General features: G+C 42.2%; 11 gene segments (V, D, J or C); all 11 read left to right on the top strand.

Annotated features, from left to right (window-relative positions):
- The first annotated feature begins 7,418 nt into the window (after nucleotides 1–7,418).
- LOC132869456 (Ig heavy chain V region XIG14-like) lies at nucleotides 7,419–7,879 on the top strand. The segment is given in 2 exon segments: nucleotides 7,419–7,470; nucleotides 7,569–7,879. Coding segments are annotated over 2 exon segments (354 nt in total).
- Nucleotides 7,880–11,452: 3,573 nt separating this feature from the next.
- On the top strand, nucleotides 11,453–11,946 carry LOC132869455 (immunoglobulin heavy variable 1-46-like). The segment is given in 2 exon segments: nucleotides 11,453–11,537; nucleotides 11,636–11,946. Coding segments are annotated over 2 exon segments (354 nt in total).
- A 7,290-nt stretch (nucleotides 11,947–19,236) lies between these two features.
- Nucleotides 19,237–19,704, top strand: LOC132869454 (Ig heavy chain V region 6.96-like). The segment is given in 2 exon segments: nucleotides 19,237–19,288; nucleotides 19,391–19,704. Coding segments are annotated over 2 exon segments (366 nt in total).
- An 818-nt stretch (nucleotides 19,705–20,522) lies between these two features.
- LOC132869453 (immunoglobulin heavy variable 3-53-like) lies at nucleotides 20,523–20,991 on the top strand. The segment is given in 2 exon segments: nucleotides 20,523–20,562; nucleotides 20,672–20,991. Coding segments are annotated over 2 exon segments (360 nt in total).
- Nucleotides 20,992–22,665: 1,674 nt separating this feature from the next.
- LOC132869452 (immunoglobulin heavy variable 3-74-like) lies at nucleotides 22,666–23,157 on the top strand. The segment is given in 2 exon segments: nucleotides 22,666–22,749; nucleotides 22,847–23,157. Coding segments are annotated over 2 exon segments (351 nt in total).
- Nucleotides 23,158–37,500: 14,343 nt separating this feature from the next.
- Nucleotides 37,501–37,994, top strand: LOC132869451 (immunoglobulin heavy variable 3-74-like). The segment is given in 2 exon segments: nucleotides 37,501–37,585; nucleotides 37,684–37,994. Coding segments are annotated over 2 exon segments (351 nt in total).
- Nucleotides 37,995–41,585: 3,591 nt separating this feature from the next.
- Nucleotides 41,586–42,335, top strand: LOC132869450 (Ig heavy chain V region 914-like). The segment is given in 3 exon segments: nucleotides 41,586–41,625; nucleotides 41,713–42,099; nucleotides 42,268–42,335. Coding segments are annotated over 3 exon segments (495 nt in total).
- Nucleotides 42,336–43,562: 1,227 nt separating this feature from the next.
- On the top strand, nucleotides 43,563–45,808 carry LOC132869449 (Ig heavy chain V region 5A-like). The segment is given in 3 exon segments: nucleotides 43,563–43,611; nucleotides 43,687–44,000; nucleotides 45,770–45,808. Coding segments are annotated over 3 exon segments (402 nt in total).
- Nucleotides 45,809–47,560: 1,752 nt separating this feature from the next.
- Nucleotides 47,561–48,028, top strand: LOC132869448 (Ig heavy chain V region 6.96-like). The segment is given in 2 exon segments: nucleotides 47,561–47,612; nucleotides 47,715–48,028. Coding segments are annotated over 2 exon segments (366 nt in total).
- A 4,768-nt stretch (nucleotides 48,029–52,796) lies between these two features.
- Nucleotides 52,797–53,290, top strand: LOC132869447 (Ig heavy chain V region 914-like). The segment is given in 2 exon segments: nucleotides 52,797–52,881; nucleotides 52,980–53,290. Coding segments are annotated over 2 exon segments (354 nt in total).
- Nucleotides 53,291–70,561: 17,271 nt separating this feature from the next.
- LOC132869158 (immunoglobulin heavy variable 4-39-like) lies at nucleotides 70,562–70,998 on the top strand (the record flags this gene model as incomplete). The annotated part of the segment is given in 2 exon segments: nucleotides 70,562–70,604; nucleotides 70,688–70,998. Coding segments are annotated over 2 exon segments (354 nt in total), but the record flags the coding sequence as incomplete, so codon positions are not given.
- Nucleotides 70,999–72,089: the final 1,091 nt, after the last annotated feature.

Below are 72,089 nucleotides of genomic sequence, written 5' to 3'. Positions count from 1 at the left end.
ATGAACAGGCACGCTGGGGTGGAAGACCGCTGCTTGACAGCCTTGGCGGGGCCTTGAAGTGTCCACCCAAGGCGTGTCTTCAGGGCAATGGGTCCACCTGGTGGGCCTATGTGCACAGGCTCGATGGGGATGAGGAGGTCTGGGTAGTCCGACCCAATGAGGAGCAGCGGACGGGCCTGAGTAAAAGAGTGAAGAGGCAGCCCTCTGAGGTGGCGGTAGGTCTTTTGGAGAGCCTCAACTGGGTGTGAATGAGGGGACAGTCCCAGTTCGGGTGATGTGAAAGCCCGCTGTATTTTGTACCGCTGCTGCGGTTGACTGAGGGATGACACAGAGAAGGACACTGACCTCCCCGGCACCGTTCTGATGTCATGACGGATGGTGCGGAGGGCCAGGTTCTCACTCTGTCCTTTGAGGCCAAGCTGCTGCGCTGCTTGGGGGAGGAGCATGGTGCGCTCTGACCCGTCATCGAGGATGGCGTAGGTCTCCATCTTCTTGTCCCCGTGATGAAGGAGCACCTTCACCATCTTCAGCAGCACACAACTACCTCTCCGTGCTGGGTCGAGGTAGTAGGTGGATGGCTGGCTGGGTGAAGACAGTGTCGCAGTCTCCGGCCTGCTTTGTGCATTCACCTCATGTAGTACCTCGAGGTGCAGGCGATTGCACTTCGGGCACCGTGCCTTGAGGTAGCACTGAGCTGCTTGATGGTCGCGTCCACACCTCCAGCACTTCTTCCCGGTCTTGATCCACTGGAGCCTTGGTTCCAGTGACATACTCTTGAACGCAGTGCACTGGTTGAAGTAGTGCTCCGTGCTGTTGCAGAAGGGGCAGTACTTCTTTGGAGGCTCCACCTTGGCGGGTGTGCGTGGAGCTGACTTTGATGGCTGCTGAGCTGACTTGGTTGGGGGGTCTACCAGCAGGACCGTGGTGGAGCGTGTGGCTGCCGGCTGCTTGCCTCTGGTGCTCCGCTGCCGCTCTGCCTGGCTCGCTGTTGCCTTTGGCGGGTCGTTGGTCTCGTCCAGCTGCACACCAACCTCGTGCTGTAACCATGCGGCAAAGTCCAGGAGTGTGGGGACAGGCACACGGTCTGGGTCGATGTACCGCCTGAAGGCAGTACGCAGCTCGTGAGGCAGCTTGGGCAGCAACCGAGACACATGCGAACCACACCGTAGCTCAAGCTGTTCCTGGGTCCCCATCTTATCCAGCATCCCCACCAAGGACTGCACCTTCAGGGCGAAGTTCCTGAAGCCTCTCTGGTCACCGCTCCTGACAGGGGGCTCAGCCAGGACCTGGCTGATCTGCCTGAGTGCCAGTTTGCGGGGCTGCCCAAAGAGCTTCGTGAGGGCTGCCATCGTATCACTGTAGGGATAGCTGCTGTGGCAGTAAGCATCTGCTACCAGGACAGCATCCTCTAGCTTCAGGTGGTCCAGCAGGATCTGATATTTGAAGCGCTCTGTCGCGTCGGGTGGTAGGACGTTGTCGAGTGCCAGCTGCATCCTGTTGAACTGCCGTGGGTCGTCCTCGGTGAACGCTGGGATTCTCATCTTGGGCCCGCGGTAGGTCAGCTCCTGAGGGGGAAGAGATGTCAGTCGCTGTGGGACAGGTGACAGCCTGTGATGATCTGGTGCCACTGCCCTCTGACCGGCCGACACCGGTGATGACGTCCGCTGTCTCTGAGCAGACGAAGGGCGCCGTGGGCTGAATGGCGCTGAGTACTGTGGGGTGGCAGGAAAGGGTGAGGATGACGTGAATGAGTGACCCCGTGGCAGATTCATGCTCCTCAGGTGCTCTGTCAGCTCTGCCATCAGTGGTGTTGGCAGATGGGGAGCTCCTCCGTGTGGCGGTGTGGACGTCACTGCCTCAGCTCCTGCGATGTGTGGCCGAGGTAGAGGTGACGACTGCTCTGCCACCGGGGCGTGGCGATGTCCACTGGTTGAGTCAGCAGGGCTGTATGTTCTGTCATGCTGCAGTGGTGATGATAAGACTGCTGGGGGGGTTCCAGGCGTGACGGCTGGAACCTGGATGTCCCTCGCTGGAGTGCGTGGAGGTGATGCATAGTGTTGTTGCAACAGGTACTGCACATCCCGCTGCAGCTGCCGATTGTCCTCCCGTATCTGCTGAAGGGCGAGGAGGATAGCTGCTGACGTGTCCAGGGGAGTCTGCCCAGCAGGGGGAGTGTGTGATGGCTCCCGGGGCCTGCTGTCTCCCACGTGGGAAGAATCATCCTGGGTGTGTGCGCCGTCCTGTGGCAGCCGTCGCTGAGCCTGGGTCACCACGTAGTCATCCAGGTGCCTGGGGTGGTGGTGCTCACGGCGAGGACGGGCACTGCCATCATGAGTGGACATCCTGACTGTGTAGAACGCTGTATCCGGCTCGAAGGACCATATAAAAAATGGGTGTCCGGTGATGGACAGGGTAAAGGACTGTATAAGAGGGACACTGGCTCAGGTATACAGCGAGCTACCCAGGCTGTCCGGTTAGAACAGGAATTAATGGATGTCCACTCACGAGAAACCGTGTAAACCGTGGTTTTACTAGAAAACAGAATAAAATACAAATACAACAAGACATGAGCGATAATATACACACAAGCAATAATGTAAATAATAACAATGATATAAATACAAATACACATCGCATTAAATATATATTAACGCAAATGAATAATAATTATATACAATGTAATACAAATGTAAAACACACAAATGAATACTATATAAGTAAACAATGTAAAGCCCAATGAATGCTACTTACACCCCATAATAAATAACACAACACACTAGATACTGATTATATACACGATATGTACACAATATGTACAATGTGTACAACGTACACGGCGGATGAGGATAGCTGCCTACAGCAGCTATCATTACCAAGGTGCGTGGTGCAACTGCTTACAGCGAGTCACACCCGCATGAAGACACAGAGTGTGTCGGCTGAATGAAGGGGAGCGTGGCTCCTTTAAGCGCTGCCCCGTGCTGTATTGCGCATAGAAGGTTAGAATATGTGGCGCGGTTATGAACTGTACATACCACCACTACACTCCCAACACGGCAATGGCTAATAATGAAATGCGCTCCCTTAACAGACCGCGGTCGAGAAGACAAGCGCTATCATTACATGGCTACTGAACAGAACAGAACAAACACGTAAGAAAATAGACAGACACAGGATGAGAGAAAAAGAGAAGAAATACTCGCTAGCCTTACCGCCACATGTAACAGTTACAGATAACGAGTACACACATAACACAGTAGCTACGCAACAATAAACAACTTACATTCAAGGACGCACGGAATGCTCACACGGCACAAATGATGGACGTTGGATCCTGACACGTCCGCGATAGAAAGACAGAAAGCAAGAAAGAAATGAAACAGAGAGAGAAAGAGAGAAACGGATCCAAATATTCACTGATAAGAAGCAGGTGTTGCATGGAGTCCCCGTCTGATGTGTGCTGTGTTTTCTTCGATGTTTGTGCGCATCTTATATAGTCCACGCAGCACAGTGTGATGGACAGTGGCGCCAGGGTGTCTGAAGTTGGCGTGTGATGGACAGTGGCGCCAGGGTGTCTGAAGTTGGCGTGTTGTAACATGCCCTGACAACTAACGAGTTGGGAGCCACTATGTCTGACAAGGGTGCCTGTTTACTACTTTTAAAGGTCAAAATAATTAAGACCTGGCACCGCAATTCTGAACAGTGACCATTCGTCCGGATTTCGTCCGGACAGTCCGGTTTTAGAGCCGTCTGTCCGGACGTCTGTCACGCGTCCTCACCTTTTACATTTTGTCCTCATTTCAGACCCTCTGCCGCCACCGTTGCATCAATCGTCACAAATCCCCGCCCATTATTTACACTTGCTATTCTGCAATGACATACAGGCAAAGATAGCCTACAGGGATTTCTCGTATACAAACATTCGCGCTGCGCACGCAGCTGATGGAGCCTCTGCAGCCTCTGATTGTCAGGAAGCTGCTGTCACTCAAAAGCTGCGCTCACGCGATTGACTGATTTTTGCTCCTCCGAGCTGCGCGCGCAGTGCGAATGTTTGTACGGAAAAACCTATGAATGTTGGCACGCATGCTGTTGAACAATACTCATGCCGAAACGAAAGACATCCTTTAAAAATGCTTGGTGCTTAGAGCATCGTTTTGTCGGCAAGAGCCAAAAAGGAGAACACTTCGCCTTCTGCAAGCTCTGTCGCATTGACATTGATGTGGGGAGCAGAGGTAAAGGTGCGATAGCCAGACACGCGGACACAGACCGCCACAGAGAGAATGCCAGCAGTGCTGGACAGTCATCTTTAGTATCATTTTTTGCCCCAGCTCTACCAACCCCAATCGATGACAAAACCACTGCTGCTGAGCTGACTAAATTGTTCCACACCATTAAACACCATCACTCGTACAGGAGTTTAGACTGCTCTGCAAAAGTTGACAGGCAGGTATATAGTGATTCAGCAGTGGCCAAAGGATTGACATTGGGCAGAACGAAAGCACAAGCGCTGTGCTCGAATGTGTTAGCCCCATATTCCACACGCACCCACATCGACTACATACAAGAAAACGATCTGCATTTTTCTCTCGCCTCAGATGCCTCGAACAAGGGCACAATCAAGTGTTTCCCTATAGTTCTCAGATATTTCCACTTTGAACTGGGAGTCCAACACTTCCTGATGGATTTTTATAATGACAGTGATGAGACATCTGCAGCTTTTGCCAACCAAATAATGAGCAAGCTGGAATCCGCTGGTCTGGATTTGAACAAAGTGTCGGCTTACACAGCAGATAATGCCAGCGTTAATTACGGGAAGCATAACAGTGTGTTTCAGAAACTAAATGACGCAAATGAAGGCATTCGTTCTGCCAACTGCCTCGCACATCTGTTGCACAATACCAGTAAATTCGCAACAGCAAAAATGAGTGTGGACGTGGAAAATGTTGTCCTCAAAATCTACAGCCATTTCAGCACCTCTGCCACAAGGACAGCGCACCTTCAGGAATTTTGCGAGTTCCTCGAAATGGATCGATGCAACATTGTGCGACATGTGATGACACGGTAGCTATCCCTACTGCCAGCTGTGGACAAGATTGTGAAGTACTGGGGACCACTCTCAAGCTACTTCAGGAGCCTGGGAGAGGATGCATGTTCAAAAGTCCTGTGGGAGTGCTTCGGAGATGAAGAGCAGTCACTGCATGAGCTGTACTTTTTTTTTCCTCAGCCATGTATTGGTGCTATTCAGTGAGTGCATTCAGGCACTTGAAGGGAAATCCTTCTGCATCACCGCCATCTACCACCTGATGACCAATTTACAGAACCAGCTGGAGAGGAGACAACGAGACAGCTACTTCAGATTCACTGTGAACAATAAGCTGAAAGAGCTCACTCCACATCTGAGCAAGAGATGCAAGGCTGAGTTTGTTGTGGTCTACGAAAGGGCACTCAAATATCTCCAAGACAGATATGACTTCTCTGAACAGAGCTTCCACAGCCAGGTGAGCAAGTTAAGTCTGAAACATGCAGTCCCCTTTGATCAGTTCTGTGAAGCAGTGAAGGCGTGCAGAGTGGATGTGGAAATGGATGACCTCTATGAAGAGTATTCCTTTGTGGAGAAATTTGTCAGCAGCTCTGTGGAGGTGGAGAACTGGAGCACTGAGGAGAGATATTTGATACTCTTCACCCAGACAGATGTATCTCTGAACAGCTTGACGATCATCAGTGCCTACCTACAGTATTTTCCATTCCCTGCAGCAATGCTCATACTGAAAGAGTGTTTTCCATAATGACCACTGCATGGCGTAATGAAAGGAATCGTCTCAAGGTAGACTCAGTGAAGGCAGAGCTCCAGGTCTGCATCAACCTTACAGAGGATTGCACAAAGATGTACGAGAAGTTCCTGGCCAATAAGGCACTTTTGGAGGCAGCCAGGAAAGGGCTGAAATATAAGAAGTAGGCCTAGCCTAAAACATCTCTGGTGAGTGGTTACCCATGGCATTAGCCTTTATATAAAAAGTTATAGGCTTATTACAACAAAATCATTTAATTTAAATTAAAATGTGATTCATTATTTCAAATAAATTAATACTGTGGGCTTTCTCCTAGGTGAATTGGCAGAGCAGTCAGAGCAGAGCAGAGCAAAAAGACCAGAATGGAGGAAGAGCCTAAATGATGCCTGGATGAGCAAATGAACATTCTAGACTAATGTTTTTGTTGTTCAGTAATGTTTAATGATGTTTTATCCAAATTCCTGTGGATAAGGTTATAGGCCAAATGTAAATGACATGGTTGACTGTCATTTTTCATGTTTTTCTTTTTGATATTTTTTTGGATAAGCATTTGAACCTTTTTCTTGAAAATCTCTCCTTCCAGTTCTGGATATTTTGAAAATAGGACTTTTGTGCGGCGGCACGGTGGTGTAGTGGTTAGCGCTGTCGCCTCACAGCAAGAAGGTCCTGGGTTCGAGCCCCCTGGCCGGCGAGGGCCTTTCTGTGTGGAGTTTGCATGTTCTCCCCGTGTCCGCGTGGGTTTCCTCCGGGTGCTCCGGTTTCCCCCACAGTCCAAAGACATGCAGGTTAGGTTAACTGGTGACTCTAAATTGACCGTAGGTGTGAATGTGAGTGTGAATGGTTGTCTGTGTCTATGTGTCAGCCCTGTGATGACCTGGCGACTTGTCCAGGGTGTACCCCGCCTTTCGCCCGTAGTCAGCTGGGATAGGCTCCAGCTTGCCTGCGACCCTGTAGAAGGATAAAGCGGCTAGAGATAATGTGATGTGATGTGATGTGTGTGACTTTTGTGCCTCTAGAGGGCAGTCTGTACAAACTCAGCCATCTCAACTTGTTGCTCTCTGCACATTCAGGCCATTTTTCTTCTCACATCCTGCTGTGAATCATGACCCTCAGATTAAACAGACTTACATCCAGCGTTCAGCGACCTGTGCTGTGTTGATCAGGAGATAAGGCTCTTTGTTCTGGAGAACCTGTTTTCATGGTAAATTCATAAGGACTGAAATGAGGAAGTTGATCAATAGTCTAATTTTATACAAATAAACCCCTGTTTAAACTTTTCCTATGAAATGTGAATCTGTATGATGTTACACTGTATAAAAATCATATCCTTTTTTCCATTCAGAGACATTCAAATGGTTTAAAGGTTCTGTGGATGATTAAGGGTTCTCAGCTTCTAAAAATGGTTTTACTCTCAACTCTTTCGTTGTCGGGTTCCACATAGAACCTTCTAATCATCCACTCATCTCTACACTGAGCAGCCTGTGGTTGTGGGTTTAATCCATCCAAAGTGCTCATGGACACTCCCTATTGAAACAGAGTCGGGAATAAACAACATGTTCTTGGCTCTTCTAGTTTCCAGTGAGCTGTGTGATAGATAACACTCCCATAAACTTTCAATCTGACTGAAGCAGAACTCAGAGAATGATGATTTTAGGACAGTGTATTTTATTTGGACTCATTTCATGTAAGTTTCAGATTTTTCATGAGATTATTGGGAGGAAAAAGAGCCATTCAGCCCTGATAAACATGATAACATTACCGAGTTATACTCTTCTCTTCCAGATTCTTATGGACAGTCCCTGACCTCCTCTGCTTCTGTGGTGAAGAAACCTGGAGAGTCAGTCACTCTGTCCTGTACTGTCTCCGAATTCTCAATGGGCAGCTACTACATGCACTGGATCCGTCAGAAACCAGGAAAAGGACTGGAGTGGATCGGCTACATTGACACTGGCACTAGCACGGCATTTGCTCAGTCTCTGCAGGGCCAGTTCTCCATCACTAAAGACACCAATAAAAACATGCTGTACCTCGAAGTGAAGAGTCTGAAAGCTGAAGACACGGCTGTTTATTACTGTGCAAGAGACTCACACTGACACAACAGACTCCAGAGCTGTACAAAAACTGACACAAGCACATCCTCATGAGCTGTAAATATTCCCTCAGCAGGAAACTGAACCCCAGAGTCATTTATCATGAACATCTTCATGAACATTCTGCTTTTCATTTTGCTTCAAGTCCTCTGAGTGGTGCTCTTTCTCTACTTTGACAACATCTGCCCCACATGTTGAGGTTAAAATGACTGAGAGAAGACTGATGTCCAACAATGTGTCTGGAAATATGTTTCATTTAAAAAGAAAGAATTGTCAGAAAAGTCCAATCTTGAGGTGTGCATCAGGATGGGAATCAGCTCTAATAAAGTCTCAGGAGCATGTGGTCAGATATGAAGCTTGTGGGAGCCACAAAAGACCAGAAAAATGAACGTGGCAGTGTATTGGGAGCTCATGTGATGCTGCTTGACACGTTTCTGCTTCATCCTTGTTCACGTCACTGTGGTTTCAAGGCATAATGTGTTTATATTGTGGGAAAAAGAACTGAGTTTGTGAGAAAATATTATAAAATAAAAATAAATGCAGACATGGGCAGGAGGGGAATTTATGTCCTCAAGCACAGATAATAATTATCACCCTAAATACAGTAAATCCTCTAATACTGGCCTGTATTCCATTACTGGCCGGGACTCTAATTTTGGCCGGTCTCGCTGTTGGAGGAGGTAAATAATGGCCGGACTCTAATACAGGCCGGGGCTATAACCAACGATGTTTCTGAGATCATAGTGGCCTTACACAATCGTTCCGATCTGAAAGACAATTATGATCAGTGGCGCCGCCAGGCGCAGGGGCGATTCTAGCATCTGATCTTTGGGGGTGCTTAGCCCCCAGAGCTGACAGAGGCACCTGGCTTGCCCGCGACCCAGGTGATGCAGTCGACAGGCTACAAGATACCTTCAGGAGGGTGTGGTCACATGGGGTGGCTGGCCATCCTTGAAATAAAAGCATTTCGCCACCAAATTCCTGAGATGTATAGGCTGAAATACTATAAAAGGATTAGGTCTAGTGTGTTATTCCAAAACAACTAATCGTTACCATGTGATGCACTAATGACCCAATATTTCCACAAACGCAACCTTGATTAGGCGGTGCCAGTCGTGCTTGCACTAAAAACTGGACACGCCACTAATCTATTGTCTCCTAAACATGCTATAGACCCTTTTCAGTCACGTGACCTTCGTAAACACGACCACCATTTTGGACATGTAGTGGACTTCGGCTCGAATCGGTTTGAATGCGAGGAAGGCGACAAACGAAAAACATAAAAGGAAAAGGAGCGAGATGCAGAAAACACCTTCACTATCCAGCGACATAGGGCATTTACAGGGCGAGCAGAGGGAGCGGTATTTGCAAAAATTGAGGTTAGCAGGCTTAGAGAACGACGTTTACCTGCTTCCACCAGGATTGTTCACTGACGTACGGAAGTACACGAAGCCCTCGTCTTTACCTGACTTCGGCCCACATGATCTGTATACCTATGTCGTTAAAAACCCATCGCCATACACATACACGCCAACGTCCGAGGTTCCGGATCGTGCTCCGGCTTGCTCCCCCTCAAATTAAGCAACGAGCTCCGGCTTGCTCCCCCTCAAATTAAGCAGCACGCTCCGGCTTGCTCCCCCTCAAATTAAGCAGCGCGCTCCGGCTTGCTCCCCCTCAAATTAAGCAGCGCGCTCCGGCTTGCTCCCGGAGCGCTCCACGTTGCTCCCCCTCAAATTAAGCAGCTCGCTCCGGCTTGCTCCCGGAGCGCTCCACATTGCTCCCCCTCAAATTAAGCAGCGTGCTCCGGCTTGCTCCCGGAGCGCTCCGTGTTGCTCCCCCTCAAATTAAGCAGCGAATGTTAACAGAATGTTAACAGCAATGTAATGCCTTTTCTGGCTAATTTTATTCATCTTACCTCCAACAAAGTGGTCACTACACAAGTGTTGGTATGCAGAGGGCTGCCAATCTTTCCTGTTAATGGCCGCTATCCATCTTCTCTGTCGGGATCCGATAAAATGATAAACCTTGCCTTGTTTGTTGATGGTTACTACATCCAGGTGCACAACAATATAGTGGCATGATGGAAGTCTTGCTGAAAGTAAAAACTTTCTTTGCTGCCGTTCCTTAATGTTGGCTGTGGTAAACTACTGTCCAAAATGGCGGCCGCGTTTGTCGTGACGTCACGTGAAAAGGGTCCATAGACTTCATTCTACAGCACTAAAAAAACAGTGCCAGCCTGCGCCAACCATTTACCATGCGTTACCATGGCTACCAGAGGTGGAGTTAGGAATGTTCAAGGATAACGAACTATAGTCAAATAAAACAATGTAACTCATTATGGATAAAGTGTAAACCTGAACTTGAAATGAAATAAAATGCAGGAGAAATAGCTTACTTTTCTGTCTATCATCGGTCTAGCACCGTAGCACTTGTACAGCTCTGCACAAAAGTATCTCGATATGGATGATAAATGTCATTTTTATCATTCTGTTCATAGACCAGGGAACATCAATATTGCATTATGCATATTATTGTGTTGTGTTTAACAATTGTAACTCCAGTCCGTACCTTCACATCTCGCTATGCCAGTAATACTCAGGTGCTACTTCGAGTTCCTCATCAGCGTGGAATCCAGTTAAAAAAACCATAATGTCGTAGCAAGCACTCGCGCGGACAGGCAACCCAATCAGAGGGGACGCAAGGAGGAGAGGTAGTTTACTGGTCATAGAACTATCACGTAACAGGTGAATTCAAGAACACACACACGCCTGCACACACATTCATTGCGCAGTGCGCAAGGGCACTTATTTCTGAAAATTACGTCCAAAAGCAGTGTTTTTGAGGGTGCTGAGCTAGGGGGTGCTGAGCTCGTTTTTGGGGGTGCTTGAGCACCCCCAAAAATAGGCTAAACACGCCCCTGCATTTGAACCTTTTTCTTTAAAATCTCTCCTTCCAGTTCTGGATATTTTGAAAATAGGACTTTTGTGCCTCTAGAGGGCAGTCTGTACAAACTCAGCCATCTCAACTTGTTGCTCTCTGCACATTCAGGCCATTTTTCTTCTCACATCCTGCTGTGAATCATGACCCTCAGATTAAACAGACTTACATCCAGCGTTCAGCGACCTGTGCTGTGTTGATCAGTAGATAAGGCTCTTTGTTCTGGAGAACCTGTTTTCATGGTAAATTCATAAGGACTGAAATGAGGAAGTTGATCAATAGTCTAATTTTATACAAATAAACCCCTGTTTAAACTTTTCCTATGAAATGTGAATCTGTATGATGTTACACTGTATAAAATCATATCCTTTTTTCCATTCAGAGACATTCAAATGGTTTAAAGGTTCTGTGGATGATTAAGGGTTCTCAGCTTCTAAAAATGGTTTTACTCTCAACTCTTTCGTTGTCGGGTTCCACATAGAACCTTCTAATCATCCACTCATCTCTACACTGAGCAGCCTGTGGTTGTGGGTTTAATCCATCCAAAGTGCTCATGGACACTCCCTATTCAAATAGAGTCGGGTATAAACAGCATGTTCTTGGCTCTTCTAGTTTCCAGTGAGCTGTGTGATAGATAACACTCCCATAAACTTTCAATCTGGCTGAAGCAGAACTCAGAGAATGATGATTTTAGGACAGTGTATTTTATTTGGACTCATTTCATGTAAGTTTCAGATTTTTCATGAGATTATTGGGAGGAAAAAGAGCCATTCAGTCCTGATAAACATGATAACATTACCGAGTTATACTCTTCTCTTCCAGATTCTTATGGACAGTCCCTGACCTCCTCTGCTTCTGTGGTGAAGAAACCTGGAGAGTCAGTCACTCTGTCCTGTACTGTCTCCGGATTCTCAATGGGCAGCTACTACATGCACTGGATCCGTCAGAAACCAGGAAAAGGACTGGAGTGGATCGGCTACATTGACACTGGCACTAGCACGACATTTGCTCAGTCTCTGCAGGGCCAGTTCTCCATCACTAAAGACACCAATAAAAACATGCTGTACCTCGAAGTGAAGAGTCTGAAAGCTGAAGACACGGCTGTTTATTATTGTGCACGAGACTCACACTGATACAACAGACTCCAGAGCTGTACAAAAACTTACACAAGCACATCCTCATGAGCTGTAAATATTCCCTCAGCAGGAAACTGAACCCCAGAGTCATTTATCATGAACATCTTCATGAAAATTCTGCTTTTCATTTTGCTTCAAGTCCTCTGAGAGGTGCTCTTTCTCTACTTTGACAACATCTGCCCCACATGTTGAGGTTAAAATGACTGAGAGAAGACTGATGTCCAACAATGTGTCTGGAAATATGTTTCATTTAAAAAGAAAGAAAGAAAAAGAAAGAAAGAAAGAAAGAAAGAAAGAAAGAAAGAAAGAAAGAAAGAAAGAAAGAAAGAAAGAAAGAATTGTCAGAAAAGTCCAATTTTGAGGTGTGCATCAGGAGGGGAATCAGCTCTAATAAAGTCTCAGGAGCATGTGGTCAGATATGAAGCTTGTGGGAGCCACAAAAGACCAGAAAAATGAACATGGCAGTGTATTGGGAGCTCATGTGATGCTGCTTGACACGTTTCTGCTTCATCCTTGTTCACGTCACTGTGGTTTCAAGGCATAATGTATTTATATTGTGGGAAAAAGAACTAACAGAGTTTGTGAGAAAATATTATAAAATAAAAATAAATGCAGACATGGGCAGGAGGGGAATTTATGTCCTCAAGCACAGATAATAATTATCACCCTAAATATAGTATATAATCCTTGTTGCAAGGTTCTCTGTATGTATAATTCCCTCTATTATTGATCTGGTATTGAAGTTGGTAAAGAACTTTCTGTTATGGAAAAGATTTGTTCCATTAAAAAGCCACACATTTTCCATTCGATGAATCTCTTCCTCATGATTTAATTAAATTTTAAATCCGTTCTCCTCCCATCATCAGCAGAAAAGCAAATACAAACGCCAAGGCTGGATATCGCTCTATTTATGTGGTCTGATGGTCTCTGTTAAACGTTGGAGAACAGAGAAGACCCCAGTACAAACAACACACACCTTGTTCTCTCCATCTCGACTGCTCCTGCTGGCAGCTGCTTCCTGTGAGTGCTTTATCAAATTCATTCATTTACTACAATGACAATAAATGTGTAGCATATATTGCGTGCACTGTAAAAAAAAAAGTGACCATCTCAACTTAAATTTTCTAGGCAACATGATGCAAGAGAATTTTGTGTTGAGATGGTCAACAACAAAAGGTAAGTTGGTTGAACTCAAATTAAACAAGAAAATCCTTCTTAAGTCAACAAAGATCCTTGTTAAGTCAACAAGGATTTCTGAGTTTAAATTTGAGTTCAGCCAACGTACTACTTGTTGTTGACCATCTCAATTCAAAATTCTCTTGCATCATGTTGCCTAGAAAATTTGAGTTTACATTTGATTTCAACCAACGTATTTTTGCTGTTACCCAAATTAGGTTACTCTTCTTATAATAACAAATAAATGTTTGCTATAGTAACATGTATTTCTACATTTCATATGATGTTTTTTTCAAGTTACCTGTACCTTAAAACATACAATAAATCACTGGCGCAAAAAAGACACTTACAAATAATTGTCAAAGGAAAACACTTTTATTTGTAAGACTGTGTCTCTTGCAAATGAAAAAGAATTCTGCAATGTGCAGGAAAAAAGTGATCCACTTCCAGACAGATTGCTACATGTCAATCTCACATTTCAATTTTAGAATGAAGAACTAAAGACCTTTGTTGAAATTTACCTGAACATTAAAGTCAAGTTGGATTACAGACTATAATTTGAAATTTTGAACACATTTGTTGAATGAGTCTTTCACAAGTGTTCTGGAGTAAACTGACATTTGTACCACAATAAAAAAGGGGCTCAGGCTGCATCATAAACAAGTGCTCAGGCTCCATCAGCTACTTGCACTTGACAAAATAAACTAACTGTGACTGCTGTGTCAATTTCAAAATTCAATTTTACGACAAAAAACTAAAAAAAAAAACTTAAACCTTTACCTGAGTATTCAAATCAAGTTAACCTTCACAGCTGAGTGTCAGTGTTAATATATGGACTACACACTATGATTTGAAATTTTGCAAAAATGTGTTGAATGATTAAGGCCTTTAAAAGTATAAAGTGTTCTGGAATAAACTGAAATTCTACATCACGATAAAAAAGTGCTCAGGCTGCATCACAGAAACAAGTGCTCAGGCTGCATCAGCTACTTGCACTTGACAAAATAAACCAACTGTGACTGCTATGTGTCAATCTCACATTTCAATTTTACGACAAAGAAGTAAAAACCTTTGTTAACCTTTACCTGAGCTTTAAATCAAGTTAACCTTTACACCTGAGTGTCAGTGTTAATACCTGGATTACAGACACTATACTTTTAAAAGCCTTAAATCATTCAAGAAATGCATGCAAAATTTGTAATAAAGTGTTCCATCCAAAAAAAAGTAAACTAAATAAAAATCTTAGAGCCACCATCTGAAGCCCGACAGGTCATTACTAATTTTACCACAATGAACAGAACTGCTCAAATATATGCACATCTTTTGAACCAAACCGACATGACCAAAGACCAAAGAACACGTCTAGAAACGTCCAAAAAAGTCTAGTGCAAGACTAGAAATGTACACAAGTTTAGTGCACAAGCTTTGCTTTCAGCGACTTGATGCGCTGTGAGTATCCAGACCCAAGCTCAAAGAATATGGACTGAATAGCTTCAAAAGTGTACCTCACTGACTTTGGGTAGTCGATGTTCATTGCATAGAGCAGTCCAAAAAGGTATGCAAACGCAGTGGGGAGATCTGGGATTTCATGCAGCACAATGGCCCCTTCCAAGGCCAGAGCAAAATCTTGGACAGTTGTTGGTGTGGTGGCACCACCATCTTCGTAGACTGTTAAGATCCCCACAGATACTCCTCAGACCACATCATCCTCAGGATCAGTCTCCTAAGGAAATCAGAGAGACATTATTAAATACACAGGAAAGTAATTACACTGATATTCTACCTGTAGTGGCCATTTTCCACCAAACATTTCCATGGCCACATGAGGCAGAGTGTGGGATTTTTCAGACGTGCATTCCAAAGTAAGCACGCACGGAGAGTGAAATAAAGTTAAATGTTCTTACTATTCATTTTCCACAGTCCGGTTGACTTTCAATGACTGCAACGAATAAAGTAACAGAAAGGTACAAACTAAGAGAAAACGCTATGTGGTTGAAAACTGTGTCCTACTCACACTCTGTCTGCCAGGCACCTGTGAGTGTACTAATTAAATCTGTGATTCGTGCCACCAATGTGCGTCGGCAGGAAGGGTTTCACAGTACCACTCACATCACAGGTGCATTGGCAAGGCAGAGGGTGTTTAGGTCCAGGTAAGTATATAAACATAAGAGGTATGTAGAAAAACATAACAGGTATCCCCAACACACAGACACACACACACACACACACACACACACACACACACACACACACACACTGATGTGCAGTACAGGCGGACAGCACCAAGTTTACCGTACAATTATACTTAAATCTTCATTTGATGGTAGAGTCTGAACACTGCACAAAGCTTTATCCAGAACATCCCGAAGATTCTCAATGAGGTTGAGGTCTGGACTCTGTGGTGGCCAATTCATGTGTAAAAATGATGTCTTATTCTCCCTGAACCATTCTTTCAAAACTTGAGCCCGATGAATCCTGGCAGTGACATCTGCCTCAGTCATAATTTTCTTTCCATTGCAAGAAAGTAAGTTTGAATAGTTTGTGCTATTTTTAGATCCATTGCATCATCCAAATAATGTGGAGTAAATTATTACAACAAAACACTAAAAGTGCAGTTTTGTTGTCTGTCCGTTTGTGTAATTTGTATTTGATCAGAAAATGTGTCATTAGTCCACTGACTTTTAGTTTCTCCTCCAAAGGCATTCTGGAGAAAAAGGAAGGTTGAGTAAATCATCCATAAATCTATTCTCTGCCATCAAGAAGCTATTGAACAGCCAGAGAAAAATAATGCAACTGATTCTCATCAGGAAAAGTGCAAATTATTTTCCTTTTTTGACAAACAGTCAAATTTAGAAAGTTTCCTCCACCTTTGGTCTTGTAGTGTCTCCTGTATATTTATCCTGCAGCCACATTAGAAAGGTCTGAACATGATGTTTTTCTTTCAGCTTTAAGGCCTGTGAGGGGCGCTATTTCTCTATTCACACAACATCTACCCAACATGCTGAGCTTCGAAGGACTGAGAGAGTGGAATAGATATGAGAACACGTTCTCCTGGGATTTACATTAAAGTCATAAACTCTAAACACAACATTGTTATGAAGCTAAGACCTTACAGATCGATTACATCAGTGTCTCATTGAACCAGGCTGCAGAATCCACACTGTTTGGTGAATTAGTCAGTAAATAGTCAGGAACTCTTATATTTTGTGAATGTGTACGTGTTTTTCCATTTGCAGGAAATGCCTCATGTCTCTAAGCCTGCTGTGCCTTTATGAAAGCCTCAACACTGTCATGCAAATCAAACCCCCTGTAAAATATTTGAGGTGCACTCAAGAGAAGTGAGGTTCCAGGTTCAGGTTCCACTCACATCATGGTCTCAACATTTCTACTCCTGCTGTTAACAGCTGCATCTGGTAAGTATATGGAGAATTTTGGAGAGAAACAGATAATTGTGGATATATTTCCTTTAGAAAGAAGGCACCTGAATAATTGTTTGTTGTTCACAGGAATTAAATGTATTGAACTGGTTCAGCTTGCAGTCATGGTGGTTAAGCCTGGAGAATCATTTTCAGTCCCCTGTAAGATCACTGGATACTCAGCCACAAGTTCCTGTACTAACTGGATATGACAGGCATCAGGACACGCGCTGGAATGGATTGGCTGGTACTGCAGCTCCAGTGATACCGGCAGCAAAGATTCACTCAAGAGCAAGATCCATTTCAGAGACATGTCCAGCAGCACAGTAACATTAACAGGGCAGAACATGCAGACTGAAGACACAGCTGTGTATTACTGCCCTCGTGATCCACAGTGAGACAAATCAACATCCCTGTACAAAAACACCTCATACAGTGTACAGTATAACAGAATGTCCACAAGATACAAAACTTATCAATCCTGTTTCACTGATACTTTCAAATTTGATTGAAAATTATAGCATTTGATAAAGAGGCTTCTATTCCATTAAAAGCCACACATTCTCCATCAGATGAATCTCCTCCCCATGTTTTAAATAAATTTCATTGGAATGAAGTTTTAATCAAAGAACTGTATTCAAATTATAAAAGATTCGTCAGATTGAACCTTTCATTCATTTCACAGAATATTTCATGAACAGTGAAAATAAATGTGTAAATGTTTCTGCACCTATAGAGGGCAGTATCTCACTTCTCCTGAGGTTAAACTCATGAAACTTGCTTTTTTTCTGAAATGAGAAAAGACAAGTCTTATCTCTCAGGATTAGGAGCAGAGACATCGTCTCAATAACAACAGTAACACACTCAACATATCAATTCAGACACCTTCAACAATATTATAAACACTGAAATAGACAGTGACTAAAAACATTTCTTCATTCTATCAAATATGTTCATTAATAATTAACAACCATCTCGAAAATGAAGGAAATTACGAAATTACAAGAACTTTGAAGGTCACTTGCATGTTCACCAATTATTAAAAACAACCACTAAACTGAACTGACAAACTGTAAAATGTGTCATCGCTCTCATCCTCGGCACATGCAAAATCAGCCCGTGGAACTTCATATTATAGACCTGGCAATGCTTTAACAATAGACAAGTTGGCATGAGCTCCTGACTGAATGAGTCAGTGATGATTTGTGAACTGAATTTTTTCTGGAACTCCATTCAGTTTCTCTCGGATAATCTGGATGAGAGACACAGCTGAAAAATGAAATCTGTAAAGTTTGTGTTGTTCAGTGATGATCAGTGATCAGAAAACTTCATGTTCTTCTGGGTGTTACAGTGATACACAGTGATGCACTAAAAGGACATGAGATCTAATGAGTAAAGAACAGTTATGGACTTGACAGCAGGAAACACAGCTGGAGTTTTACTGTCAATTTTTTATCTTCATGGCTGTTCCTCTGTGAATCTTTTTACGTCTCCAGTGGGCTTGACATGCAAATGAAATCCTGCGTTTGAACCATTTATGCTGAGACATTCAGCTCAACAACACACCTGCAGTTTATGTTCATTTACAGCAACAGGAATCATTTGAATCAGGGGCGTGTTTAGCCTATTTTAAGCACCCCCAAAAACGAGCTCAGCACCCACTAGCTCAGCACCCTCAAAAACACTGCTTTTGGATGTAATTTTCAGAAATAAGTGCCCTTGTGCACTGCACAATAAATGTGTGTGCAGGCGTGTGTGTGTTCTTGAATACGTGATAGTTCTATGAGCAGTAAAATCCCTCTCCTCCTTGTGTCCCCTCTGATTGGGTTGCCTGTCCGCGCGAGTGCTTGCTACGACATGGTGTTTTTTTTTTAACTGGATTCCACGCCGATGAGGAACTCGAAGTAGCACCTGAGTATTACTGGCATAGCGAGATGTGAAGGTACGGACTGGAGTTACAATTGTTAAACACAACACAATAATATGCATAATGCAATATTGATGTTCCCTGGTCTATGAACAGAATGATAAAAACGACATTTATCATCCATATCGAGATACTTTTGTGCAGAGCTGTACAAGTGCTACGGTGCTAGACCACCGTGTGTTAGTCAATTTTATTTAATGTAACATAGCGTTTACGTTTGCTTATCATTTATATATTTATATTTATATATTTATCATAAATAACATCATAATAATTAGCAAATTAATCAAAACAGACACTGAAACGTACATGCACGAAGCAAACAATTAAACAAATGACTATCAAAAGAACACGACCAAAATATAACAAATATAACAAAAAATATAAACTAATGTAAACTAATGTAAAATCATAATAATACACACTATTATTACACAATACACAATAACACATTAATTAACAATTACCACTGTTCAAAATGAATAGCTCCAACATTACAAATGCAGTAGTAGGTCTTGTTTAGTTAAAAATATAACGTAAATATTTGTGTCAGTGGTTGTAAATGTGTAGATATCATAGTTTATTGGGTCAGCTTCTGTTAAAACATTGCATAAGTCTAGTCTAGTCTTCTTGTCTAGTTAAGTCTAGTCTAAATGCGTAATAAATGTGGAAACACTGTCGTTCAAGCCAGGTGCCTCTGTCAGCTCTGGGGGCTAAGCACCCCCAAAGATCAGATGCTAGAATCGCCCCTGATTTGAATTCTTTGAAATGGGACGAGGCAGAGTTTTGAGTTACTTTGCTCTCGCAATGTTCATTCAATGTTATTCTTCTCAATTTCACAATTAAAATATAACATCTTTTCCCTTCTTTATTTCTTTCATTTTAACTGTAAAACCTGTCTTTGTGTGTCCTTGTATTTCAGATTCCTGCAGTCAGACACTGATCGAGTCTGATTCAGTGATCATCAAACCTGATCAGTCTCATAAACTGACCTTCACAGCTTCTGGATTTAACTTTGGGAGCTCCTGGATGGCTTGGATCAGACAGGCTCCTGAAAAAGGGCTGGGATTTGTTGCAACTATCGAGGATGATAGTGATAGGAAGTTTTTCTCCAGTGCAGTTAATGGCCGCTTCACCATCTCCAGAGACAACAGTAAGAAGCAGGTGTATCTGCACATGAACAGCATGAGGACAGAAGACACTGTAGAGTATTACTGCGCTCGACACACACAGTGATACTTCTCCTGAGACATCAGTAAAAAAAAACATTTTTGCTGTAGTCACATAACAGTCTTGCACTTTCATCAGCAGTGTATTCATGGAGGTCAAAGAACCAAAACTTTTAGATTGTCTCTTGTATGACTGACATGTTATTACTGAGTGAGTTTTACTGCATGTTGTGTGTGTGTCTGTCTGTGTGTGTGTTTATTGACTTTAAAAATCCCATATATTTGGGAGTGAACATAAGAATGTGTGTAGTGGCCTGTGATAGAATGATGTCTCATCCCGTACACATCCCCTCACCACACCCAGTATTACCTGGAATAGTCTCCAGATCCACTGCAACCCTGACCAGGATAAAGTGTTTACTGTAAATGAATGAAGGAGTTTTTCATTCTAATGTGATGTGCCTCCCAAAACATTGCTGTTGTCTTTTAGTGAGAAATGATTGACATTGATGGACATTTCTGCTCAGATCAGCAAATTTATTCAAGATTTTCACAAAATAATGTCCCATGAGACAAGTGTGTGATGATCTGGACTTCCAGTTTCCATGAGTAAGGAGATTTAAAATCATTTACAGGACTAAATTTTACTTCCATATTCAGTCTTTAATACAAACAAACCAAATTCAGCACCAAAGAACATTTTTTTTTATCATTCTGATGATTAAAACCTGTCGAAGACAGAAACCAGCAGGCTGTTTTGAATGGAAGAGCATAACAATATGCAAATGTTGATGCAAAATTTCCCCCCTTCCAACTACATATGGAAAAATATCAGCCTCGGTCACTGTGGGCTCTGGAGAATTTAGCACTGCTTTTAGTTCAACGATGTTCCTTCCATTTTTGCTGCTGCTGGCAGCTTCATCCTGTGAGTTTCACTTCAATCATGTACTCAGAGCTCAGAGCAAATTATTGCAGTTATAGCATACTGTACAGACATTTCTGACTGAAATTGTGACATCTCTTATTTTTTTCAGATGTGGACTGTGCAGTAGAACTCACTCAGGTCACCTCAGTGATGTTAAAGCCAGGAGACTCTTTAACCCTCAGCTGTAAAGTATCCGGCTACTCTGTTACTGACGACAGCTACGCCACGGCTTGGATCCGACAACCTGCAGGGAAAACTCTGGAATGGATAAACCACATTTGGGGAGGTGGAACAATCCGTTCTAGAGATTCTCTAAAAAACAAGTTCAGTATTTCTAAAGACGGCTCCAGCAGCACGGTAACTCTGAGAGGACAGAATCTGCAGACTGAAGACACAGCTGTGTATTACTGCGCTCGCCACACACACTGATGCTTCTGTTGAGGTGTCAATACAAAAACACATGCATGCTGTTGTCAAAAGTTTATCTCACATTTTCATCATCAGTGTTGAAGAACAAAGGAAACATTGAGACAAAAACTGAACTGTATGACTTTCCTCAATGCTGAGAAGAACATCTGGAAAAAGGAACATTACATGAAATCTCACTATTTTCTTTCTTATTTTTGAAATCTGTGTGAAACATCCACCATCCAAATCATGTGTCAGTTGTTCCTATGGAATGATAAACGATTACAATTTATAATTAATATTAACCTGTGTGTTGCCTTTCTAGAGTAAACAGACCTGCAGTTTAATTAATTAATTGATTAATTAATCAACACCTTATTCAGATTCAAGAATTCAACATAACTGTGGTATCAGTGGATTTCATTCATCTTTCAGGATGTTTCTTTATTTTGCTCTTTAAATGACATCAGAGAAGCTTCATCACAGAGAGTGAAGAGCAAACTCCATCATAAAGACAGGGTGATAAATGACTTAATTTCCCACTGATACTGTATCTGACTGCTTTCGCTCTTTTAAACCATGCCAATGTAAATGCTCCAATCTGGAATTCAGACTTCCTTCATTTGTATCGCCTCCCCATGGGAGGCCTTTTTACTGACAGCAAGAACATTTGAACCTTTTTCTTTAAAATTTCTCCTTCCAGTTCTGGATATGGGCGGCACGGTGGTGTAGTGGTTAGCGCTGTCACCTCACAGCAAGAAGGTCCGGGTTCGAGCCCTGTGGCCGGCGAGGGCCTTTCTGTGCGGAGTTTTCATGTTCCCCCCGTGTCCGCGTGGGTTTCCTCCGGGTGCTCAGGTTTCCCCCACAGTCCAAAGACATGCAGGTTAGGTTAACTGGTGACTCTAAATTGACCGTAGGTGTGAATTTGATTGTGAATGGTTGTCTATGTGTCAGCCCTGTGATGACCTGGTGACTTATTCAGGGTGTACTCCGCCTTTCACCCGTAGTCAGCTGGGATAGGCTCCAGCTTGCCTGCGACCCTGTAGAACAGGATAAAGAGGCTACAGATAATGAGATGAGATGATACTTTTGTGCCTCTAGAGGGCAGTCTGTGCAAACTCAACCATCTCAACCTGTTGCTCTCTGCACATTCAGGCCATTTTTCTTCTCACATCCTGCTGTGAATCATGACCCTCAGATTAAACAGACTTACATCCAGCATATCAGTGACCTGTGCTGTGTTGATAAGGCTCTTTGTCCTGGAGAACCTGTTTTCAAGGTAAATTCATATGGATTGAAATGAGGAAGTTGATCAATAGTCTAATTTTATACAAATAAACCCCTGTTTAAACTTTTCCTATGAAATGTGAATCTGTATGATGTTGCAATGTATAAAATCATATCCTTTTTTTCCATTCAGAGACATTCGAATGGTTTAAAGGTTCTGTGGATGATTCAGGGTTCTCAGCTTCTAAAAATGGTTTTACTCTCAACTCTTTCTAACCATGAAACATTCTGTTGTGGGGTTCCACATAGAACCTTCTAATCATCCACTCATCTCTACACTGAGCAGCCTGTGGTTGTGGGTTTAATCCATCCATAGTGCTCATGGACACTCCCTATTCAAATAGAGTCGGGTATAAACAGCATGTTCTTGGCTCTTCTAGTTTCCAGTGAGCTGTGTGATAGATAACACTCCCACACACTTTCAATCTGGCTGAAGCAGAATTCAGAGAAGGATGATTTTAGGACAGTGTATTTTATTTGGACTCATTTCATGTAAGTTTCAGTTTTTCATGAGATTATTGGAAGGAAAAAGAGCCACTCTGTCTTGATAAACATTATAACATGACTGAGTTATACTCTTCTCTTTCAGATTCTTATGGACAGTCCCTGACCTCCTCTGCTTCTGTGGTAAAGAGACCTGGAGAGTCAGTCACTCTGTCCTGTACTGTCTCCGGATTCTCAATGGGCAGCTACTGGATGCACTGGATCCGTCAGAAACCAGGACAAGGACTGGAGTGGATCGGCTACATTGATAGTGGCACTGGCACTGGATTCGCTCAGTCTCTGCAGGGCCAGTTCTCCATCACTAAAGACACCAATAAAAACATGCTGTACCTCCAAGTGAAGAGTCTGAAAGCTGAAGACACGGCTGTTTATTACTGTGCACGACACTCACACTGACACAACAGACTCCAGAGCTGTACAAAAACTTACACAAGCACATCCTCATGAGCTGTAAATATTCCCTCAGCAGGAAACTGAACCCCAGAGTCATTTATCATGAACATCTTCATGAATATTCTGCTTTTCATTTTGCTTCAAGTCCTCTGAGTGGCGCTCTTTCTCTATTTGACAACATCTGCCCCACATGTTGAGGTTAAAATGACTGAGAGAAGACTGATGTCCAACAATGTGTCTGGAAATATGTTTCATTTAAAAAAAGAAAGAAAGAATTGTCAGAAAAGTCTAAACTTGAGGTGTGCATCAGGAGGGGAATCAGCTCTAATAAAGTCACAGGAGCATGTGGTCAGATATGAAGCTTGTGGGAGCCACAATAGACTAGAAACATGAACGTGGCAGGTTATTGGGAGCTCATGTGATGCTGCTTGACACGTTTTCTGCTTCATCCTTGTTCACATCACTGTGGTTTCAAGGACTAATGTGTTTATATTGTGGGAAAAAGAACGAACAGAATTTGTGAGCAAATATTATAAAATAAAAATAAATGCAGACATGGGCAGGAGGGTAATTTATGTCCTCAAGCACAGATAATAATTATCACCCTAAATATAGTATCTAATCCTTGTTGCAAGTTTCTCTGTACAATTCCCTCTATTATTGATCTGGTATTGAAGTTGGTAAAGAACTTTCTGTTATGGAAAAGATTTGTTCCATTAAAAAGCCACACTTTCTCCATTCAATGAATCTCCTCCTCATGATTTAAATAACTTTTAAATCCGTTGTCCTCCCATCATCAGTAGAAAAGCAAATACAAACGCCAAGGCTGGATATCGCTCTATTTATGTGGTCTGATGGTCTCTGTTAAACTTTGGAGAACAGAGAAGACCCCAGTACAAACAACACACACCTTGTTCTCTCCATCTCCACTGCTCCTGCTGGCAGCTGCTTCCTGTGAGTGCTTTATCAAATTCATTAATTTACTACAATAACAATTAATGTGCAGCGTATATCGTGTGAGATATCACCATGTGTTTTCCTCCACAGATGTGCATGGTGAGGAACTGACTCAGCCTGCTTCCATGACAGTCCAGCCAGGCCAGAGTCTCTCCATCCACTGCAAGGTTTCATAGTCAGTCACGAGCGAAGGTACGTCATGGATGCGACAACCTGCAGGAAAAACTCTGGAGTGGATTGGACACATCTATCGTGGTGGGAGTCTATATTCCAATGAGAAACTAAAAACTAAGTTCAGCACCTCCAGAGACACTGCTACTAACACAATCACAATTCGAGGACAGAATCTGCAGACTGAAGACACAGCTGTGTATTATTGTGCTCGCTCTCCACAGTGACACAAATAAACAACATCCCTGTTCAAAAACACCTCATGCAGTGTCCAGTGTAACAGAATGTCTTCATGGGGTGGCCTTGGGCTGAATTCCCCTTGAGCAAGGTGCCTAACCCCTAACTGCTCCCCGTGCACTGTAGTATGGCTGCCCACTGCTCTGGGTGTGTGTGCATGTGTTCAGTGCTTCAGATGGGTTAAATGCAGAGGATGAATTTCACTGGGCTTGAGTGTGCATGTGACAAATAAAGGCTTCTTCCTCTTCTTCTTCTTCTTCTTCTTCTTCTTCTTCTTCTTCTTCTTCTTCTGTTGAAAATGTCTTATAGATCCAAGTCAAACTAAAAAATAAATAATCCCAGAAAATACTACAAAGTTCCATGTGAATTATTTTTTCAGTAGTTTGGAGCATAGATTTTAAACCCCTGTGTGACATCTTCATTATTGCTTCACATTCTGCACACTATTATAATCACATCAGTAACAAGAAGTTGTTGTAGTATAGTATCATTCAGCAGCAATAATCACCTCAACCAATTAGAGTTTGTGTATCATGTGTGAAAAAGTGTGAGAGCATTTTGTCATGACTTTGAAGAGAAGTAGAATTTTTCCACGATCATGATCCCAATATCCTCAAGCATTGATAATAAGTCTCATTCTAAATTCAGTATTTAATCCTTATTGCCTATATCACTGATCCTTGAATATTTGACTGAAATTATAGGATATGATGAAGAGGCTTCTGTTCCATGAAAAGCCACACATTCTCCATCACATGAATCTCCTCCCCATGTTTTAAATACATTTATGTGGAGCATCCATGATACAAGTGTCTGTGTAAATTATTTTGAAATGAAAACATAATCGACCAAGCACTGTTCTGTCAACCTTGTAGCCGAAACTACTGTCAGAGCCGCTGTTCTAAAAATGTGAGTCTGCAACATCGTGCCCACCATACAGATCAGGAAGCTCACCAACCAAAAACCCTGGATAAACACTCAGGTATGACGCATGCTGCATGCTCAATCTCTTGCATTTAGATCAGGCAATGAAATGGAGTACAAAGCGGCAAAGTATGGACTGAGGAAAGCCATTACAGCGGCCAAGAGGCAGTACAGAGAGAAGCTGGACAGCTTCTATTCTACTGCTGACCCCGGGCGGATGTGGCATGGCCTGCAGCACTTCACAGGCTTCAGGACCACCACCAGCACCATCAGCTCCACAGACAGCCTGCTGGATGAACTCAACACTTTCTACACCTGCTTTGAGACCTCCAGCTACAGCACAGAGAGGAGGCACACACACCTGCACCAACCAACTCCCCCCCCGACCCCACCCAACCACCACCACCATCAATAGTCTCATCAGGCCAGGTACACAAAGCTCTGGGGAAGATCAACCCCAGGAAGGCAGCAGGACCAGACAACATCCCTGGGCGGTCCCTCAAAGTATGTGCCAATGAGCTGGCTGATGTTTTCACCACTATCTTCAACCTTTCCCTCAGCCAGAGCACCGTTCCCTCCTGCTTCAAGACCACAACCATCGTCGCTCTTCCCAAGAAGAGCCCACCCACCTGCCTGAATGATTACAGGCCGAAAGAACTCACTCCAATCATCTCAAAATTATTTGATTGAGTGGTACTGGCCCACAGTCAAAGCAGTATACCAGACCCCCTGCAGTATGCCTACAGGCCCAACAGGTCCACCTCAGACGCCATTGCTGCTGCCCTCTGTTATACCTGTTCCCACCTGGAAAACAAAGACTCCTACATCAGAAGAGTCTTTGTTGACTACAGTTCTGCCTTCAACAGGGTCATCCCCACAAACTCACCCATTAACTGTCCACACTTGGTTTGCACCCCACCCTTAGTGACTGGCTCTGAGGTAAATAAGGAAAAAAAAAGGTAAATTCATTACCTTTATTTTGTAGTATACTGTTTTTTTTTCTTTTTATTTTGCACTATCTTGGCTTGACTTTATAAAATTTCTTCCACCTATTTATTGTTGTAATTTGGCACTCATGGTGGACGGCAAACTAAGAATTTCATTGTGCAAGAGGACATGTTCCTTACTGTGCATATGACAATAAACACTTTGAAACACTTTGAAACTTGAATCAGTTGGTCACAGAGATACGCAAGTGTTTAGTTTTAAAACCCGAGTCTTCAAGGTCATGTGATGCATTTGATGCAAATCCTTCACTGATGTCTCTTATGAGGTTGGTGATTGTGAGTGTGTGTGTGGTGAGGACGAGAGCAGCTGAACAGTTTAATTCACTTCAGTTTTATCCCAAACAACGATGCTCTCATCAGTGCTGCTGCTGCTCACAGCTGCATTCTGTAAGTCTCCATGTTGGCTGAATGGGTTTAGATTTCATACCTGGTTGGGCAAATGATTTGATGTTTTATTGTTGTTCTCAGGTGGTGTTGGTGCTGTGGAGCTCAGTCAGTCAGCCTCTGTGCTCGTGAAACCTGGAGAGTCGTTCTCCATCTCTTGTAAGACCTCAGAGTCGAGCTATTGTATTAACTGGATACGACAACCTGCTGGGAAAGCTCTGGAATGGCTTGGATATCTGTGTAATGATGGTAGCACTAATCTCAAAGATACAGTGAAGAGCAAGATCAGTTTCAGCCAGGACACATCCAGCAGAACAGTTTATTTAAGAGGAAAAAACTCTCAGACCGAGGACACGGCTGTGTATGACTGTGCCAGGCACACAGCACTACAGACTCCCTGCAGCCCTGTACAAAAACATCCCTGTTCATTTTCATCTCCCTGCAGTCCACTTGTCCCCAGGGATGCCTGATATAAATGAGCTTGGAGGGTTCAGACCCCTCTGTATTTCAAAGACAAAGGGAAATCAACCTCATGTTTCATCTTTGGCCTCAACATGAAATTATTTCTTGTCCTGAGCTGGATATACAGTTAATCCATCATGAATAATCTGTCAATCCATTCCAATCCATAGTTAATGTGAAGGAGGTGAAGTGTAACTGCAGCATTCAGACTCTCCAAAGGCCAGGTGATATGAACATCACAGTTTATAATTTGAACATAATGTCTGTCTTTGGACATTGAAAGTTTGGCTTTAACAGCTTTAATGATGATCATATTCCAGTTCTCTAAACTGCTCTGATCAGTTGGAAGTAAATCTCCTCGTCTACAGATGTGACGGAGCTGAGAACTTGTGCCTCTTGTTGCCTGGAAAGCACGGGCGATTGCTCTAAGACAATGAGGGAGGCTCAGCCTCCTCTAAAAATGACGAACATCGTGTAGGACGAATTGCGCTAGGCTTATGTTATAGCCAACCTTATAACATTGCTATTTCAGATCCAGAATCATCGAAATATGTGCTCAACCCAACTACAGCGCGAAATCATTCCGTTATAACTTTCCCCAGTTTGCCTAATGTGTGCGTGAGCTTTTCCCCCTCGTGACAACACGATGCAGCCCAGCCTCAGTGGACTTCAATGGCATTGGGAGCTATGCACTTGTCAGTCTCAAAATGCAAGACGGTTATTGGACAAATACTGCGAAAATGCCTGCCCACAGACTCCGAGCCTCACAGTGGGAGGGACATGGCAGTTTCTGCGAGGAGACTGGTGATTGGTGAAAGCGGCCAGATATTTTCTTTGACAGCTCGTTTCAACTATAGACAGGCAGCGGTGAATTTCAGTTCAGTCCCATGTGGATTCGCAAGTGCTGTGGTGTATTGTAAGAGATCAGCTTACATTTCGATTTAATTCATTACATACGGTTTCTACCAGCTTTTTTAGTTTGTATATATTTTCATTGTAAATAAAGTGTAAATATTGTGTTGTCAAGTTTGCTATCTTAGTTCCAGAAATGCCGTTTATTTGAGTGACTGAACTTGAACTTGAGGGGGCTAGTCAGCTAGCAAGAAAGCTGCGCACGGATGCCAAGCATTGCTGATTTAATTTTGGCGAAGCCATTTGCCAGTCTTCCTTTCGAGGAAAAAATTAAAATTAAAGAGCAGGGTAGACCAACGCCTCAAATTGACTTGGTGAAAAAGGTAAGGAATAATACTCGTTCCTTTCAGCTCTCCTGGTACGAGAAAGTGAATTGGCTAACAGCAAGTGACCCACATCAACAACAGTAAATAGGCTACTTTAGTAATATGTCATCACATCACACCACACATCACATTATCTCTAGCCGCTTTATCCTTCTACAGGGTCGCAGGCAAGCTGGAGCCTATCCCAGCTGACTACGGGCGAAAGGCAGGGTACACCCTGGACAAGTCGCCAGGTCATCACAGGGCTGACACACAGACACAGACAACCATTCACACTCACACCTATGGTCAATTTAGAGTCACCAGTTAACCTAACCTGCATGTCTTTGGACTGTGGGGGAAACCGGAGCACCCGGAGGAAACCCACGCGGACACGGGGAGAACATGCAAACTCCACACAGAAAGGCCCTCGCCGGCCCTGGGGCTCGAACCCAGGACCTTCTTGCTGTGAGGCGACAGCGCTAACCACTACACCACCGTGCCGCCCTAATATGTCATGGATGGACCAAAAATATAGAATCTATTTAAAATGTTTATGCTGAGTATATTATATTGGGGGGCGGCACGGTGGTGTAGTGGTTAGCGCTGTCGCCTCACAGTAAGAAGGTTCTGGGTTCGAGTCCCGTGGCCGGCGAGGGCCTTTCTGTGTGGAGTTTGCATGTTCTCCCCGTGTCCGCGTGGGTTTCCTCCGGGTGCTCCGGTTTCCCCCACAGTCCAAAGACATGCAGGTTAGGTTAACTGGTGACTCTAAATTGACCGTAGGTGTGAGTGTGAATGGTTGTCTGTGTCTGTGTGTCAGCCCTGTGATGACCTGGCGACTTGTCCAGGGTGTACCCCGCCTTTCGCCCATAGTCAGCTGGGATAGGCTCCAGAATAGTGTGTATAAATGTGCAGCAGTGTGAGATGTAGCACTGTCGTTTCAAATCTATGCCACAAACGAATAAAAAAATTAACATGAAACTCCATTGTAATTTGTGGGATTATTTATTTTTTAGTTTGCTATGGATGGACAAGTTTTGTATCTTGTGGACATTGTTATACTGTACACTGTATGAGGTGTTTTTGTACAGGGATGTTGTTGATTTGTCTCACTGTGTGGTCTTCGAGCGCAGTAATACACAGTGTCTTCAGTCTGCATGTTCTGTCCCTGTAAGGTCACAGTGTTCCTGAAAGTGTCTTGAGAAATGACAAATTTGTCTTTCAGTGAATCTTTCTTCTGCAATATCCCCATCATAATAAATTATATTGATCCATTCCAAAGGTTTTCCTGCAGGGTGTGAAATCCAAGCTGTTCCAAAGTGGCTGCTGCCATCAGTGATCGAAGCTCCAGACACTCTACAGGTAATGGTTCAAGTCTCTCCTGGCTTTATCACCACTGAGTCTGGCTGCATGAGCTCAGTAGTGTTGCAGGTCCCAGGCATGTGACCATGCAAACAGATATGCTGTTTAGAGAAGGCTGAATGAGCAGACAGGATAATTTTATGCTGTTGCTGCATTGACTCCTCGTAGCAGAATTTATTTGTATCTTTATACATGAGACAGCCAGTTATTTACCATGTTTCCTTCTCTTTCTTTTTTTTTTGCAATAACCATGTGAAAGTACATTAAATTCTGCTCAATTTGGTTTTCCGATACATTTTCATTCACATAATAGCAAACATAATTACAGCCAAAACAACAATCTCAGCAATGAACTTAGTGCATCACATTTCTGGTTACAGGAGCTCTTGAGTTTTCAGTCGGATCAGTAAGGAGCAGATATAGATAGTTTTCACATGACGTCACAGAGTCGGGGATTCCCTCGTGGCGGCCATCTTGCGGGTCAAGCTTACCGTACGGGTCACTGAGCACACATTGTAACGCGCGAGTACAAAGTCTTCAAAAGAACCAAAGCAGGCTATTTAAAGCTAGCAATGGGGCACACCTGTTGATTTCACGGCTGTCGTAATAGGTCAGATGACGTCAAGCGGAGCTTTTATGGATTTCCCACTGTACGGAAGCACGAAGGCGAGCAAACAAACTCAGCATACAAAGGAGAAATCTATGGCTTGAGAGAATCAACCGCAAGGATTATCAGCCTTCCAAACACAGCAAAGTCTGCTCCGATCATTTTATAAGTGGTAAGTTTAAATAAACAATCAACTGTGTTTACGTTTGTTTTTGGAAACCAAAACATCATGTGAACAATCTCTGGAGAATGCCTAACTGGAACCGCTGAGTGTACGTTCACATTGTAATGTACACTTAATATCGCTCGTTTGTCACATTTCTATTTGAAACTTGTCACTTCACTCACGCAAGGGTCATTTTTGAAAAACATTTAAGGTCTATTCTGTATGATTTGATTTGTGTTTGGGATGCAAACAGCGCGCCTTTTGGCGGACGCTGCCTGAATCGCGCGGATCTGATTTTTTTTTTTTAGGGGGAGCGTTGGAGTGTCTGATTATAATTTCAAAGTAAATTCTGTATTAAAATTACTAAATAAACAAATCTGTTACAGTCCATGAAACAGGAAGTATAAGGATGAGAAAAAAAAGTTTAAATCGGAAAGCTGCGCACATTTGCGCAGCCCGAGCGGTGTGCAGGACTGCGCATATGTGCACAGCTTTCCGATTTAAACTGTTTTTTCCCTCATCCTTATACTTGCTGTTTCATGGACTGTAACAGATTTGTTTATTTAGTAATTTTAATACAGAATTTACTTTGAAATTATAATCAGACACTCCAACGCCCCCCCTAAAAAAAAAAAAATCTGCGCGATTCAGGCGGCATCCGCCAAAAAGGCGCGCTGTGAATATATAAAGTTGTATATATCAGACAGCCTTTAAAGTTTGATGAAGTCAGTTTCAGGCTTTGGAGCAGGCTTTGGCAGTTTCAGGCTTTGGCAGCCCTGCATAGTCACTTGAAAATGCATCTTTGTCCACTTCGTAGGGGTCAATTCCCCCAATCAAGGCCAGTTTGGCTGCATACCGTTGTCGTGAGATGTCGTCTAATGTATCTATATACTTCTGTTTGCTTGATTTTGCCGACATTGATCTTTATTTTAGAAAGCTGACTATATAACTTCATAAATTCGTCCGAGATAACGTAGCCGGTAGTGGCGATGGTCCATTTTGTTTGCCCCCCAAGATGGCGGCTGGGGGGCATTCCCCGGAATGCCGTGACGTCAGTGAAAACTATCTATACTGCAGGGGCGATTTCTCAGAGACAACAAGGGAAGCCGAACTTCCCCTAAAATTCTCTCCCCAAACTGCGCCGTCTACGACGTTGAATTCTCATTAAAACAATAACTTGCATAACATATGCCCAAGATTGTATTTACGTTCATAACTGTCCCTATGTCATCCTGTAACTTATTTGAGTGATGTCTGACGAACTTGCAGTTCGCTACAAGAATCACCTTTCTTATTTCAATGGGCTCTATGGACTGGCAGCCGGGTATCCGTTGCAGTCTACGAGACAGCTCTGAACAGCCAATTTCAGCTAGTTGTTATTGGTTAAAATTGACAAAATCGTCCCTTCCGGGGAAGCCGGGTATCTCTGGGGGTAAACGAGACATTGGGAGGGCCAGAAGCCGGGCTGATAAAGGATTATTGGAGGTGGTGTTTGAAAGACATGAGGAGGGCGGTTGCTGTACTTCGGCATTGGCGAGGAACACGGTAAGCATGATCAGTCAGGCCCTAGCGGATGTCGAGAAAGTGTAGTCGTGTGCCAAAGTGCTGTCCGAATTTCTTTTCATATAAACGTTTCTTCTCATTGATGTCTCTGTACATTACTCTGTAAATAAATGTAAATATTACTTGTGGCGCTCTGTTAACTTTCATCCATTCTATCAGTTTGATCATTCGTGAATTCACTCGTTTATTTCATTTGTAGTTCAATCAACGTGGTTGTAGGCTAGCTTGAGCCTTATTGGGATCTGCAGTGCTAGCTGCTAACAGCTGGTATCTATCTGCTATAATGGCAAACATCGTGGACATGCTTTTGTCAAAACGTTTTGACACTCTGCCATATGAGGAGGAAGTGAGAATTAAAGAGCAAGGCAGACCAAAGCCCAAGCTTAATCTCATTCAAAAATCAGCAGGTCATACCAGGTCTTTTCAGGTGTCTTGGTATGAAAATGTGAACTGGTTGACTGGATCTCCTGTGACTAATAAAATGTACTGTTGGCCATGTCTTTTGATGAAGCCCTCTCAGGGAAATTTAGTTTGGTCAAAAGATGGGTTTGGGGACCTGGTGAATTTCAAAAGGGCTTGCAAATGGCATGAAACGAGCATCTCACTTCATGTGCAAGACTTAGCTGTCTGGGGTCACAGACCATTTTCTGGAAAAGGGGCGGAGGGCAGAATTTGTGTATAAATAGTGTGCATCATATAATTTTCATGAATCTGAAGTGTGTATATTGTTCAGTAATGTTAAGAGAATGGTGGGCTCTGTGTTATAGGTTATACCTGGGTATAATATTCAAGGTTCTGTGTGTTGCATAGCCTACCTGGTTATGAATTTCCAGACTGTGTTGCAGAAGATGTTCAAGGATGTGTTGCACAGCTGGGTGTTGTGTTAAAGACTCTGTGTTGCATATCAGGGTATGATGTTCCACGGGCGCAGATAGAGGGGGGGACGGGGGGGATTCATCCCACCCAGATTTAAATTCACCTCGTTCGGTCCCCCCCACTTATTGGGAGGAAAAAACGTCTATGCTGTCTTTCTTTGCATAAGGCAAACCTCACGGAAAAATCAAAAGACTAATTACCATTCGGTTTATTGAGGTGCACAGCAGTACATACATAGTTGCAACTGCGCAGACTGCACACGTTGCGAGCTCAAGCTTGGTTGCTATGGTTACCCACAACAAGTTTGACAGGCATATTGGGGACAGCTCCTCCTAGTTCAGGACCCCAACACGGCATGATGAAGGGTGCCAAAAGGCAGAAAACGATTGCATCGTTTTTTCAAAAAAAAAAAAACGACTAAGTAAACTGTGCCTTACTTTATCATATCACCTTGCAATTTTTTGATAGTCTGTTCAAAGTAATGTCGTAGTGAAAGTAAAATCGTACGGAGTAGAGATGCCTTTCTGGTAGCCTCCTTTCAGTGGTAGCCTGTAGATACAGTGCTCAGAAGGCAGTTTTAATGTTTAATCTGGCGTTCCCTGCCGTAATTTCAGCGAGCATATTGTTTCATAAGGAAACTTCGCGAAGAGTTGTTGACTGACTGCCGCTCACGCAACACACAGGCATAGTTAGAAAGTCAGGATGCACTGGTTTACACTTTACACACACACACGTAGCCCAGCCTCTCACTATGTTTAACAGTTGGAACTTAGCGGTTTTAAAACTAGTTTTGCAGTTTCTGTGCGTGATGATAATGTGTAAACTTTGGATTTCCATAGGCTATGTTAAAATGTTATCATTGTCCTGGCCTGCAGGTAGTTCCTGGTGATGGCAGTGAGGGAGGTGAAATAACATGTATACACACTACCGTTCAAAAGTTTGGGGTCACCCAGACAATTTTGTGTTTTCCATGAAAAGTCACACTTTTATTTACCACCATAAGTTGTAAAATGAATAGAAAATATAGTCAAGACATTCATTCAAGTTCATTCAAATGTTATTCTTCTCAATTTCACAATTAAAATATAACATCTTTCCCTTTATTTCTTTCATTTTAACTGTAAAACCTGTCTTTGTGTGTCCTTGTATTTCAGATTCCTGTAGTCAGACACTGATTGAGTGATTCAGTGATCATCAAGCCTGATCAGTCTCATAACCTGACCTTCACAGCTTCTGGATTTAACTTTGGGAGCTCCTGGATGGCTTGGATCAGACAGGCTCCTGAAAAAGGGCTGGAATTTGTTGCAACTATCGAGGATGGTAGTGACAGGAAGTATTTCTCCAGTGCAGTTAATGGCCGCTTCACCATTTCCAGAGACAACAGTAAGAAGCAGGTGTATCTGCACATGAACAGCATGAGGACAGAAGACACTGTAGAGTATTACTGCGCTCGACACACACAGTGATACTTCTCCTGAGACATCAGTAAAAAAAAAAAAACATTTTTGCTGTAGTCACATAACAATCTTGCACTTTCATCAGCAGTGCATTCATGGAGGTCAAAGAACCAAAACTTTTAGATTGTCTCTTGTATGACTGACATGTTATTACTGAGTGAGTTTTACTGCATGTTGTGTGTGTGTCTGTGTGTGTGTTTATTGACAGTAAAAATCCCATATATTTGGGAATGAACATAGGAATATGTGTGTAGTGGCCTGTGATAGAATGATGTCTCATCCCGTACACATCCCCTCACCACACCCAGTATTACCTGGAATATTCTCCAGATCCACTGCAACCCTGACCAGGATAAAGTGTTTACTGTAAATGAATGAAGGAGTTTTTCATTCTAATGTGATGTGCCTCCCAAAACATTGCTGTTGTCTTTTAGTGAGAAATGATTGACATTGATGAACATTTCTGCTCAGATCAGCAAATTTATTCAAGATTTTAACAAAATAATGTCCCATGAGACAAGTGTGTGATGATCTGGACTTCCAGTTTCCATGAGTAAGGAGATTTAAAATCATTTACAGGACTAAATTTCACTTCCATATTCAGTCTTTAATACAAACAAACCAAATTCAGCACCAAAGAATATTTTTTTATCATTCTGATGATTAAAACCTGTCGAAGACAGAAACCAGCAGGCTGTTTTGAATGGAAGAGCATAACAATATGCAAATGTTGATGCAAAATTTCCCCCCTTCCAACTACATATGGAGAAATATCAGCCTCGGACACTGTGGGCTCTGGAGAATTTAGCACTACTTTTAGTTCAACGATGTTCCTTCCATTTTTGCTGCTGCTGGCAGCTTCATCCTGTGAGTTTCACTTCAATCATGTACTCAGAGCTCAGAGCAAATTATTGCAGTTATAACATACTGTACAGACATTTCTGACTGAAATTGTGACATCTCTTATTTTTTTCAGATGTGGACTGTGCAGTAGAACTCACTCAGGTCACCTCAGTGATGTTAAAGCCAGGAGATTCTTTAACCCTCAGCTGTAAAGTATCCGGCTACTCTGTTACTGACAACAGCTACGCCACGGCTTGGATCCGACAACCTGCAGGAAACACTCTGGAATGGATAAACGACATCTGGGGTGGTGGAGCAATTGGTTCTAAAGATTCTCTAAAAAACAAGTTCAGTATTTCTAAAGACGGCTCCAGCAGCACGGTAACTCTGAGAGGACAGAATCTGCAGACTGAAGACACAGCTGTGTATTACTGCGCTCGCCACACACACTGATGCTTCTGTTGAGGTGTCAATACAAAAACACACGCATGCTGTTGTCAAAAGTTTATCTCACATTTTCATCATCAGTGTTGAAGAACAAAGGAAACATTGAGACAAAAACTGAACTGTATGACTTTCCTCAATGCTGAGAAGAACATCTGGAAAAAGGAACATTACATGAAATCTCACTATTTTCTTATTTTTGAAATCTGTGTGAAACATCCACCATCCAAATCATGTCAGTTGTTCCTATGGAATGATAAACGATTACAATTTATAATTAATATTAACCTGTGTGTTGCCTTTCTATAGTAAACAGACCTGCAGTTTAATTAATTGCTTGCTTAATCAACGCCTTAATCAGATTCAAGAATTCAACATAACTGTGGTATCAGTGCATTTCATTCACCTTTCAGGATGTTTCTTTATTTTGCTCTTTAAATGACATCAGAGAAGCTTCATCACAGAGAGTGAAGAGCAAACTCCATCATAAAGACAGGGTGATAAATGACTTAATTTCCCACTGATACTGTATCTGACTGCTTTCGCTCTTTTAAACCATGCCAATACAAATGCTCCAATCTGGAATTCAGACTTCCTTCATTTGTATCGCCTCCCCATGGGAGGCCTTTTTACTGACAGCAAGAACATTTGAACCTTTTTCTTTAAAATTTCTCCTTCCAGTTCTGGATATGGGCGGCACGGTGGTGTAGTGGTTAGTGCTGTCGCCTCACAGCAAGAAGGTCCGGGTTCGAGCCCTGTGGCCGGCGAGGGCCTTTCTGTGCGGAGTTTGCATGTTCTCCCCGTGTCCGTGTGGGTTTCCTCCGGGTGCTCCGGTTTCCCCACACAGTCCAAAGACATACAGGTTAGGTTAACTGGTGACTCTAAATTGACCGTAGGTGTGAATGTGTGTGAATGGTTGTCTGTGTCAGCCCTGTGATGACCTGGTGACTTATCCAGGGTGTACTCCGCCTTTCGCCCGTAGTCAGCTGGGATAGGCTCCAGCTTGCCTGCGACCCTGTTGAACAGGATAAAGTGGCTACAGATAATGAGATGAGATGAGACTTTTGTGTCTCTAGAGGGCAGTCTGTGCAAACTCAACCATCTCAACCTGTTGCTCTCTGCACATTCAGGCCATTTTTCTTCTCACATCCTGCTGTGAATCATGACCCTCAGATTAAACAGAATTACATCCAGCATATCAGCGACCTGTGCTGTGTTGATAAGGCTCTTTGTCCTGGAGAACCTGTTTTCATGGTAAATTCATGAGGATTGAAATGAGGAAGTTGATCAATAGTCTAATTTTACACAAATAAACCCCTGTTTAAACTTTTCCTATGAAATGTGAATCTGTATGATGTTGCAATGTATAAAATCATATCCTTTTTTTCCATTCAGAGACATTTGAATGGTTTAAAGGTTCTGTGGATGATTAAGGGTTCTCAGCTTCTAAAAATGGTTTTACTCTCAACTCTTTCTAACTGTGAAACATTCTGTTGTCAGGTTCCACATAGAACCTTCTAATCATCCACTCATCTCTACACTGAGCAGCCTGTGGTTGTGGGTTTAATCCATCCACAGTGCTCATGGACACTCCCTATTCAAATAGAGTCGGGTATAAACAGCATGTTCTTGGCTCTTCTAGTTTCCAGTGAGCTGTGTGATAGATAACACTCCCACACACTTTCAATCTGGCTGAAGCAGAACTCAGAGAAGGATGATTTTAGGACAGTGTATTTTATTTGGACTCATTTCATGTAAGTTTCAGATTTTTCATGAGATTATTGGAAGGAAAAAGAGCCACTCTGTCTTGATAAACATAATAACATGACCGAGTTATACTCTTCTCTTCCAGATTCCTATGGACAGTCCCTGACCTCCTCTGCTTCTGTGGTGAAGAGACCTGGAGAGTCAGTCACTCTGTCCTGTACTGTCTCCGGATTCTCACTGGGCAGCTACTGGATGCACTGGATCCGTCAGAAACCAGGACAAGGACTGGAGTGGATCGGCTACATTGATCGTGGCACTGGCACTGGATTCGCTCAGTCTCTGCAGGGCCAGTTCTCTATCACTAAAGACACCAATAAAAACATGCTGTACCTCCAAGTGAAGAGTCTGAAAACTGAAGACACGGCTGTTTATTACTGTGCACGAGACTCACACTGATACAACAGACTCCAGAGCTGTACAAAAACTTACACAAGCACATCCTCATGAGCTGTAAATATTCCCTCAGCAGGAAACTGAACCCCAGAGTCATTTATCATGAACATCTTCATGAATATTCTGCTTTTCATTTTGCTTTAAGTCCTCTGAGTGGTGCTCTTTCTCTATTTGACAACATCTGCCCCACATGTTGAGGTTAAAATGACTGAGAGAAGACTGATGTCCAACAATGTGTCTGGAAATATGTTTCATTTAAAAAAAAAGAAAGAAAGAATTGTCAGAAAAGTCTCAACTTGAGGTGTGCATCAGGAGGGGAATCAGCTCTAATAAAGTCTCAGGAGCATGTGGTCAGATATGAAGCTTGTGGGAGCCACAATAGACTAGAAACATGAACGTGGCAGGGTATTGGGAGCTCAGGTGATGCTGCTTGACACATTTTCTGCTTCATCCTTGTTCACATCACTGTGGTTTCAAGGACTAATGTGTTTATATTGTGGGAAAAAGAACGAACAGAATTTGTGAGCAAATATTATGAAATAAAAATAAATGCAGACATGGGCAGGAGGGGAATTTATGTCCTCAAGCACAGATAATAATTATCACCCTAAATATAGTATCTAATCCTTGCTGCAAGTTTCTCTGTACAATTCCCTCTATTATTGATCTGGTATTGAAGTTGGTAAAGAACTTTCTGTTATGGAAAAGATTTGTTCCATTAAAAAGCCACACATTCTCCATTCAATGAATCTCCTCCTCATGATTTAAATAACTTTTAAATCCTTTGTCCTCCCATCATCAGTAGAAAAGCTAATACAAATGTGAGGGCTGGATATCACTCTATTTATGTGGTCTGATGGTCTCTGTTAAACTTTGGAGAACAGAGAAGACCCCAGTACAAACAACACACACCTTGTTCTCTCCATCTCCACTGCTCCTGCTGGCAGCTGCTTCCTGTGAGTGCTTTATCAAATTCATTAATTTACTACAATAATAATTAATGTGCAGTGTATATTGCATGATATATTACCATGTGTTTTCCTCCACAGATGTGCATGGTGAGGAACTGACTCAGCCTGCTTCCATGACAGTCCAGCCAGGCCAGAGTCTCTCCATCCACTGCAGGTTTCATAGTCAGTCACGAGCGAAGGTATGTCATGGATGCGACAACCTGCAGGAAAAACTCTGGAGTGGATTGGACACATCTATAGTGGTGGGAGTCTATATTCCAATGAGAAACTAAAAACTAAGTTCAGCACCTCCAGAGACACTGCGACTAACACAATAACAATTAGAGGACAGAATCTGCAGACTGAAGACACAGCTGTGTATTATTGCGCTTGCTCTCCACAGTGAGACAAATAAACAACATCCCTGTACAAAAACACCTCATGCAGTGTCCATTGCAACAGAATGTCTTCATGGGGTTGCCTTGGGCTGAATTCCCCTTGAGCAAGGTGCCTAACCCCTAACTGCTCCCCGTGCACTGTAGTATGGCTGCCCACTGCTCTGGGTGTGTGTGCATGTGTTCACTGCTTCAGATGGGTTAAATGCGGAGGATGAATTTCACTTTGCTTGAGTGTGCATGTGACAAATAAAGGCTTCTTCTTCTTCTGTTGAAAATGGCTTATAGATCCAAGTCAAACTAAAAAATAAGTAATCCCAGAAATTACAACAAAGTTCCATGTTAATTATTTTTTCAGTAGTTTGGAGCATAGATTTTAAACCTCTGTGTGACATCTCCATTATTGCTTCACATACTGCACACTATTATAATCACATCACTAACAAGAACTTGTTGTACTATAGTATCATTCAGCAGCACCTCAACCAATTAGAGTTTGTGTATCATGTGTGAAAAAGTGTGAGAGCATTTTGTCATGACTTTGAAGAGTAGTAGAATTTTTTCACAATCATGATCCCAATGTCCTCAAACATTGATAATCATTATCATTGTAAATTCATCATTTAATCCTGATTGCCTATTTCACTGAACCTTGAATATTTGATTGAAAATTATAGTACATGATAAAGAGGCTTCTGTTCCATTAAAAGCCACACATTCTCCATCAGATGAATCTCCTCCCCATGTTTTAAATCAATTTATGTGGAGCATCCATGATATAAGTGTCTGTGTAAATTATTTAGAAATGAAAACATATTAGAACAAGCACTGTTCTGTAAACCTTGAAGCTGAAACTACTGTCAGAGCTGCTGTTCTAGAAATATAAGGGTCTGTAACATCGTGCCCACCATACAGATCAGGAAGTTCCCCAACCAAAAGCCCTGGATAAACAGTCAGGTATGATGCATGTTGCATGCTCACTCTCTTGCATTTAGATCAGGCAATGAAATGGAGTACAAAGCGGCAAAGTATGGACTGAGGAAAGCCATTACAGTGGCCAAGAGGCAGTACAGAGAGAAGCTGGACAGCTTCTATTCTACTGCCGACCCTGGGCGGATGTGGCAAGGCCTGCAGCACTTCACAGATTTCAGGACCAGCACCATCAGCTACACAAAAAGCCTGCCAGATGACCTCAACACTTTCTACACCCGCTTTGAGACCTCCAGCTACAGCACAGAGAGGAGGCACACACACCTGCACCAACAAACGCCCCACCACCACCACCATCAACAGTCTCCCATCAACAGTCTCATCAGGCCAGATACACAAAGCTCTGAGGAAGATCAACCTCAGGAAAGCAGCAGGACCAGACAACATCCCTGGGCGGTCCCTCAGAGTATGTGCCATTGAGCTGGCTGATGTTTTCACTGCTATCTTCAACCTTTCCCTCAGCCAGAGCACTGTTCCCTTCTGCTTCAAGACCACAACCACTGTCCCTCTTCCCAAGAAGAGCCCACCCACCTGCCTGAATGATTTCAGGCTGATTGCACTCACTCCATTCATCTCAAAGTGCTTTGAGAGAGTGGTACTGGCCCACATTCAAACCAGTATACCGGACCCCCTGCAGTATGCCTACAGGCCCAACAGGTCTAACTCAGATGCCATCGCTGCTGCCCTCCATTATACTCTCTCCCACCTGGAAAACAAAGACTCCTACATCAGAAGACTCTTTGTTGACTACAGCTCTGCGTTCAACAGGGTCATCCCCCACAAACTCACCCATAAACTGTCCACACTTGGTTTGCACCCCACCCTCAGTGACTGGCTCTGAGGTAAATAAGGGGAAAAAAAGGTAAATACATTACCTTTATTTTGTAATATACTGGGTTTTTTTGTTTTTATTTTGCACTATATTGCCTTTACTTTCTATGATTTCTTCCACCTATTTATTGTTGTAATTTGGCACTCATGGTGGACGGCAAACTAAGAATTTCACTGTTCAAGAGGACATGTTCCTTACTGTACATATGACAATAAACACTTTGAAACACTTTGAAACTTGAATCAGTTGGTCACAGAGATACGCAAGTGTTTAGTTTTAAAACCCAAGTCTTCAAGGTCATGTGATGCATTTGATGCAAATTCTTCACTGATGTCTCTTATATGAGGTTGGTGATTGTGAGTGTGTGTGTGGTGAAGAGGAGAGCAGCTGAACAGTTTAATTCACTTCAGTTTTATCCCAAACAACGATGCTCTCATCAGTGCTGCTGCTGCTCACAGCTGCATTCTGTAAGTCTCCATGTTGGCTGAATGAGTTTAGATTTCATACCTGGTTGGGAAAATGATTTAACAATGTTTTATTGTTGTTGTTCTCAGGTGGTGTTGGTGCTGTGGAGCTCACTCAGTCAGCCTCTGTGCTCGTGAAACCTGGAGAGTCATTCTCCATCTCTTGTAAGACCTCAGAGTCGAGCTATTGTATTACCTGGATACGACAACCTGCTGGGAAAGCTCTGGAATGGCTCGGATATCTGTGTAGTGGTGGTAGCACGAATCTCAAAGATACAGTGAAGAGCAAGATCAGTTTCAGCCAGGACACATCCAGCAGAACAGTTTATTTAAGAGGACAAAACTCTCAGACCGAGGACATGGCTGTGTATTACTGTGCCAGAGACACACAGCACTACAGACTCCCTGCAGCCCTGTACAAAAACATCCCTGTTCATTTTCATCTCCCTGCAGTCCACTTGTCCCCAGGGACGCCTGGTATAAATGACCTCGCAGGGCTCAGACCCCTCTGTATTTCAAAGACAAAGGGAAATCAACATCATATTTCATCTTTGGCCTCAACATGAAATTATTTTTTGTCCTGAGCTGGATATACAGTTAATCCATCATGAATAATCTGTCAATCCATTCCATTCCAATCCATAGTTAATGTGAAGGAGGTGAAGTGTAACTGCAGCATTCAGCCTCTCCAAAGGTCAGGTGATACTGTATGAACATCACAGTTTATGATTTGAACATAATGTCTGTCTTTGGACATTGAAAGTTTGGCTTTAACAGCTTGATTGATGATCATATTCCAGTTCTCTAAACTGCTCTGATCAGTTGGAAGTAAATCTCCTCGTCTACAGATGTGACGGAGCTGAGAATTTGTGCCTCTTGTTGCCTGGAAAGTATCTTCACTTCACTCAGTGCACAATTACAAAATAATCTCACAAATTTAGCTCTTTAAATTCATGCTCCGATCAACACCAGAATGATTTGTGTTCAGGAGTCACAAGACAACAAATAACTGTGCTCATTAGTTGAGAACCAGCACCATTAGAATGAGGGGTTCAGTGATGCACTGCTCTTCTGGATCGATAAATGAAACTTCAAGATTTGACATTGCCATTATAAACATTAAAAATCATAAACTAGGATCTTCATACACATGAGATTGATCTCTGCCTTCATGCAATTCTGAACAGGGCTGATAATGATATAAAAGCTTGTTTTTCTCATTATCATGATTATTATTTTGATGTATTATGGCAAAAATTCAGTTTATTTTTCATGACAACCAAAATAAGACAGGAGAATTGCATCATTTATTTATTTATGAACCATTATTTAAAAAAAAATCTTACTCGTAGGGCGGCACGGTGGTGTAGTGGTTAGCGCTGTCGCCTCACAGCAAGAAGGTCCTGGGTTCGAACCCCGGGTCCGGCGAGGGCCTTTCTGTGTGGAGTTTGCATGTTCTCCCCGTGTCCGCGTGGGTTTCCTCCGGGTGCTCCGGTTTCCCCCACAGTCCAAAGACATGCAGGTTAGGTTAACTGGTGACTCTAAATTGACCGTAGGTGTGAATGTGAGTGTGAATGGTTGTCTGTGTCTATGTGTCAGCCCTGTGATGACCTGGCGACTTGTCCAGGGTGTACCCCGCCTTTCGCCCGTAGTCAGCTGGGATAGGCTCCAGCTTGCCTGCGACCCTGTAGAAGGATAAAGCGGCTAGAGATAATGAGATGAGATGAGATCTTACTCGTAATGATCATAAATTAATTATTTCCCACATTAAATGGATGTTAAATCGAGACATGTGATTTGACTGTGATGAACATCTGCAGAGCTGCACTCAACACAGCTCCTCTGTCATGTTTATGCAAATCTCCATCTCCTCTTGTAATATTAGCACCGTGCTTATCTCGAGAGGAAGCGGTTCTCATTCGTCCTCCTTCAACACAAATATGTTTGCTTCAGCTCCACTGCTGCTGCTGGCTCTCGCCCCCTGTGAGTGTTTGGATCGAAGTTTTATGAGTTCATCTGATCCTTTCAGTTCAACGTCAACCTTTTCTTTTTCTCTTTTCACAGATGTGTTCTGTGCTACTGAGCTCATCCAGCCAGACTCAGTAGTGATAAAGCCAGGAGGGACTTTAACCATCACCTGTAGAGTGTCTGGAGCTTCGATCACTGATAGCAGCAGCCACTATGGAACAGCTTGGATTCGACAACCTGCAGGAAAACCTTTGGAATGGATCAACGCCATTTATTATGATGGGGATATTGAAAAGAAAGATTCACTGAAAGACAAGTTTGTTGTTTCTCGAGACACTTCCAGTAACACTGTGACCTTACGGGGACAGAACATGCAGAGTGAAGACACAGCTGTGTATTACTGCGCTCGACGACCACAGTGAGACAAATCAACAACATCCCTGTACAAAAACACCTCATACAGTGTACAGTATAACAGAATGACCACAAGATACAAAACTTATCCATCCACATCGAACTAAAAAATAAATAATCCCACAAATTTCACCAGGGTTTCATGTTAATTTTTTTTATTCGTTTGTGGTGTAGATTTGAAACCACAGTGCTACATCTCTAACACTGCTACACATTAATACACACTATTATAATCACATCACTGACAAAAACGTGATCTACTGTTATATCATTAAATAACAATAATCACCTCAACAAATCAGAGTTTGTGTATCATGTGCGAGAAAGTGTGAGAGCATTTTGTCATGACTTTGAAGAAAAGTAGAATTTTTCCATGATCATGATCCCAATGTCCTCAAGCATTGAGAATAATTATCATTCTTACATTCAGTTTTTCATTAAAACAAACCAAATTCAGCACCAAAGAACATTTTTCATTCTGATGATTAAAACCTGTCGAGGACAGAAACCAGCAGGCTGTTTTGAATGGAAGAGCATCATAATATGCAAATGTTTCTGCCAAATTCCCCCCCTTCCAACTACAGACAGAGAAATATCAGCCTCGGTCACTGTGGGCTCTGGAGAATTTTGCACTGCTTTTAGTTCAACGATGTTCCTTCCATTTTTGTTGCTGCTGTCAGCTTCATCCTGTGAGTTTCACTTCAATCATGAACTCAGTGCTTATAGCTCTGTAAACCATCTGTAACACTTTTTTTGGGGGTGGTGAAACACTGAAGCAGTGGGACAGGCGGATTCACTGCAGGGCAATTTTTATTTCAGCTTTTTTGCTGATTTCACATCCAAACACAGCACACAGGGAGGCGCTTTCTCCCTCCACATCAGCCCTCAGCTGGCACTGAAAGACAAAGACACACACATACGGACCAGTAATTTGACACAGGTGTGATCATTTTGCCACTGACCTTCCCCGGCCTCGCCCTCCAGTCACAAACTGGGGCTCGACCACGCCCCCACTGCCACGCCCTCTCAGTCATAATTTTCTTTCCATTGCAAGAAAGTTTGAATAGTTTGTGCTATTTTTAGATCCATGGCATCATCTGAATAATGTGGAGTATATTATTACAACAAAACACTAAAAGTGTAGTTTTGTTGTCTGTCCTTTTGTGTAATTTGTATTTGATCAGAAAATGTGTCATTAGTCCACTGACTTTTAGTTTCTCCTCCAAAGGCATTCTGGAGAAAAAGGAAGGTTGAGTAAATCATCAATAAATGTATTCTCTGCCATCAAGAAGCTATTGAACAGGCAGAGGAAAATAATGCAACTGTTTCTCATCAGGAAAAGTGCAAATTATTTTCCTTTTTTGACAAACGGTCAAATTTAGAAAGTTTCCTCCACCTTTGGTCTTGTAGTGTCTCCTGTATATTTATCCTGCAGCCACATGAGAAATGTCTGAATATGATGTTTTTCTTTCAGCTTTAAGGCCTGTGAGGGGCGCTCTTTCTCTATTCACACAACATCTACCCACGATGCTGAGCTTCGAAGGACTGAGAGAGTGGAATAAATATGAGAACATGTTCTCCTGGGATTTACATTAAAGTTATAAACTCTAAATACAACATTGTTATGAAGCTAAGACCTTACAGATCGATTATATCAGTATCTCATGAAACCAGGCTGCAGAATCCACACTGTTTGGTGAATTAGTCAGTAAATAGTCAGGAACTCTTATATTTTGTGAATGTGTACGTGTTTTTCCATTTGCAGGAAATGCCTCATGTCTCTAAGCCTGCTGTGCCTTTATGAAAGCCTCAACACTGTCATGCAAATCAAACCCCCTATAAAATATTTGAGGTGCACTCAAGAGAAGTGAGGTTCCGGGTTCAGGTTCCATGCAAACCATGTTCTCAACATTTGTACTCCTGATGTTAACAGCTGCATCTGGTAAGTATGTGGAGAATTTTGGAGAGAAACAGATAATTGTGGACATATTTCCTTTAGAAAGAAGGCACCTGAATAATTGTTTGTTGTTCACAGGAATTAAATGTATTGAACTGGTTCAGCCTGCAGTCAAAGTGATTAAGCCTGGAGAATCATTTTCAGTCCCCTGTAAGATCACTGGATACTCAGCCACGAGTTCCTGTACTAACTGGATACGACAGGCATCAGGACACGCGCTGGAATGGATCGGCTGGTACTGCAGCACCAGTGATACTATCAGCAAAGATTCACTCAAGAGCAAGATCCATTTCAGAGACACGTCCAGCAGCACAGTAACATTAACAGGGCAGAACATGCAGACTGAAGACACAGCTGTGTATTACTGCGCTCGTGATCCACAGTGAGACAAATCAACATCCCTGTACAAAAACACCTCATACAGTGTACAGTATAACAGAATGTCCACAAGATACAAAACTTATCACTCCTGTTTCACTGATACTTTCAAATTTGATTGAAAATTATAGCATTTGATAAAGAGGCTTCTGCTCCATTAAAAGCCACACATTCTCCATCAGATGAATCTCCTCCCCATGTTTTAAATAAATTTCATTGGAATGAAGTTTTAATCAAAGAACTGTATTCAAATTATAAAAGATTCGTCAGATTGAACCTTTCATTCATTTCACAGAATATTTCATGAACAGTGAAAATAAATGTGTAAATGTTTCTGCACCTATAGAGGGCAGTATCTCACTTCTCCTGAGGTTAAACTCATGAAACTTGCTTTTTTTTCTGAAATGAGAAAAGACAAGTATTATCTCTCAGAATTAGGAGCAGAGACATCGTCTCAATAACAACAGTAACACACTCAACATATCAATTCAGACACCTTCAACAATATTATAAACACTGAAATAGACAGTGACTAAAAACATTTCTTCTTTCTATCAAATATGTTCATTCATAATTAACAACCATCTCGAAAATGAAGGAAATTACGAAATTACAAGAACTTTGAAGGTCACTTGGATGTTCACCAATTATTAAAAACAACCACTAAACTGAACTGAAAAACTGTAAAATGTGTCATCGCTCTCATCCTCGGCACATGCAAAATCAGCCCTTGGATCTTCATATTATAGACCTGACAAAGCTTTAACAACAGGCAAGTTGGCATGAGCTCCTGACTGAATGAGTCAGTGATGATTTGTGAACTGAATTATTTCTGGAACTCCATTCAATTTATCTCTGATAATCTGGATGAGAGACACAGCTGAAAAATAAAATCTGTAAAGTTTGTGTTGTTCAGTGATGATCAGAAAACTTCATGTTCTTCTGGGTGTTACAGTGATACACAGTGATGCACTAAAAGGACATGAGATCTAATGAGTAAAGAGCAGTTATGGACTTGACAGCAGGAAACACAGCTGAAGTTTTACTGTCAACTTTTTCTCTTCATGGCTGTTCCTCTGTGAATCTTTTTTACGTCTCTAGTGGGCGTGACATGCAAATGAAATCCTGCGTTTGAATCATTTATGGCGAGACATTCAGCTCAACAACACACCTGCAGTTTGTGTTCATTTACAGCAACATGAATCATTTGAATTCTTTGAGATGGGACGAGGCAGAGTTTTGAGTTACTTTGCTCTCACAATGTTCATTCAATGTTAGTCTTATCGATTTCACAATTAAAATATAATATCTTTTCCCTTCTTTATTTCTTTCGTTTTAACTGCAACACCTGTCTTTGTGTGTCCTTGTATTTCAGATTCCTGCAGTCAGACACTGATTGAGTCTGATTCAGTGATCATCAAACCTGATCAGTCTCATAAACTGACCTTCACAGCTTCTGGATTTGACTTTGGGAGCTCCTGGATGGCTTGGATCAGACAGGCTCCTGAAAAAGGGATGGAATTTGTTGCAACTATCGAGGATGATAGTGATAGGAAGTTTTTCTCCAGTGCAGTTAATGGCCGCTTCACCATCTCCAGAGACAACAGTAAGAAGCAGGTGTATCTGCACATGAACAGCGTGAGGACAGAAGACACTGCAGTGTATTACTGCGCCCGACACACACAGTGATACTTAGGGTGACCATTCGTCCGGATTTCGTCCGGACAGTCCGGTTTTAGAGCCGTCTGTCTGGACGTCTGTCACGCGTCCTCACTTTTTACATTTTGTCCTCATTTCGGACCCTCAGCCGCCACCGTTGCATCAATCGTCACAAATCCCCGCCCATTATTTACACTTGCTATTCTGCAATGACATACAGGCAAAGATAGCCTACAGGGATTTCTCGTATACAAACATTCGCGCTGCGCACGCAGCTGATGGAGCCTCTGCAGCCTCTGATTGTCAGGAAGCTGCTGTCACTCAAAAGCTGCGCTCACGCGATTGACTGATTTTTGCTCCTCCGAGCTGCGCGCGCAGTGCGAATGTTTGTACGGAAAAACCTATGAATGTTGGCACGCATGCTGTTGAACAATACTCATGCCGAAACGAAAGACATCCTTTAAAAATGCTTGGTGCTTAGAGCATCGTTTTGTCGGCAAGAGCCAAAAAGGAGAACACTTCGCCTTCTGCAAGCTCTGTCGCATTGACATTGATGTGGGGAGCAGAGGTAAAGGTGCGATAGCCAGACACGCGGACACAGACCGCCACAGAGAGAATGCCAGCAGTGCTGGACAGCAGTGGCGGCTGGTAGTCTTTCAAAAAGGGGAGGCTGGTCGGTTACGATATTTCCAGATTTTAAAAGAAAAAAACATCAATTTTGCCCATACTCTTGCCTCTGATCTGCCTGATTGTTGGCAGCGTCACAAACTGTGAAATAACAGGTTCTTTTGGCCCATTATAGCCTACTGTCCAATATACATGATGGTGGTGTTGGGGGGGGGAGGGGTATATTTTAACATTTTATATTTTAAAATTGTGGCATGTTGTTTAAAAATTGATCATTATTGAAAGCAGCTCTTTGTCAGGAACCTCAGCAGTAGAGCTGGGTGCCACACATTTCATTCAATGACACTTTCCCTATATTTTACTTATTTTGACTGAGAAATGTTTTATTGACAATTTTGATAACCCTTCACTTTTAATCCAGGTCTGTAGTGTGAAATGTTCTCGGCTGTGTTTTTGTTTAAAAATGTTTTTCAAATTGTAGCTGTGTTTAATTCATATCCAGAAAAATATATACTCCAATATAATATACTCAGCATAAACATTTTAAATAGATTCTATATTTTTGGTCCATCCATGACATATTACTAAAGTAGCCTATTTACTGTTGTTGATGTGGGTCACTTGCTGTTAGCCAATTCACTTTCTCGTACCAGGAGAGCTGAAAGGAACGAGTATTATTCCCTACCTTTTTCACCAAGTCAATTTGAGGCGTTGGTCTCGCCTACTCTTTAATTTTAATTTTTTCCTCGAAAGGAAGACTGGCAAATGGCTTCGCCAAAATTAAATCAGCAATGCTTGGCATCCGTGCGCAGCTTTCTTGCTAGCTGACTAGCCCCCTCAAGTTCAGTCACTCAAATAAACGAAATTTCTGGAACTAAGATAGCAAACTTGACAACACTATATTTACACTTTATTTACAATGAAAATATATACAAACTAAAAAAGCTGGTAGAAACCGTATGTAATGAATGAAATCGAAATGTAAGCTGATCTCTTACAATACACCACAGCACTTGCAAATCCGCATGGGACTGAACTGATGTTGCCAGATACTGCTGACGTTATCCAGCCCAAAATATGTTCAAAACCCGCCAATATGCACTTAAAACCGCTCAATTGAGCGGGACCCCCCCCCAATCTGGCAACACTGTACCGCTGCCTGTCTATAGTTGAAACGAGCTGTCAATCAAAGAAAATATCCGGCCGCTTTCACCAATCACCAGTCTCCTCGCGGAAACTGCCATGTCCCTCCCATGTGAGGCTCGGAGTCCGGGGGCGGGCGTTTTCGCAGTATTTGTCCAATAATCGTCTTGCATTTTGAGATTGAAAAGCGCAGAGCTCCCAAATGCCATTGAAGCCCACTGAGGCTGCGCTGAATCGCGCTGTCACGAGGGGGAGAAACTCACGCACACATTAAAGTTATAAGGGCATTTTTAGAGGAGGCTGAGCCTCCCTCGTTGTCTTAGAGCAATCGCCCGTGCTGGACAGTCATCTTTAGCATCGTTTTTTGCCCCAGCTCTACCAACCCCAATCGATGACAAAACCACTGCTGCTGAGCTGACTAAATTGTTCCACACCATTAAACACCATCACTCGTACAGGAGTTTAGACTGCTCTGCAAAAGTTGACAGGCAGGTATATAGTGATTCAGCAGTGGCCAAAGGATTGACATTGGGCAGAACGAAAGCACAAGCGCTGTGCTCGAATGTGTTAGCCCCATATTCCGCACGCACCCACATCGACTACATAAAAGAAAATGATCTGCATTTTTCTCTCGCCTCAGATGCCTCGAACAAGGGCGCAATCAAGTGTTTCCCTATAGTTCTCAGATATTTCCACTTCGAACTGGGAGTCCAACACTTCCTGATGGATTTTTATAATGACAGTGACGAGACATCTGCAGCTATAGCCAACCAAACAATGAGCAAGCTGGAATCCGCTGGTCTGGATTTGAACAAAGTGTCGGCCTACACAGCAGATAATGCCAGCGTTAATTACGGGAAGCATAACAGTGTGTTTCAGAAACTAAATGACGCAAATGAAGGCATTCGTTCTGCCAACTGCCTCGCACATCTGTTGCACAATCCCAGTAAATTCGCAACAGCAAAAATGAGTGTGGACGTGGAAAATGTTGTCCTCAAAATCTACAGCCATTTCAGCACCTCTGCCACAAGGACAGCGCACCTTCAGGAATTTTGCGAGTTCCTCGAAATGGATCGATGCAACATTGTGCGACATGTGATGACACGGTGGCTATCTCTACTGCCAGCTGTGGACAAGATTGTGAAGTACTGGGGACCACTCTCAAGCTACTTCAGGAGCCTGGGAGAGGATGCATGTTCAAAAGTCCTGTGGGAGTGCTTCGGAGATGAAGAGCAGTCACTGCATGAGCTGTACTTTTTTTTTTCCCTCAGCCATGTATTGGTGCTATTCAGTGAGTGCATTCAGGCACTTGAAGGGAAATCCTTCTGCATCACCTCCATCTACCACCTGATGACCAATTTACAGAACCAGCTGGAGAGGAGACAACGAGACAGCTACTTCAGATTCACTGTGAACAATAAGCTGAAAGAGCTCACTCCACATCTGAGCAAGAGATGCAAGGCTGAGTTTGTTGTGGTCTACGAAAGGGCACTCAAATATCTCCAGGACAGATATGACTTCTCTGAACAGAGCTTCCACAGCCAGGTGAGCAAGTTAAGTCTGAAACATGCAGTCCCCTTTGATCAGTTCTGTGAAGCAGTGAAGGCGTGCAGAGGATGTGGAAATGGATGACCTCTATGAAGAGTATTCCTTTGTGGAGAAATTTGTCAGCAGCTCTGTGGAGGTGGAGAACTGGAGCACTGAGGAGAGATATTTGAAACTCTTCACCCAGACAGATGTATCTTTGAACAGCTTGAAGATCATCAGTGCCTACCTATTTTCCATTCCCTGCAGCAATGCTCATATTGAAAGTGTTTTCCATAATGACCACTGCATGGCATAATGAAAGGAATCATCTCGAGGTAGACTCAGTGAAGGCAGAGCTCCAGGTCTGCATCAACCTTACAGAGGATTGCACAGAGATGTACGAGAAGTTCCTGGCCAATAAGGCACTTTTGGAGGCAGCCAGGAAAAGGCTGAAATATAAGAAGTAGGCCTAGCCTAAAACATCTCTGGTGAGTGGTTACCCATGGCATTAGCCTTTATATAAAAAGTTATAGGCTTATTACAACAAAATCATTTAATTTAAATTAAAATGTGATTCAGTATTTCAAATAAATTAATACTGTGGGCTTTCTCCTAGGTGAATTGGCAGAGCAGTCAGAGCAGAGCAGAGCAAAAAGACCAGAATGGAGGAAGAGCCTAAATGATGCCTGGATGAGCAAATGAACATTCTAGACTAATGTTTTTGTTGTTCAGTAATGTTTAATGATGTTTTATCCAAATTCCTGTGGATAAGGTTATAGGCCAAATGTAAATGACATGGTTGACTGTCATTTTTCATGTTTTTCTTTTTGATATTTTTTTTGGATAAGCATAACCTTTTTCTTGAAAATCTCTCCTTCCAGTTCTGGATATTTTGAAAATAGGACTTTTGTGCCTCTAGAGGGCAGTCTGTACAAACTCAGCCATCTCAACTTGTTGCTCTCTGCACATTCAGGCCATTTTTCTTCTCACATCCTGCTGTGAATCATGACCCTCAGATTAAACAGACTTACATCCAGCGTTCAGCGACCTGTGCTGTGTTGATCAGTAGATAAGGCTCTTTGTTCTGGAGAACCTGTTTTCATGGTAAATTCATAAGGACTGAAATGAGGAAGTTGATCAATAGTCTAATTTTATACAAATAAACCCGTTTAAACATTTCCTATGAAATGTGAATCTGTATGATGTTACACTGTATAAAATCATATCCTTTTTTCCCCATTAGGAGACATTCAAATGGTTTAAAGGTTCTGTGGATGATTAAGGGTTCTCAGCTTCTAAAAATGGTTTTACTCTCAACTCTTTCGTTGTCGGGTTCCACATAGAACCTTCTAATCATCCACTCATCTCTACACTGAGCAGCCTGTGGTTGTGGGTTTAATCCATCCAAAGTGCTCATGGACACTCCCTATTCAAATAGAGTCGGGTATAAACAGCATGTTCTTGGCTCTTCTAGTTTCCAGTGAGCTGTGTGATAGATAACACTCCCATAAACTTTCAATCTGGCTGAAGCAGAACTCAGAGAATGATGATTTTAGGACAGTGTATTTTATTTGGACTCATTTCATGTAAGTTTCAGATTTTTCATGAGATTATTGGGAGGAAAAAGAGCCATTCAGTCCTGATAAACATGATAACATTACCAAGTTATACTCTTCTCTTCCAGATTCTTATGGACAGTCCCTGACCTCCTCTGCTTCTGTGGTGAAGAGACCTGGAGAGTCAGTCACTCTGTCCTGTACTGTCTCCGGATTCTCAATGGGCAGCTACTACATGAGCTGGATCCGTCAGAAACCAGGAAAAGGACTGGAGTGGATCGGCTACATTGACGGTGGCACTAGCACGGCATTTGCTCAGTCTCTGCAGGGCCAGTTCTCCATCACTAAAGACACCAATAAAAACATGCTGTACCTTGAAGTGAAGAGTCTGAAAGCTGAAGACACGGCTGTTTATTACTGTGCACGAGGCTCACACTGATACAACAGACTCCAGAGCTGTACAAAAACTTACACAAGCACATCCTCATGAGCTGTAAATATTCCCTCAGCAGGAAACTGAACCCCAGAGTCATTTATCATGAACATCTTCATGAATATTCTGCTTTTCATTTTGCTTCAAGTCCTCTGAGTGGTGCTCTTTCTCTACTTTGACAACATCTGCCCCACATGTTGAGGTTAAAATGACTGAGAGAAGACTGATGTCCAACAATGTGTCTGGAAATGTTTCATTTAAAAAGAAAGAATTGTCAGAAAAGTCTCAACTTGAGGTGTGCATCAGGAGGGGAATCAGCTCTAATAAAGTCTCAGGAGCATGTGGTCAGATATGAAGCTTGTGGGAGCCACAAAAGACCAGAAAAATGAACATGGCAGTGTATTGGGAGCTCATGTGATGCTGCTTGACACGTTTCTGCTTCATCCTTGTTCACGTCACTGTGGTTTCAAGGCATAATGTGTTTATATTGTGGGAAAAAGAACTGAGTTTGTGAGAAAATATTATAAAATAAAAATAAATGCAGGCATGGGCAGGAGGGGAATTTATGTCCTCAAGCACAGATAATAATTATCACCCTAAATATAGTATCTAATCCTTGTTGCAAGGTTCTCTGTATGTATAATTCCCTCTATTATTGATCTGGTATTGAAGTTGGTAAAGAACTTTCTGTTATGGAAAAGATTTGTTCCATTAAAAAGCCACACATTCTCCATTCGATGAATCTCCTCCTCATGATTTAATTACATTTTAAATCTGTTCTCCTCCCATCATCAGCAGAAAAGCAAATACAAATGCCAAGGCTGGATATCGCTCTATTTATGTGGTCTGATGGTCTCTGTTAAACTTTGGAGAACAGAGAAGAACCCAGTACAAACAACACACACCTTGTTCTCTCCATCTCGACTGCTCCTGCTGGCAGCTGCTTCCTGTGAGTGCTTTATCAAATTCATTCATTTACTACAATGACAATAAATGTGTAGCATATATTGCGTGCACTGTAAAAAAAAAAAGTGACCATCCCAACTTAAATTTTCTAGGCAACATGATGCAAGAGAATTTTGTGTTGAGATGGTCAACAACAAAAGGTAAGTTGGTTGAACTCAAATTAAACAAGAAAATGCTCCTTAAGTCAACAAAGATCCTTGTTAAGTCAACAAGGATTTCTGAGTTTAAATTTGAGTTCAGCCAACGTACTACTTGTTGTTGACCATCTCAATTCAAAATTCTCTTGCATCATGTTGCCTAGAAAATTTGAGTTTACATTTGATTTCAACCAACGTATTTTTGCTGTTACCCAAATTAGGTTACTCTTCTTATAATAACAAATAAATGTTTGCTATAATAACATGTATTTCTACATTTCATATGATGTTTTTTTTCAAGTTACCTGTACCTTAAAACATACAATAAATCACTGGCGCAAAAAAGACACTTACAAATAATTGTCAAAGGAAAACACTTTTATTTGTAAGACTGTGTCTCTTGCAAATGAAAAATAATTCTGCAATGTGCAGGAAAAAAGTGATCCACTTCCAGACAGATTGCTACATGTCAATCTCACATTTCAATTTTAGAATGAAGAACTAAAGACCTTTGTTGAAATTTACCTGAACATTAAAGTCAAGTTGGATTACAGACTGTAATTTGAAATTTTGAACACATTTGTTGAATGAGTCTTTCACAAGTGTTCTGGAGTAAACTGACATTTATACCACAATAAAAAAGGGGCTCAGGCTGCATCATAAACAAGTGCTCAGGCTCCATCAGCTACTTGCACTTGACAAAATAAACTAACTGTGACTGCTGTGTCAATTTCAAAATTCAATTTTACGACAAAAAAACTAAAAAAAAAAACTTAAACCTTTACCTGAGTATTCAAATCAAGTTAACCTTCACAGCTGAGTGTCAGTGTTAATATATGGACTACACACTATGATTTGAAATTTTGCAAACATTTGTTGAATGATTAAGGCCTTTAAAAGTATAAAGTGTTTTGGAATAAACTGAAATTCTACATCACAATAAAAAAGTGCTCAGGCTGCATCACAGAAACAAGTGCTCAGGCTGCATCAGCTACTTGCACTTGACAAAATAAACCAACTGTGACAGCTATGTGTCAATCTCACATTTCAATTTTACGACGAAGAACTAAAAACCTTTGTTAACCTTTACCTGGGCTTTAAATCAAGTTAACCTTTACACCTGAGTGTCGGTGTTAATACCTGGATTACAGACACTATACTTTTAAAAGCCTTAATCATTCAAGAAATGCGTGCAAAATTTGTAATAATAGTGTTCAATCCCCAAAAAAGTAAACTAAGTAAAAATCTTAGAGCCACCATCTGAAGCCCGACAGGTCATTACTAATTTTACCACAATGAACAGAACTGCTCAAATATATACACATCTTTTGAACACATTTGTTGAATGAGTCTTTCACAAGTATAAAGTGTTCTGGAGTAAACTGACATATCACAATAAAAAAGGGCTCAGGCTGCATCACAAAGAAGTGCTCAGGCTGCATCAGCTACTTGCACTTGATAAAATAAACCAACTGTGATTGCTGTGTGTCAATCTCAAAATTCAATTTTACAACACAAAACTAAAAAAAAAAAAACTTACTTTATCCTTTACCTGAGTATTCAAATCAAGTTAACGTTCACAGCTGAGTGTCAGTGTTAATATATGGACTACACACTATGATTTGAAATTTTGCAAAAATTTGTTGAATGATTAAGGCCTTTAAAAGTATAAAATGTTCTGGAATAAACTGAAATTCTACATCACAATAAAAAAGTGCTCAGGCTGCATCACAGAAACAAGTGCTCAGGCTGCATCAGCTACTTGCACTTGATAAAATAAACCAACTGTGACTGCCATGTGTCAATCTCACATTTCAATTTTACGACAAAGAACTAAAAACCTTTGTTAACCTTTACCTGAGCTTTAAATCAAGTTAACCTTTACACCTGAGTGTCAGTGTTAATACCTGGATTACAGACACTATACTTTTAAAAGCCTTAAATCATTCAAGAAATGTGTGCAAAATTTGTAATAAAGTGCTCCATCCAAAAAAAGTAAACTAAATAAAAATCTTAGAGCCACCATCTGAAGCCCGACAGGTCATTACTAATTTTACCACAATGAACAGAACTGCTCAAATATATGCACATCTTTTGAACCAAACTGACATGACCAAAGACCAAAGAACACGTCTAGAAATGTCCAAAAAAGTCTAGTGCAAGACTAGAAACGTACACAAGTTTAGTGCACAAGCTTTGCTTTCAGCGACTTGATGCGCTGTGAGTATCCAGACCCAAGCTCAAAGAATATGGACTGAATAGCTTCAAAAGTGTACCTCAGTGACTTTGGGTAGTCGATGTTCATTGCATAGAGCAGTCCAAAAACGTATGCAAATGCAGTGGGGAGATCTGGGATTTCATTCAGCACAATGGCCCCTTCCAAGGCCAGAGCAAAATCTTGGACAGTTGTTGGTGTGGTGGCACCACCATCTTCGTAGACTGTTAAGATCCCCACAGATACTCCTCAGACCACATCATCCTCAGGATCAGTCTCCTAAGGAAATCAGAGAGACATTATTAAATACACAGGAAAGTAATTACACTGATATTCTACCTGTAGTGGCCATTTTCCACCAAACATTTCCATGGCCACACGAGGCAGAGTGTGGGATTTTTCAGACGTGCATTCCAAAGTAAGCACGCACGGAGAGTGAAATAAAGTTAAATGTTCTTACTATTCATTTTCCACAGTCCGGTTGACTTTCAATGACTGCAACAAATAAAGTAACAAAAAGGTACAAACTAAGAAAAAACACTATGTGGTCGAAAACTGTGTCCTACTCACACTCTGTCTGCCAGGCACCTGTGAGTGTACTAATTAAATCTGTGATTCGTGCCACCAATGTGCGTCGGAGGGAAGGGTTTCACAGTACCACTCACATCACAGGTGCATTGGCAAGGCAGAGGGTGTTTAGGTCCAGGTAAGTATATAAACATAAGAGGTATGTAGAAAAACATAACAGGTATCCCCAACACACACACACACACACACCAATGTGCAGTACAGGCGGACAGCACCAAGTTTACCGTACAATTATACTTAAATCTTCATTTGATGGTAGAGTCTGAACACTGCACAAAGCTTTATCCAGAACATCCCAAAGATTCTCAATGAGGTTGAGGTCTGGACTCTGTGGTGGCCAATTCATGTGTAAAAATGATGTCTCATTCTCCCTGAACCATTCTTTCAAAACTTGAGCCCGATGAATCCTGGCAGTGACATCTTGGTATATGCCCGTGCCATCAGGAAAGAAAAAAAATCCATTGATGGAATTACCTGCTCATTCACTATATTCAGGTAATCAGTAGCTGAACCTGTACCTGCCACCAAACTGGTGCTAATGATGTGACCTTATTCAAACAGACTAACGCCAACATGACCTCAGGATGTGTCTTTTGACATGTTTTTTTTTAATAAATGAGAAGCAACTCATTAAACTAGAGTGGTTCAGGGAGCACAAGGCATTTCTACACATGGATTGGACACCACTGAGTCCAGACCTCAACCTCATTGAGTCTTTGGAATGTGCTGGAGAAGGCTTTGCACAGCATTCAAACCCTACCATCATCAAAACAAGATCTTGGTGAAAATTTGCAACACTGGATGGAAATATATATTTGTCTTTTTTGGGGCAGGCTGTGTAAGACACCTGTGTATATAATCAGCACTATATACCTTACACCACATTCTCACTCCAGATCATGGTTACCAAAGTATTCCAGTTAAAAACAACTAGATTTTTTTTCTCCACTTGAAAACGGTTTCTCAGTGATAACCTGGTGATTGAGAAACCAGAACTATTGTCTCTGAATGACTGGAGATGGTGTGATCTGTAGAATACATCCCCTGTCATGTTACAACAGTCACCTGTAAAACTTAGAACAATATGTTTGTGAATGGGACTCGGTCAATATCATCACTTGGTGCTGAGAAAGAGAATTGCTCCGTTTGTAAAAAGCAGTCAAACTTCAGACCAACAGGATTTCCAGGCAGGATGGTATAAAGGAGACAGACTATGACAGCTAAATTAGACAACTGAGGCCCACTTTACATGGGGACAGTCTGAAACAAAAACGCAAAAGTCCATTTTCGTTCTCACTTTTTTCCGCATCTACACGACCGTTTTCAAGGAGGAAATCTGCGTCTATACGGTGACGCATAAATGTCTCCGCTATGTCTGCACGCATGCGCAACGTCTTCTGTCTTGTCTGATCTGCACATCTGTGCCGCTGTTCTGTAAAGTTATCCTACCTCTTGGATTTGTCCTACCAAGCCTACTGCGCATGCGCGAAATCCAGGAGGGTAGGAAAATTCAACAGTAGTTTTGTCCCACCGATCAGCTGGGCTGATAGAAAATCGGTGAGAATTTCACGCATTTGCCAATTTTTATGTTTTGTGCGTATTGGTCGAGTCTTTGGCCGAGTCAAATAATTTGTATTGACTTGTTTTGAATAATAAAACGGTCTGTATGTGAACTTGCTAGGATAACTTTACAGAACACTGGTCCGGCTGAGGTACTGTAGTGCTCGAGGGAGGAGCAGGAGCAAACCAAAACTCTTTTAATCTACCTTTATTAAGTAACACTCACTCTTGTTTCGGTGAAGAAGAGAAAAGGCAGTGTCCATCTCAGGAAAATAAACCCGTTCGGCTGCGAGTTTTGTTTTCAGTCTCGGGTTTATGGTTTCACGAGCAGCTTGAATAGGCGGCGCGCATGCACGCACACGCGTGTGCGCGCATGCGTGTAACTTGGTGACACCAAACTGAGGAGCTCCAGCCGAGCGGGTGAGCAGGAAAACACATCTACTGCATTAAAAACACAGGGCAGCTTGAAGGTCCGTTGGATCGATGTAGTCAGACATGCTCTTACTTTTTTACTTACTTTCTTACTTCCCGGGCTGGCATGTACAGTATATGACATATGTATGACGTAAACGCATACCCGACGTGAGCAGATCCGAGCAGAGTTTCGCGTATTGGGTAGTTTAGACGGATATGCAACGGGGGCCATTTTTAACTTATCCACTCTGGAAGACGTTTTCAATTTGATCCGTTTTTCAGCCTCGGAAACGCCGTCCCCGTGTAGACGAAAGGCACTTCTGATAAAATATTTAGTCGTTTTTACCCGACAGCGTCCTCGTGTAAACGGGCCCTGAATTAGAGACATTCACTTACCAAACACTTGAGGAAAAACTTGGATGCATCCTCACGGATGAAGATCGGTAATCCTCTGAGAGCTGCTGTCTTTCGATGAGACACAATGTCCCTTGTCTAAAGATCTCAAAGAGAGAGAGAGAGAGAGAGAGAAACATGGTCAACAATCCAGCTACCCAACAACAATAACTCACAGTGTGTAAATAAATTGTAAAATTCAAACCTACTTATGAAATGTGAGACTTGTGTGTTTAGTGGTTGGACACCTTCATTTCCTTCAGGATCAATAAAGTTACTCTACTCTACTACTGACTTGTATGAAGCTTATGTGAGATTTTATGACCCATTAATGCAGAAAACCAGACAATTCCAAGACACATGTTACACACATACTCCTTCTATAGCAAGTTACTCACCTCTTTGTCAAGTTGATCCAGTAGGGCTTCCATCGCTGAACCAAATGCTGTCTTCCTTGCCCGGTAGAGTTTTAACAGACGATTGGCATATTTGTCAAGGGATGCACGGAAAGTCACTAGGAGATCCTTGCCTGTGATACGATTGAATTCTTCAGATATCTGAAAACATGAAAATAATGACCATTACTTCATAGCCTTTCCCCACCCATTTTACTTACAAAATGTTAACGTTTTTAATGACTGATATTTCCATTGTGTTCACTTCATGAACAAATGTGTCATAAATATACAGTGTATCACAGAATTGAGTACACCCCTCAAGTTTCTGCAGATTTGCAAGTATATCTTTTCATGGGACAACAGTAAAGAAATGTAACTTTGATACAATGAAAAGTCAAGCATGTGTGGCGGTAACTAAGTGAGTAGTACAAAGAAAAGTGTCCCATGCTTACAGTCAAGCATGGTAGTGGGACTGGTTGGGGGCTGAATTAATGCCGTTAACATTGGGAAGCTGAAGATCACCCAAAGAAACATGCAATTCAACATGTACTGTGACTACTGAAGATGATCACAACCCCCTCTATGCATTTTTTACATAGGGGTGTACTCACTTTTGTTGCCAGAGGATGAGACATTAATGGCTGTATTCTGAATTATTTTGAGTGAATAAATTGAAACAGTTATATAAGCTGTACACTGACTACTTTTCATTGTGTCACAGTGAAATTTCTTTAATGTTGTCCCATGAAAAGATATACTTACAAATCTGCAGAAATGTGAGGGGTGTACTCACTTCTGTGATACAATGTATTGTCCTCCAGTTTAAACCTTAGTTGAAGTTCAAATACATGACTTCCATGCCAGGAGAAAGGGTGTCTGAAATCCCGATTTTAACAGGTTTTCAATAGTCATACAACAATAGGATAAGAACATTTCAAATGGTAAATCCTTACTAGAGCCCTCCACTCCCGCGGGAGTCCCGTGGGATCCGCCGCAAAGCAGTGCGGCGTGGGACAAATTTTGAAAGCTCATTGCGGGCGTGACCGGAAGTGCACATATGCGGGCGGGAGCGGGAGTGCACATATGCAGGCGCGGGTGGGAGCGGTGATAAGCTGCAGTCCCGCTAACTAAAAATGTGTTTTAAACAGGTTACACAGTGACGCTAGGCTTGACTCAATGCTATCCCAGAAATCCTTCCTGTAATATGCAAATTTGGCTGTCCAATCAGAGGCAGCCAAATTTGCATATTACAGGAAGGATTTCTGGGATAGCATTGAGTCAAGCCTACCGTCACTGTGTAACCTGTCTCTCTGATTAGAGTTGTAGACTAACTCAAGCAGTAAATCACTTCACTCATGGTACAAAGCAAGCCCATTCACTTTTTTATGCTGATCAGAGAATTACAATGGTTTCTCATGTGACAAAAATTTGTGATTAAATATTTTAATCGCTTGACAGCACTAATTATTATTATTAGAGACACTACATACTGAATTCAGAAACAAGGTAAATAATAACAAATGTGAATGTGAGCTGTAGATATTTATGCTCAAATCCACTCAAAGTAGGGGGCGGGGCACCATCACGCTGTGTCAAGACAAGAACTTTCCTGAGAAATAACGCGAACGTCTGCATCATGCGGGATTTGCGGGCGGGAGCGGGACAAAATATGGCAGGCGCGGGCGGGAGCGGGACTGAAAAATCATAATTCTTTGCAGGCATGGACGGGAGCGGGACTGCACAATGTGGGAGCGGGACTGAAAAATCCGACCCGCGCAGAGCTCTAATCCTTACCTCCCTCGGTGAAAACAGTGCAGGCCATCTCTCCTGGACCTCAGTCACCATAGGCTGCATCTCCACAATTTCCTTACGGCGTAGGGAAAAGGTCAGACTCATCTTCATCCTCATCTCGGCCGTGTTCTTGTTTTTTTTCTTGAATTCTTCCACCAGAGCAAGCCGCTCCTCTTCAAGTGTACTATCATCATGGTGGTCAGGGTTGTCTGGGAAGTGATTCACTTCTCCCCTTCTGGCTTTTTTGAGAGTGAATGGGATATCTTCCCCATATCCTTGTCGCCTTTTCCTGTTCACGTCCATCTCATTGCATCCTGCCTCACGCAGTTTTGCCCTGTAGTTGCCAAGCTTGTACTTGAGACTCACAAGCCATGCATTGTAACCGGTTATGCTGTCTGTGTCTCTTAGGCATGGATACTTGAGTACCAGAGCAGATACAACTGATGCAAGTTCATCTTTGGCAGGGTAGCCTCCTCTGAGGTCAAAAATGGCCTGTGCAAGTTTATCCAAAATTTCTGTTTTTATAGCTCTGCTCACCTCAAGAGCCTTATTTTCTTTTGCATAGACCTCATTTCCTTTCCGCAATTTTAGCTCAATGTCATAGGAGAGTTTTGGGATGGGGAATAGAGAGGGCCACTTCCTGTCCTCTCTCAGTGGGCTCTTGACAGTGTCTGTTTGGAGAGAAGAGCTAGGCCTGGAATCGTCTGAATGTAAACTTGCTGTGTCCAAGGAGGAGATTGATCCAGAGATGTTGCTGTCAGATTGGTCACAAGCAGAAGAGGGGAGGGAAGAGGTCCACATAGTATGTAGGACAGCATGTCCTTCTGGCAACTCCGACATTGTGGTCAACAGCCAAAAACACACAGTAGGCTCGGCAAGCTTGATACACCTTTTCACACTTGTACCGTGGACTATGTAATAGCATACGTGCCCGCACACGCGCTTGAAGATCCTGTCTCCAATACCATGTTCCCTGTAAACTTTCATTCGCAGTGCCATAAATGCTAGTGCAATTTCTGCGAAATGTATGATCGTCACCTCAAAATGTAGACTCTGTGGTGCAGTTATTTTTAGGAATACTATTTAATCCCACATGAAAGTTAATGGATTCAAAACTGTTGTATGGCTAATGTGGTGAACGTGACTAGAGAAGCTAACACCAGTTAACAATCCCAATTTGGCTAATGCAGTTCGTTGGAGACAATAAACATTCACAATAACTGATCCATTTTATATAGTCCTATAGAAGAACATGATGACGAGCACAACCCGTCTTCTAAAACAAGCAAACAAACACTACTCAACATGAAAGACAACCAATACTCCCAGCAAAGCAAAGTTCTTCAGAACAAGCACGTTCCTCCTTGATGTGATTTGCCCCTGCGCAGAGGTAAGGAAACCCCATACAGCACGTGTATATATGCGTCATTGGTTCTACCAACAAGGATACCAACATGCAGCGTTGCAACAGGTTGCAGCTAGTTCTATCAACAAGGATATCTTTGATATTTGGATGTTAAAATTCTTGATAGCTCAACATGATATCACAATGAGAGAAAGTGTATTAGGCTGACCTGGTTAAGTTGGTTGTAAGTGAAAATGACATTTCTGAGTCAAATGATATGTAAAATCTATGTTCAATCAACACCTGCCCGTAAAATTTTTTACAGTGTGAGATATCACCATGACAGTCCAGCCAGGCCAGAGTCTCTCCGTCCACTGCAAGGTTTCATAGTCAGTCACGAGTGAAGGTACGTCATGGATGCGACAACCTGCAGGAAAAAACTCTGGAGTGGATTGGACACATCTATCGTGGTGGGAGTCTATATTCCAATGAGAAACTAAAAACTAAGTTCAGCATCTCCAGAGACACTGCTACTAACACAATAACAATTCGAGGACAGAATCTGCAGACTGAAGACACAGCTGTGTATTATTGTGCTCTCTCTCCACAGTGAGACAAATAAACAACATCCCTGTACAAAAACACCTCATGCAGTGTCCATTGTAACAGAATGTCTTCATGGGGTGGCCTTGGGCTGAATTCCCCTTGAGCAAGGTACCGTACCTAACCCCTAACTGCTCCCCGCGCACTGTAGGATGGCTGCCCACTGCTCTGGGTGTGTGTGTGTGTGTTCACTGCTTCAGATGGGTTAAATGCAGAGGATGAATTTCACTGTGCTTGAGTGTGCATGTGACAAATAAAGGTTTATTCTTCTTCTTCTGTTGAAAATGTCTTATAGATCCAAGTCAAACTAAAAAATAAATAATCCCACAAATTACAACAAAGTTCCATGTTAATTATTTTTTCAGTAGATTGGAGCATAGATTTTAAACCCCTGTGTGACATCTCCATTATTGCTTCACATTCTGCACACTATTATAATCACATCACAAGCAAGAACTTGTTGTACTATAGTATCATTCAGCAGGAATAATCAGCTCAACCAATTAGAGTTTGTGTATCATGTGTGAAAAAGTGTGAGAGCATTCTGTCATGACTTTGAAGAGAAGTAGAATTTTTCCACGATCATGATCCCAATATCCTCAAGCATTGATAATAATTATCATTCTAAATTCAGTATTTAATCCTTATTGCCTATATCACTGATGCTTGAATATTTGATTGAAAATTATAGGATATGATAAAGAGGCTTCTGTTCCATAAAAAGCCACACATTCTCCATCACATGAATCTCCTCCCCATGTTTTAAATAAATTTATGTGGAGCATCCATTATATAAGTGTCTGTGTAAATTATTTCGAAATGAAAACATATTCGACCAAGCACTGTTCTGTCAACCTTGTTGCCGAAACTACTGTCAAAACCGCTGTTCTAAAAATGTGAGAGTCTGCAACATCGTGCCCACCATACAGATCAGGAAGCTCCCCAACCAAAAGCCCTGGATAAACAGTCAGGTATGACGCATGTTGCATGCTCACTCTCTTGCATTTAGATCAGGCAATGAAATGGAGTACAAAGCGGCAAAGTATGGACTGAGATAAGCCATTACAGCGGCCAAGAGGCAGTACAGAGAGAAGCTGGACAGCTTCTATTCTACTGCTGACCCCGGGCGGATGTGGCATGGCCTGCAGCACTTCACAGACTTCAGGACCACCACCAGCAGCATCAGCTCCACAGACAGCCTGCTGGATGAACTCAACACTTTCTACACCCGCTTTGAGACCTCCAGCTACAGCACAGAGAGGAGGCACACACACCTGCACCAACCAATCCCCCCACCCCACCATCAACAGTCTCATCAGGCCAGGTACACAAAGCTCTGAGGAAGATCAACCCCAGGAAGGTAGCAGGACCAGGCAACATCCCTTGGCGGTCCCTCAGAGTATGTGCCAATGAGCTGGCTGATGTTTTCACCGCTATCTTCAACCTATCCCTCAGTCAGAGCACTGTTCCCTCCTGCTTCAAGACCACAACCATTGTCCCTCTTCCCAAGAAGAGCCCACCCACCTGCCTGAATGATTACAGGCCGAAAGCACTCACTTCAATCATCTCAAAATTCTTTGATTGAGTGGTACTGGCCCACATTCAAAGCAGTATACCGGACTCCCTGCAGTATGCCTACAGGCCCAACAGGTCCACCTCAGACGCCATTGCTGCTGCCCTCCGTTATACCCTCTCCCACCTGGAAAACAAAGACTCCTACATCAGAAGACTCTTTGTTGACTACAGCTCTGCCTTCAACAGGGTCATCCCCCACAAACTCATCCAAAAACTGTCCACACTTGGTTTGCACCCCACCCTCAGTGACTAGCTCTGAGGTAAATAAGGAAAAAAAAGGTAAATACATAACCTTTATTTTGTAATATACTGTTGTTTTTTTCTTTTTATTTTGCACTATATTTGCTTGACTTTGTAAAATTTCTTCCACCTATTTATTGTTGTAATGTGGCACTCATGGTGGACGGCAAACTAAGAATTTCATTGTGCAAGAGGACATGTTCCTTACTGTGCATATGACAATAAACACTTTGAAACTCTTTGAAACTTGAATCAGTTGGTCACAGAGATACGCAAGTGTTTAGTTTTAAAACCCGAGTCTTCAAGGTCATGTGATGCATTTGATGCAAATCCTTCACTGATCTCTCTTATATGAGGTTGGGGAGTGTGAGTGTGTGTGTGTGGTGAGGAGGAGAGCAGCTGAACAGTTTAATTCACTTCAGTTCTGTCCCAAACAACGATGCTCTCATCAGTGCTGCTGCTGCTCACAGCTGCATTCTGTAAGTCTCCATGTTGGCTGAATGAGTTTAGATTTCATACCTGGTTGGGCAAATGATTTGACGATGTTTTATTGTTGTTGTTGTCAGGTGGTGTTGGTGCTGTGGAGCTCACTCAGTCAGCCTCTGTGCTCGTGAAACCTGGAGAGTCGTTCACCATCTCTTGTAAGATCTCAGAGTCGAGCTATTGTATTTACTGGATATGACAACCTGCTGGGAAAGCTCTGGAATGGCTCGGATATCTGTGTAGTGGTGGTAGCATGAATCTCAAAGATACAGTGTAGAGCAAGATCAGTTTCAGCCACGACACATCCAGCAGAACAGTTTATTTAAGAGGACAAAACTCTCAGACCGAGGACACGGCTGTGTATTACTGTGCCAGAGACACACAGCACTACTGACTCCCTGCAGCCCTGTACAAAAACATCCCTGTTCATGTTCATCTCCCTGCAGTCCACTTGTCCCCAGGGACGCCTGGTATAAATGAGCTCACAGGGCCCAGACCCCTCTGTATTTTAAAGACAAAGGGAAATCAACATCATGTTTCATCTTTGGCCTCAATATGAAATAATTTCTTGTCCTGAGCTGGATATACAGTTAATCCATCATGAATAATCTGTCAATCCATTCCATTCCAATCCATAGTTAATGTGAAGAAGGTAAAGTGTGACTGCAGCATTCAGACTCTCCAAAGGCCAGGTGATATGAACATCACAGTTTATGATTTGAACATAATATCTGTCTTTGGACATTGAACGTTTGGCTTTAACAGCTTTAATGATGATCATATTCCAGTTCTTTAAACTGCTCTGATCAGTTGGAGGTAAATCTCCTCATCTACAGATGTAACGGAGCTCAGAATTTGTGCCTCTTGTTGCTTGGAAAGTACAGTTAGGTCCATATATATTTGGACACTGACACAAATTTTGTTTTTTTTACCTGTTTACTGAAACATATTCAAGTTATAGTTATATAATGGACATGGACATAAAGTCCAGACTTTCAGCTTTCATTTGAGGGTATCCACATTAAAATTGGATGAAGGGTTTAGGAGTTTCAGCTCCTTTACCTGTGCCACCCCGTTTTTAAAGGGACCAAAAGTAATTGGACAATTGACTCAAAGGCTATTTCATGGGCAGGTGTGGGCAATTCCTTCGTTATGTCATTCTCAATTAAGCAGATAAAAGGCCTGGAATTGATTTGAGGTGTGGTGCTTGTATTTGGAAGATTTTGCTGTGAAGAAAACATACGGTCAAAGGAGCTCTCCATGCAGGTGAAACAAGCCATGCTTAAGCTGCGAAAACAGAAAAAAACCCATCCGAGAAATTGCTACAATATTAGGAGTGGCAAAATCTACAGTTTGGTACATCCTGAGAAAGAAAGAAAGAAAGAAAGAAAGAAAGAAAGCACTGGTGAACTCATCAATGCAAAAAGACCTGGACACCCACAGAAGACAACAGTGGTGGATGATTGCAGAATAATTTCCATGGTGAAGAGAAACCCCTTCACAGCAGCCAACCAAATGAACAACACTCTCCAGGAGGTAGGCGTATCAATATCCAAATCTACCATAAAGAGAAGACTGCATGAAAGTAAATACAGAGGGTTCACTGCACAGTGCGAGCCACTCATAAGCCTCAAGAATAAAAAGGCTAGATTGGACTTTGCTAAAAAACATCTAAAAAAGCCAGCACAGTTCTGGAAGAACATTCTTTGGACAGATGAAACCAAGATCAACCTTTACCAGAATGATGGCAAGAAAAAAGTATGGCGAAGGCGTGGTACAGCTCATGATCCAAAGCATACCACATCATCTGTAAAACACGGCGGATGCAGTGTGATGGCTTGGGCATGCATGGCTGCCAGTGGCACTGGGTCACTAGTGTTTATTGATGATGTGACACAGGACAGAAGCAGCCGGATGAATTCTGAGGCATTCAGAGACATACTGTGTGCTCAAATCCAGCCAAACTGATTGGTCGGCGTTTCATAATACAGATGGACAATGACCCAAAACATAAAGCCAAAGCAACCCAGGAGTTTATTAAAGCAAAGAAGTGGAATATTCTTGAATGGCCAAGTCAGTCACCTGATCTCAACCCAATTGAGCATGCATTTCACTTGTTCGAGACTAAACTTCAGACAGAAAGGCCCACAAACATGCAACAACTGAAAACCGCTGCAGTAAAGGCCTGGCAGAGCATTTAAAAGGAGGAAACGCAGCATCTGGTGATGTCCATGAGTTCAAGACTTCAGGCAGTCATTGCCAACAAAGGGTTTTCAACCAAGTATTAGAAATGAACATTTTATTTACAATTATTTAATTTGTCCAATTACTTTTGAGCCCCTGAAATGAAGGGATTGTGTTTAAAAAATGCTTTAGTTCCTCACATTTTTATGCAATCATTTTGTTCAACCCACTGAATTAAAGCTGAAAGTCTGAACTTCAACTGCATCTGAATTGTTTTGTTCAAAATTCATTGTGGTAATGTACAGAACCAAAATTAGAAAAACGTGGTCTCTGTACAAATATTTATGGACCTAACTGTCTGTTCACTTCACTCAGTGCACAATGACAAAATAATTTCACAAATTTAGCTGTTTAAATTCATGCTCTGAGCAACACCAGAATAATTTGTGCAGGACTGTGAAATAGAAATGACAAAATCCGAAACAATTTTAGCAGGGGGTCTGGGGGGCGCATCCCCCCAGAAGCTGAACAGATTTTGTGTATATTGATAGATTTGAAGCATCTCCTGAAAGCGAATATTTTCTCAAACATGCCATTTAATTTGAACTGTTATTATGATGTTGAAATAATACAATATGAACTGATTTACCTTTTAACTGATAAGGGTTCACTTGAAGAATGAAAATATATCAATAACATTCCTCATATTGTAAATTCACTTATATTCTTCTGTTGATTCGTATCAATTCATTGGGTACCATAATGGCTTTTCCAGGGGGGAAATTCTAGACTGACTATTAAATAATAGTCACTAATGTTCTTGTTTTTGAACTGATTCAATACCAAAATGTCTTTCTTGTTCATGTTAGACAGATTCTAGTCAAAAACTATATACAACTATTTACAAGTCAATATTTATATTTATTTCCTTTTCTTTGTTAGCAGTTTCTTCAGCTTAGAAAGCCTACTCTTTTCTTTCTGATTTTCTATATGGCTTTTCCTTGCTCTTTTGGTCTCTCTTTCATTACGTATTCATGATAATAATGAACATTATGAACAATAACATAAGTTCAAACTACATAAATAATAAATGTGAACAAGATGGTCTACCTGGTAATCTATAGTTCGACAGCTTCAATTTCACCAATTCCGCATGTTTTTTTCCTTTAACATGGTCAACCAAATGTGTTCTTCCACCAGAACCGTACTTCACATCCTGATGGCACAAGATGCAGTAAGCTTTCCCCGGTTCTTTTATCTTCCGTATGTGCTCATGGAGATATTCACTACCGGCTTAAAACTCCAGCCATCGCCAATTCCATGGATTTTTGATACCGTTTTCCTTGTCAATGGTTTTGACATCGTCGGTCTCACCGTCCTCCCTCTGAACGATGTCCCTCCATGACGGGGACATACCGCAAAATTCTCCTTTTCAAAACCGTTGATATCGAAAGCGTGTTTAAAGAGCACAATGGTAAAACGAAAAGAACACAAGATTCGCGCCGTGGTTTGTAAGCATGGCACAAATGCGGTAAACTGGTCTGTCATTGTCGCAAAAGAAAAAAAGATACCAAAAAATTACAATGTCGTGACAGAAAGAACAATTTGCGGTAGGCTCTTTCCCAGACTCGCCGGCTCGGTGACATTCGCTGTATGAGACTACTCGCGGTCGGTAGACAACAATCCCCCGCCCCCCCCCCCCCCCCCAATTTTTTATTGCAAAATTAGATGATTTACTAAAATTATATTTTTGGCGGCCAAATTCGCAGAATTCCACGGATTTTTCACAGCCCTGTCTGTGTTCAGGAGTCCACAAGACAACAAATAACGCTGCTCATTAGTTGAGAACCAGCACCATTAGAATGAGGGGCTCAGTGACGTACTGCTCTTCTGGATCAATAAATGAAACTAAGATTTGACATTGCCATCATAAACATTAAAAACTAGAAACTAGGATCTTCATACACATGATATTGATCTCTGTCTTCGTGCAATTCTCAAGAGTGCAGTCTGAACAGGGCTGATAATGATATAAAAACTTGTTTTTCTCATTATTATTATTATTCTTTTGATGTATTATGGCAAAAATTCAGTTTATTTTTCATGACAACCAATATAACAAGGGAGAATTGCATTATTTATTTATTTATGAACCATTATTTTCAACAAAAAAATCTTACTAGTAATAATCATAAATTAATTATTTCCTACATTAAATTGATGTTAAATCGAGACATGTGATTTGACTGTGATGAACATCTGCAGAGCTGCACTCAACACAGTTCCTCTGTAATGTTTATGCAAATCTCCGTCTCCTCTTGTAATATTAGCACCATGCTTATCTCGAGAGGAAGCGGTTCTCATTCGTCCTGCTTCAACACAAACATGTTTGTTTCAGCTCCACTGCTGCTGCTGGCTCTCGCCCCCTGTGAGTGTTTAGATTGAAGCTTTATGAGTTCATCTGATCCTTTCAGTTCAACATGGCAACCTTTTCTTTTTCTCTTTTCACAGATGTGTTCTGTGCTACTGAGCTCATCCAGCCAGACTCAGTGGTGATAAAGCCAGGAGAGACTTTAACTCTCACCTGTAGAGTGTCTGGCGCTTCGATCACTGATAGCAGCAGCCACCGTGGAACAGCTTGGATTCGACAACCTGCAGGAAAACCTTTGGAATGGATCAATATCATTTATTATAATGGGGATATTTACAAGAAAGATTCACTGAAAGACAAATTTGTCGTCTCTCGCGACACTTCCAGTAACACTGTGACCTTACAGGGAGAGAACATGCAGACTGAAGACACAGCTGTGTATTACTGCGCTCGTGAACCACAGTGAGACAAATCAACAACATCCCTGTACAAAAACACCTCATACAGTGGAGAGGATAACAGAATGTCCACAAGATACAAAACTCATCCATTCACGTCGAAGTAAAAAATAAATAATCCCACAAAATAACAAGAGAGTTTCATGTTAATTTTTTTTTATTCATTTGTGGCGTAGATTTGAAACCACACTGCTACATCTCTCACCCTGCTGCACATTTATACACACTATTATAATCACATCACTAACAAGAACTTGTTCTGCTGTTATATCATTAAATAACAATAATCACCCCCAACAAATCAGAGTTTGTGTATCATGTGTGAGAAAGTGTGAGAGCATTTTGTCATGACTTTGAAGAAAAGTAGAATTTTTCCATCTCTCCAATTAACCTGCTGTGGCAGTGGGGGCGTGGCCAAGCGTCAGTCTGTGAATGGAGGGCAGAGTCAGGGAAGGTCAGTGGTGGAATCATTACACCTGATGAGAATTAACCTGTGTTTGTGTGTCTTCCCCAGTGACCGCACCCTTTAAAAGGAGAGAGAGAGCAGAGAAAGGGTGCTCTCTCCCCAACCAGAACACTTGCGTGTGGCTGGGAGAGTGTAGAAAGCTGAAAAGCTAAAGAATAAGAGTTTTTGTGAACTCAGTCCTAGCCTGCCGTGCTTCTGTGCTCCACCCACCTGGTCAGATACAATACCTGTGAATTGTGGAATCTTCCAAAACAGTGGGACTTGAATATCGTATCAACATTTTAGTCTTATTTTGCCTCTGTCCCAACTAGTTTGAGTGTGTTGCAGGCGTCAAATTCTAACTTTGTTCATATACACAAAATATCATGAAGTTGGTCAGTAAAACTATTGAAAATCTTTTCTTTGTACTTTTGTCAATTAAATAAATGCTCACATTCATTAACGGACCACAGATTTTTGTTTTTATTGCATTTTGGAAAATATCCCAAATTTTCCAGAAATGGGGTTCGAGAGATCTGCAGCAACATTAGAAATGCATGAACATTCTGCTTTTCATTTTGCTTCAAGTCCTCTGAGACACACTCTTTCTCTACTTCAACAACATCTGCCCAACATGTT

The sequence above is a fragment of the Neoarius graeffei genome, chromosome 20 (assembly GCF_027579695.1).
Source record: "Neoarius graeffei isolate fNeoGra1 chromosome 20, fNeoGra1.pri, whole genome shotgun sequence".
NCBI lineage: Eukaryota > Metazoa > Chordata > Actinopteri > Siluriformes > Ariidae > Neoarius > Neoarius graeffei.
Note: the sequence above shows the minus strand (reverse complement) of the source record. Positions and strands in the feature narration are given on the sequence as shown.